The sequence below is a fragment of the Ammodytes marinus genome (assembly GCF_949987685.1).
Source record: "Ammodytes marinus genome assembly, chromosome: 14".
NCBI lineage: Eukaryota > Metazoa > Chordata > Actinopteri > Uranoscopiformes > Ammodytidae > Ammodytes > Ammodytes marinus.
Window position 1 is genome coordinate 21,790,634 of NC_137218.1, and position 52,490 is coordinate 21,843,123.

General features: G+C 41.3%; 2 protein-coding genes across 2 annotated transcripts; one reads left to right on the plus strand and one right to left on the minus strand.

Annotated features, from left to right (window-relative positions):
- Positions 1-569: 569 nt before the first annotated feature.
- slc8a4a (solute carrier family 8 member 4a) lies at positions 570-25,189 on the minus strand (the record flags this gene model as incomplete). The annotated part of the gene is made up of 7 exons (XM_080040349.1): positions 570-949; positions 3,688-3,960; positions 4,842-4,941; positions 5,919-6,037; positions 7,872-7,978; positions 23,176-23,684; positions 23,840-25,189. 7 exons carry the CDS (start codon positions 25,187-25,189, stop codon positions 570-572), a joined length of 2,838 nt encoding a protein of 945 aa, XP_079896475.1.
- A 13,521-nt stretch (positions 25,190-38,710) lies between these two features.
- cnih2 (cornichon family AMPA receptor auxiliary protein 2) lies at positions 38,711-49,022 on the plus strand (the record flags this gene model as incomplete). Its single annotated transcript, XM_080041242.1, has 6 exons — positions 38,711-38,791; positions 41,585-41,653; positions 46,299-46,346; positions 48,078-48,190; positions 48,281-48,424; positions 48,931-49,022. 6 exons carry the CDS (start codon positions 38,711-38,713, stop codon positions 48,956-48,958), a joined length of 483 nt encoding a protein of 160 aa, XP_079897368.1. The 3' UTR covers positions 48,959-49,022.
- Between the last annotated feature and the right edge of the window lie 3,468 nt (positions 49,023-52,490).

The window sequence follows — 52,490 nt, forward strand, 5'->3', positions numbered from 1 at the left end:
AGTCTTTTGAATGCTTCTCCTAATCTTGTGCTTTCTCACCACTCAGAAAATCAATGCAGAGAGAGAGGACGTGATGTCAGAGAAGTGACTTGATGTGATGTATGCTGACAGCAATGATAAGATAAATGTCAGTGAAACAAAATGTTTCGGGGAAAAAAAAATAAAAAAATAAGTAAGGTTTAATTTTCGGTGGCTATACTGCTTCGACTTCACAGCATAGTGGGGCAGTAGCAACGTTCCAAAGAGTCCAAAGATTTCAAAGTCAATCAGATATTGTGCAGCATCAACAATTGAACTAATGATACAAATAGTTAGAAACCTTTTTTGTGAAAAAACAGAGAAAAAACAGAGAGAGAGAGAGAGAGAGAGAGAGAGAGAGAGAGAGAGAGAGAGAGAGAGAGAGAGAGAAACAAGTTCAGTAAACAGACTGTAAAAACAAGGAGAGGAGGAACCACCGTCCTAACCCTAAACCTAACCCAACCCTAACCCTAACCCTAACCCTAACCCTAACCTTAACCCTAACCTTAACCTTAACCCTAACCCGTTTTCAACCCGGGGGGGGGGGGGGCTCAGAAGCCAGGCATGTAGCAGTAGGCCTCCAGGGATGACAGGAGGATGTAGACCAGCCAGAGGGAGAGGAACATGAAGAAGGTGAGCAGCTTGGGTGTCCGTGGGCCTCCCAGCTCTCCTCCAGACACACTGGGGCGCCTGCGGTACAGCAGCACCAGCACACACACCATGGCCATGACTGTGAAGAGGGTGACGGAGAAGGCCAGGGAGCCCGGGTCCACCTTGAACACTTTGCCTTTGCTGTGCCAGTAGACCGACGCGATGGTCCACGCCACCCCGATGCCCAGGAACACATTGACCGCGTTGCTGCCGGTCACGTTGCCTATGGAGGCGTCGGCGTACTGGTCCTGGATGGCAGCCACTTTGCTGGCAAATGTATCTGAAACAAGAAAGAGACCAATATGGGTTCAAGGCATTGAGAAATAAAAGAGGAGAATGGGTGAATTTGTCCAAAAAGTCAGCTACTGAGGGATATCGTGGATTGAATCCACAACCACCACCAGCCAGACTTCATTACAAAAATGATTATTTCCACTGCATGCAATGTAATAATTAAACAACCTGTCACTCAAGGCGCATACATTCTGTCAGACGATTGATAATAAGCCAAGGGATAATTCAATTACAAAGCAGGTCCCTCAAGACAAGAGGAAGAGAGGAAGACCAGAAACCACCGAGGGACAGAACAGGAGATAAAGGAACGAGGGCTGTTATGGTAACAACTAGACCGGAGAGCACAAGACCGGCCAGGATATAAGGGTTTCATCAATGGCCCATTAGATTTTCTTTTGGCATTTTTATGCTTTATTGATAGTGTAGAGACAGAGTTGAAATGGGGCAGAGAGGGGAGTGACACTCAGAGAACGAACGCGGGCTGGAATCGAACCCGGGTCCGCTGCTCGGCCGAGGCCCATGGGGGGGACGCCCTACCAACTGAGCTAAGGGCGCCCCAATGGCCCATGTTTCTTAGGGGAACCTAAAGGCCTAAGAAAGTAATGGCTTAGTTGCTGAAACGTTTCTCTGTGGGCATGTTATGCCTTTATTAGGTCATCCAGCAGAGAGAAATGGGAAAATAAGATGCAAACCAAAGAGGTTGCGGTTAATGGTTGGTGCCTTAACCCATAAAACACCACTATAGCTTTATATTTGGTCCATACATTATTCATTAATGCTTATAGATCAGTTGACAACCGTAGATAAGAACACGTTTTTGGTTTTCAGGTTATGAAAAATTCCTCTGACTCACGACATACAACATTTATCTTTAAACAATGTCTACGATTAGGCTACAAGTAGAACATAGCCTAAATATTAAATAAAGCTAGTCCTTTTCTAAAGCACAGATATGCATTAGTAGATGAAAGCATATAAATACAATAGAAAGACGCTAGGCTCATACGCTCACTACCTGTGGATACTCTAACCACCTGTTGTGCCCAGCCAGACTGGTTTGTTCATTGGAGCCTGTTGGAAATGGCAGGCTAATGTACATCTGCTGACAGCCACACAGATGGTTGTGTTGATTAGTTTAGTTTATTACATGGCACTTAGAGAATCCTATGTAAATCACGGCATTCTAGAGGTCTGTTATTTCCAGCGAGACAGACCGCTGTCAAGGGTATAATGACCGTTGCCAAGGACCTGCGTCATAGTTTTGATGGATAGACGTCCACAAACAGGGCTACTACTCGTTCTGAAAACAATGGAATACTTTTTCAACATGACTTTGCATGTATCAGGAGAGCAGGGAACACAGGAGTCATGGTTAATGTCCGACAGGACTCCAATCAAAACGACGTGAGTACGTTTGGCCGCATATTGACAGTTAGCCTGTACAGTAACTTCAGGCTGCAGCCTGCAATGTAAATGTTCGGCAGTAATTTTCTCCGTGAATTGTGTTAGGCTATTGATTTAGGGGGATAATGCTTTATTAGCTAGAGATGGAGCTCTTGTTAAACATATTGGCTGATTACATTTACTGTTTGTACAGTGTTCAAATCTTTAATTGTCTTAGCAAAACGGTAGCTCTGTAGCTAACAGCTGAGGCGGAGCCTTCAGTCAGCTGAAGCAGACAGTCTAGCGGGGCGAGCAGACTATTCTCTCGTTACAAGGTCGTATCCTATGTCGTTCCTATTTACTGCCGTACTGAACTACATTTTAATTACATAATAACCTAGTGGGTTCGGAAAGACTATTCCAGTTATTAGACAAGGTCTCAGGGTTGCTAGGGAAACCAGTTGGAGCTGCGCGTCGGGCTTCTGCTTCAGCTTGTCGGTCTTTATTTCTAGCAAGTGACCCGTTCGCTATACATTATCCCTCACTTATTTGAGTGTAAATATTTCTAAACAACTTTTCTCACATAAATATATTAATTAAAATTAATATTTTAACCAAATTTGCCCCTTTGAAATCCCAACACACCTGATGATTTTCCCCTTACTCATTTATGAAGGGCAATTTCCAACATAAACAGTCAGTCAACTTGAAGGAGAGTGTGTGGTGCTTACGGAACTGAAACCTGCCAAACCCAATTTTCACATTATCATGTGTTCCTCTTTATTGAGGACATATTGACATGGGAATAAAATTAGTCATCACAGAGAGAATTACTGTTTGAAACTGTGTTTTTTCTCAGTTTACAGCTTGTTAATGTTTAAAGCTATAGTATGTAACTTGACTTCTGTTGCCCAAATGAGGAATTCTGAGTTATTACTACAACATAGTCGGCGCATCTAGATGAGGTAAGCCTTTTGTGACACCTCATGGATTTTATACATTCTACAGTAGACCATGTGTTTTCAGTATAATAAATAACTGAAACATTTCTTGGGCACTTCTTGGGATTCTTCTGAACTTCTGCACCAGTGTCAGCGGGTGACACTAGTTATAAACTATGCCATAAAAATACAGAGAGAGTTTTGTCCAGCTTAATTCACTTTGTGTCAACTCGTTTGGCAATGGCTTGAATGTAACCTCACATTAATTTATATTCTCAGAATGGCTCTGACAGCACAACCGGAGTCTCCACCAAGCAGCTGCTTCCACTGCTGGGGTAATGCCCCAGAGCACAACCCAGGGACAAGTCTGCCCAGTATTAGACACCGCTACGGTACCCACCTGGGACAGAGGTGCCTAGGGCCACAAACACCACAGCCGTGACCGAGTCTTTGAGTCCGACTGTGCAGCCGAAATGAGAGGCCAAGTCCCCGGTCACAGCCGTCAGAGCGCCGATAAGGGAGATGGACACGATGAAGCAAGCCCAGCCGTTCCAGTACTCAGTGGGTGGGACGAAGGCGAACAGGACTTTCCAGAAAACCGTCAGGAAGTGCATGATGTAATCGAAGCAGGATGGCAAGCGCTCCTCCCCGCTCTCTTCTTCATCGTCGTCACCTGCCGGACGGAAAAGAGATGCATGAAGGCCTGGAAATTATACCTACAGACCTCCTGCCTCTATGTTGACAGATTACCTGGAGTCCCTATTGTGCAGTATACAAACATGAATCAGAGCTTTGTTTGGGAGCACTAGATGACTTCTTTAAATGATGTGCAATTTCTTGGTCGGTGAAACAGTGAATAATTCCAGCTTCATGCTTTAGTCAAATTTATTTAAACGTCTCTGACAGCCGAGATTACCCTAAAACACACCAGGATGAAGCAATATGACGGATGTGTGGGAGCTAACCCTCGAATATAAATCTGACTCGGCGACTGAGACATACATTTAAGCTGGGAGCGTTCTTTTTGATATATATTCACACTCTCTGTGTAAAAGTCGGAGTGGCCGTAACCGGAGACAAACATAAAATAGCAAATTAACAAAATGGCACGACCCTGCTGTCCAAGTCCGCTCTTAGAACTAATGCTGTGTGCCCTACCGCAGATCTAAAAGGTTCACAAATTCACAAATTGAATGGCTTTTGAAAAGGGCAAAATAATAAGGGGTTCTTCATACCACGTACTTCTACACAAATTCTTATGAGCCATTAATTTCCCCTGCAGAGCTTGCCACTTTAGTTTTTAGCATGAGCCACATGAGACCTTCACCACATCATGTATTTTTAATCAGATGTATGGATTAAAGGGAAGCAGAAAATGCGCACATAATTGCCAACATATATTAAAAGCTCTTTAATTAATAATCAGGAGGATCTAAAACAAACAAACGAAAAACCTAAAAAAACACCACAATGGTGAGGCTGGTAAGTAGCAGGCCAGATCAGCAGGTGACAAAGGGATGAAATGATGAGACATTTGAGGACGCCGCAGCTCACCAGCGCTGACAGTGACTGCGCTAACAAACTGCTCTCTCCAGCTGCTGCTCCCCACCACCAGAGCCAGGTTGGTCTTCTTGATCAGCTTGTCCACTGTGCTCTGCAGGCCGCCACAAAGACAAAGGAAGAAGAAGAAGAAGAAGAAGAAGAAGACACTGGTGTGGTGAATTGATTTTTACACGAGAAGATCAGTTAAGGTTTCAAGAAGATCACTAAATCACTAGATCAATAAAGCAGTTCTCGTGGGAGCTTTTTAAAGTCTGGGAAACTAACCCCGATGATGTCATACCTATGTCATGGGAGACTTCCCAGAAAGCCAGCAAAACAGCGGCTAACGGGAGGGTGGATGTCTAACGATATAGACATTTACCAGGGTGGGTCTAATGAAGAGTCTTCTATTATTGGTTGCATTATGGGAAACCTAGGATACAACGTTTTTTATAGTCATAAGTCAGGATATCTGTGCCTCTGCTGCACTGATTTGAAGCATTTATTTTGTACTCTGTCTCTCACAAGACCCCCTCAAACCACCATCTTTATGGCTGTGCAATGAGTAATTGATGAAGTGCCCCTTTAATGGCTGCATAACGGGGAAATTATAAAATTTTCTCAACTTTTTGATTATTCATGCTGGACAAGACGAGGAATGAACGGCCCTACCGGCAGAGCCGTTAGTTACATGCACATCATTAATAATTGATCAGCTACTTCTAGTAAGATTAAATATTAATCTCTAATGGTCATACCCAAAATATTGTGACAGGAATGAAATTGATCTTAAAATTCAGCATATTTGTGTAGTCACTTTCCCCACAGCTTTCACTGAGTTGCAGAATGGAACACATTAACAAATTAACCAAATGAGGTTAACCTGGACTTTTAGTTTACACAGTTTCTGTGTCCATAAAAGATATGGAAGGATTTGAAGGTTGTGACAGCCTCTGTGGAGTCCAAATAACTGCTGTGACAGGTACATCTTAAAAATGTAATATTTGAATTCATCATCACTGTGATAGGTGCAACCATCAGTGTGACAGATGGGTGTGGCTCTGAGGTAAAAAGCTGCTGCTTAGTTACCTTGAACTCATAGGATTCCTCAATGACCACCTCCAGCTTGGTGTGCTCGCCCAGACAGGGGCAGCCCATCTTTGACACGTCCTCCGGTCCCACTGCTGTCTTGTTATCATTGGTGTCTCCTGTGGCAAGACAGACAGGTGTGTAAACATGTCAGACAGTTTTTCCTGCATGGGCTTTAAGATACTGCATTTACGGATAATGAAAGCATGTCCTGCATGTGTGCTGTTTACATGAGAATTACTCTAAGCATATTTAAGGTCACAAGTTACTTAAAGCGGCAACGAGTAACTTTTAAATATCTTTTAAACAGCCTCATGTTTCCTCTCATAATCATAAATTACCTTTAACAGCAAACGAGACCATCAGTGCAAAGAAAGACGTTTTTATATAGTTTTTATTACTGCATTTGATCTGGTCGTACACCCAGTCCGATTTTCGGTTCACGCGTGCATGCTCTATGGTCACATATCCGTATTGGTCACAGATTTCAGTGAGGCGCAGGAATGCGATTTGAGAAGCCTATCCCTCCAGGTGAGGGAAGGGGAGCGGGAGCCTTGTTTGAGACAGTTGTTTGTCGTCATAATGACCGATAACGGGGCTGAACCATAAAAGAAAAAAAAAGAAAATGCAATGAAGAAAAGCTAAAAGGGAGAGTGATAGTCGGGCGGGAGGGCGTTGCCAAGCAACGTATACACAATTTCACGCAGCGAAACTAGACTGCAGTGTTTACTCCTAAATGAATGAGCGGTAGCCTACTAAAACAAAGTTGACTTTGCCTCACCAGCATAATCAGATGACCATTATTCATCGGAAATAGTCATTATTTACAACATAAACACATTACCTCATCGTGATCCATACTAACTAACTGCCATCGCTCGTTCATTCGCTTTGTGTGAGGACACGGGGACTCGTTCAGCTCCGTGAGAGGTGACAATGCATCAACTCATTGCTATCAGGTGTGTTTAGCACTTACTGGCATTAGTTGATGCTGTGTCACCCATAGACTCACGGAGCCGAAAAGAGTCCGGTGCCCTCACACTTTCAACACACGGACACGCACCATATTGCTTCCTGATTATTTGAATCTTGCACGTCTGCACGAGCTACAAAACAGCTTCACGACAGCTGGCGTCGTAATAATACTACCGCTTTTGTTCAAAGGTGTCGCCAACGTGCCGACTTACTCGTAGTAGCTTTAAGGGTTTGTGTTCAAGCATTTGCTAAGAACAGGACACAGGTTTTATTCATAAATACTGCCTGCTTAATTTTAGGCAGTTTTAGAAAAATGGCAAACCATATTTTCATATTTTATTCTAGTTCTTGTAAACATGATTTGTATCAATCCAAGTAGTGCTGTTAGACCTAATGGAGTTTGTTTACTGTGACAATGTTTACTTTAATATTTATAGATTGTGGGATCTCGTGGCGAGTACAGACATGCTCATTAGAAAATCAAAAATCTAAATTATTTTCTGAGAAAAACATAGCAAAACAGAATTTAGCAAAGAAGCCGTTCATGTCAATACTAATATAAATGATGCTGAAATAACAATTCACTTAAAATATGTTGTTAAATATTTACATATATTTAAACATTTTATTAATGCGTGTGCTGTGTAAGGTATGTGGACGTGCACAGATTAGATATAACTCCTTTGTCCCTACCAGCTCCAACAGTCATCTCACTACTTTCACATACTTTAGCCCAATCTTCTTTAAACTGCAACCTCAAGCATAAAAGCTAGCCATGAAATACACCAAAGAGACTAAAGATATCAAAACTTAGACCTCAGAGATTCCCGATAGTTAAGAAGCACTTATTAAAATGCTTAGCCCAAGAATTACAATTAAAACAATGACAGGAGAATGAATGTTATGTAAAATGTATTTTTAAGCCATAACATAATGAGCAAAACCCCCTGTGCTGCTGTCACATGCAGCTGTGCTCACCATGTCTCTGTCCCACGTCCAGCAGGATGGGCTCCTCCAACACGATGGTGAAAGTTTTGTTCTTCTCATATTCCTCGTCGTCGATGACCTTCACGTTCAGTATCTTCCTGAAAACAGAAGGGACAAAGCACAAGGAAAAGGACGGAGCCAAACAGAGATGAATGAATTAGTTGATTAATTAAGGAAATAACAGCAGCTGTCAATATGGTTTAGCCTGCAATGTGCATTTGTTACCTAAATCCAGCCAAAAATAGCTCCAAGGTAACCAGTATGAGCAGTTTTCTAATGCAAAGCCCAGGCTTTCGTACACATTGGAATACTTAGTGTGGCCAAGAGGTGCAGTACACTGCCTACACAATGAATCATGACACAGAGATGTTAGATAAGAAAATGGAAGAGAGAGATAATAGAGCCACCTTCCATCAATCTATTGCGTCACACCTGTCACTTTTTGATCCGGAAGTCCCGCCTCCGGAAGTCCCGCCTCTTATAAACTTCTGATCAATCTATTGCATCACACCTGTCAGATTTGTGACGTCATCATAGCCCCGCCCCCCGGAAGTCCCTCCCCTTCTATACTTTTCATCACCTGTCACTTTTTGTGACGTGATGATAGTCCCGCCCCCCGGAAGTCCCTCCCCTTCTATACTTTTCATCAGCTGTCACTTTTTGTGACGTCATCATAGTCCCGCCCCACCATAGCCCCTCCCCTTCTATACTTTTCATCAGCTGTCACTTTTTGTGACGTCATCATAGTCCCGCCCCACCATAGCCCCTCCCCTTCTATACTTTTCATCAGCTGTCAGATTTTTGTGACGTGATGGTAGTCCCGCCCCACCATAGCCCCTCCCCTTCTATACTTTTCATCAGCTGTCACTTTTGTGACGTGTGATCATAGTCCCGCCTCTTATAAACTTGTCATAAAATTGTCAATATATAGAACCAATGAGATTCGTTTATTTTACCGCAAAGTCCCACGATTGGTTTAATACGGATAAAGCTGGATGGATGTTGGCCTTTAAAGTTTGCTATTTTAATAATTAGGTCAATAAGACATTAAAATACATAGTGTGCTGAATTCTTGCAGGCACACTAAATTAAATACCTTCAACACCACAATTATTGATTTATTTTAAATACATCAAATTGTAATTGAAAAAGAAACCTGTCCTTGATCCTATATTGATATAAGTTCCATTAAACAACTTACAATTTTTTATTTAATCAAGACTATACTGTAGGTGAATGGAGTCCTCCTTCTTGAAGTTAATGGAGGGGCTTCGATTGTCAGCATTACATAACAGTATTGTTTATTGTTTTATTTGTCTTCAGCTCATTTTTGCAGCTCTTTATGCTCATTAATAGTATTTAGCCTTAGATATAGAAATCAGACTTTTAACTTGAGTTTTTTCACTTAAAAATATGTAGCAAAAACAAAGCAAAGATGTAATGTTTATTTCTTTACGTTGCCTGACAGTCTTGAAGTAAGAATCGAAAAGTTCTATGTTTTCCAACCTGTTGTAAGACTGTTGAAAGAATGGTGAAACGGTTGCTTTCCGGTCTTATGCTCTCACTCATATAAATGTGTTGCTCAACTTCCCCTTGGGGCCAGCTGTTCGAGCATGCTCTAAGCGCCATGTTCCTCGCCTGAGATTTTCAAATCCAGCAGTGAAGGAATCAAATAATCTTTTGCGATATCCCTCCTTTGAATTGAGCAATGGTTGATTTTTGCAAGTCAGTAGCTTTGCCAAACACCGTTCCTGCATGTGTATACATCATAGATAGTAAATAATATACATCTATGTGGTAACTGCAGGCCATATCTAAGATCAGTAGCTCCTCCAAAATACAGCCCAGTTCTTCCTTTGTGTGTGACTAAAAATTAGGCTACATATTGTGTCTTGTGCTTAAGATTGTGATTATAGACAGTTTATAATTTTACACTATGCACATATTTAGCTGATTTGAGCTTTACTGGGTGAGGGTCAGAGTCCAAATACATAGAGTGGTGAAGCTGCAGTCAGTCACAGAGTGGGGGTTGATGTATTTGAATCACCTCTACAGATACAATGAGCAAAAGTCCACAGCTCGAGATGAACTGTTCAAAATGAGCTGTTCGTTCTCTTCTGCCCAGTGGCAATGCTGTTTTGTTCTGGTCTTTACAGTTTTCGTTGTACCTCAGTGCAACCTATGAGTGCAACATAGCAACAGATGACATCACAAACAATGTTTAGGTAACCCATGGACATATAAAGAAAGAGGTAACCCCATACTCCCTATGTTAAACAATTTAAATATGACAATGCCAAAGTGCCTGTAACAAAAGACAATGATTCAGGTTGGTGGAGGTGCACTGCACAGCTTTCACTGTGATCTACTAGGCCACTTTTAAAATGGGACCATGGCTCAAAAATTAATAAAAAGCCTTTGTCACATAAGTACTAATTTCTCCTACAGGAATACTGCACATTGCACCGATGCACATATTACCACAATGGCATAACAGAAGATAGAAAAAAAACTGTCAATCTAATCGTGGCTATAGAGCAAAAAGTCAATGGATCACCAAAGTCAGTATACCTCATCCTCTGGGCTACCTAAATGTTCATACCAATTTAATGGTGATCCATTAAACATTTGTAAAATATGTCAGTGTGGACCAAAGTAGTGGAGCAACTCAAACACTACTTTGGAAACACATTACTATTGACTAACTTAATAATTAACTTCATGGATGTCGCTGAAGGTGGTAAAGTGTTTATGGTGAACGTGGCCTAAAAAATAGATAAATAAAAAAACGCTTTTGAATGGTTCAGGTGATCCAGCGGTGTGTTTCAGACATGTCTACGCGTACATCTTTCGGTATGGCTGAAAATGATGGCTGAGAATACGATCAAGCTGACGGATAACTTTACCAGGAGCCAGACGTCCAAGGACATTGTGTTGGTCAAGAAAATTCTAAATTTTGGAGATAACCCCGCCCCTCCTAAACCTGTTTAACCCGGTTGCGAGATACCCCCGCCCCTTTGCTGATCATCTTTAAAAAGAAAAAAACCTCCAAGCCATCACAAATGACCGTGAGCGCCTCCAAACGACCCTCTACGAGGAAGATCGAGGTCCCTCAATACAGACGACCAAGGGAGTTCACTGAAGAGTGTATTCCTCTCATACATTATGTTTTCAATCTTAAAACGGCGAGAGAAGACGCCAACTACCGCAAGCGTCTGCGAGCGAATATCCAATTCGTACTGAACCATCAAAGGGAATCGGATCTGAAAAACAGTGATTGAGTGATTCAACTCATGGCGCAACTGGAAGATGGATCCCCACCCCCTCCTAAACCTGTTTAACCCCACCCGTTTGCGGAGCATCTTTAAAAAGAAAAAAAACAAAAACATACAACCCATATTCCTATCATACTTTATCTTTTCAGTCGAAAATGTATAACCAAAGACTGGCACAAACGACTGCGAGCGAATATCCAATTCGTACTGAGTCATCAGAAGGAATCGGAGCTGAAAAACAGAGTGATTCAGACACTTCCAGTTGTTCTTCGCACGGTTCTGCGGTCTCGCCACTGCAGTTAAGGGAAGTGCATGGGAGTTTGACAACTTTATTTCTACAAACGGTGCGACATGCGATCGCTACGCTGTTGACCGACGTATTGTCAAAATACCAAAAAGATACCTGCTATGGCTGTGAAACCGATCACCCGGGTCAGAACCAGCATCAGTGTCTGTTTGAACCACCGGACTTTTTCTTTAACACACACTTTGATGTGTTGAAAGAACGCTTGTGGACTGATCGTTTTATCCCCGCCGTCCAAAGGGCCTTGGGCTTCCTACAACTTACTGTTTCCGAATGCAGAGTGCAGGGCGTCGTGGAGGCTTTTCTCGAAGATCTCAAAAGATGTAGACGCATCGAGGCAAAGCTGACAAAGGTGGTGAAGGAGAGATCGACGGTGGGGAAAAAAAAGCAGAACGACGCGTCATTGCATGCACTAGAGTATTGGGCCGAGGGTGAGATTGTATGCGACTGTCCTTTCCAACATGGCTAGCTGTTTTGGAGAGTTTTCAGCGTATGTAGAAAAACAATGTGTGATTTTTCAGCTGATTGATATTTTGGAACAGACGTTAAAAAACAAAAATACAAAAATGGACAGAGTGTCTCGACGAGATTTTATTTTGGATAAAGTAAGCTCTAACACTGTTGATGTTCATTGGAATGAACTAGTCCTGCAGGTGCTACTCATGACAAACGACTGTTTAGTGGCGGCTGCCTTTAGTGAAATTATTAAACAAATGAATAAGGGACCCTTTAATGCATACCATATTTTATCAGTGTACGCCTTGTTTTTAGATGTGTTAAACTGTTGCATGCATACCAAACCTAGTATGAATACACGTAATGAGTTGATAAGACTTCACGAGGATATTAGCAGTCACGTAGACGTATCTATCTTAAAGCAAACCCTAAGTATGATCATCTAATTTGATGTATATATATATATATAGCAATAAAGTGTCTGTCTTTTTAAAATCTATAATAATCTGATTTGATATCAATAAAGTGTTTGTTTTTTAAATTGTTGTATTCATTTAACGCTGTGATGTGTATTTTTACAAGAAGCTAAGGTTAACCATCAGTATTTGTAAGCTAACATTAGCAAACCATGCTTAGCTAACACAGCAGCAACATAATACAATGAGACGGCCGCTTCTCATTAGGAATCTATTGAAAAAGGCGCTTGCGGCGCTCGGAAAGGGACAGTAGGTGGACACGGGCTCTAATAATTTTCTTATGAAGAAAAGTATAAGCAACACACTGATTCGGCATGGCAACCGAAGCTTAATAATAATAATGTGTACAATAGTTATTTTTGTTTTAGAGCAACACGTTAGATGCTTGTTTGCAATTCCCTGCAGTAGGCTCCATGGTATTGGATTGGTATCACTGACCACTTAAACTGTCCTTAGTACAGTAATGTGTCGTGACTCGTTGCCCTATATTTATTTTATTTTTATAATTTTATTTATGATCCGGGGAATGTAGCCTACATTTTGAAAGGAGTATTTACCATGGTATATGTACACCGGTAGCTCAGACCTTTATTTTGAAGGCTAGTTAAGATTTCCACTATCATACTTCCAGAATATTCTTCTTCTTTTTGCTGATATATCGACCGAATGTTTTTTATCAAATTGTTTAAGTTAATAAATTGGGGTTCATGTTAAAGTTAGACACTTTTACATACAGGAAATTGATGGGGATTATCGCGTAAGTATCGAGAGCCTTTTATTTTACTGCACTTGTCGCGCTTCCGTTAGCTTTACTTCCTCTTTGGGTCGGGACTCTTCGCAGTAAGCTACGTTTTCACTCTTCTCTCTGCACTTTTGTTGTTGTTTTCTGTTCAAACTATGAAGTCAAGGTATTTAAAAACACATGTATAGTGAGTTTATTGACATTTTTATGTAAGGGGTTAGTGATTTCACTCATGTTCACGTATATAACTCTGCTAATTAGAGAAGACATGCATCGAGGACTGTTAGCAAGGCGGCCATGCACCCAGACAAGCTAGCGTGTGCACACAGTCAAGTCTGTTTACTAGCTAAGCTAGAAAAACGACATTGACTGTTGCCGCCCAGTGGCATAATAAAGGCAACAAAAAATACTGAAAAAGGTGTGGACTATTCATGAATGTACTTTGTTTTTGTTTTTTAAAGGACAATGTTGGTCAAGGTGAGATTTGGTGGCAGTCAGAAGTACGTTAAGGTGGCAGAGACTGAAGATGGCCATGAAGACTTCAATTAGTTTCTTCAGAAAGGTTGGAATTACTTTTTTCACACAGCCCTGATTGTTAGAGTAAACTCACAAGTTGCTAGAATGTAATTTCATTTTATGTGATTTGATTCTAATATGGTTATATTGCCCCAGCCATCGGTTGTTTTTTTATTATGTTGCCCAATTGTAATCATGTCCTATGGACAAGTTAAAATGCAATTGGTAGGCCTTTACTATCTATAATGTAGAATAAGAAAAACTTCATGTCGCTACAAATAATATATATTTTTTTTTAGAGGATGGAGGTCCATTTTAGAAACCATAACAAGGTGGTTACTTGTCACAGACCCTTGTTCCATAGTTAAAAGCTATTTAATTATTATTGTGGTCTCCTATTGCACTGCACAGAATTTCCCAATGTAAATAATTATAATAAAAGTGTCAATAAAAGAAGCATACAAAGGAAAATTTTTCAAAATCTGATATTCTCTCAGTAATAGGAAAGTTAGGTCTTCCACTACAGACTGAGTTACACTTGACATTTTTTTTGTTATAAAAAATAAACAAATACTGTATCCTGTGAAACAGAATTCTATGTTCAACATTTTAAAATGAATAAATATAGCCTAAGCCTACATATACAGGTCCTTCTCATATAATTAGCATATTGTGATAAAGTTGATTATTTTCCATAATGTAATGATAATAATTGAACTTTCATATATTTTAGATTCATTGCACACCAACTGAAATATTTCAGGTCTTTTGTTGTTTTAATACTGATGATTTTGGCATACAGCTCATGAAAACCCCAAATTCCTATCTCAAAAAATTAGCATATCATGAAAAGGTACTCTAAACGAGCTCTTAACCTAATCATCTAAATCAAGTAATTAACTCTTAACACCTGCAAAAGATTCCTGAGGCTTTTAAAAACTCCCAGCCTGGTTCATTACTCAAAACCGCAATCATGGGTAAGACTGCCGACCTGACTGCTGTCCAGAAGGCCATCATTGACACCCTCAAGCAAGAGGGTAAGACACAGAAATACATTTCTGAGCGAATAGGCTGTTCCCAGAGTGCTGTATCAAGGCACCTCAGTGGGAAGTCTGTGGGAAGGAAAAAGTGTGGCAGAAAACGCTGCACAACCAGAAGAGGTGACCGGACCCTGAGGAGGATTGTGGAAAAGGGCCGATTCCAGACCTTGGGGGACCTGCGGAAGCAGTGGACTGAGTCTGGAGTAGAAACATCCAGAGCCACCGTGCACAGGCATGTGCAGGAAATGGGCTACAGGTGCCGCATTCCCCAGGTCAAGCCACTTTTGAACCAGAAACAGCGGCAGAAGCGCCTGACCTGGGCTACAGAGAAGCAGCACTGGACTGTTGCTCAGTGGTCCAAAGTACTTTTTTCGGATGAAAGCAAATTTTGCATGTCATTCGGAAATCAAGGTGCCAGAGTCTGGAGGAAGACTGGGGAGAAGGAAATGCCAAAATGCCTGAAGTCCAGTGTCAAGTACCCACAGTCAGTGATGGTCTGGGGTGCCATGTCAGCTGCTGGTGTTGGTCCACTGTGTTTTATCAAAGGCAGGGTCAATGCAGCTAGCTATCAGGAGATTTTGGAGCACTTCATGCTTCCATCTGCTGAAAAGCTTTATGGAGACCTGGCACCTGCTCACAGTGCCAAAACCACTGGTAAATGGTTTACTGACCATGGTATTACTGTGCTCGATTGGCCTGCCAACTCTCCTGACCTGAACCCCATAGAGAATCTGTGGGATATTGTGAAGAGGAAGTTGAGAGACACCAGACCCAACACTGTGGATGAGCTTAAGGCCGCTATCGAAGCATCCTGGGCCTCCATAACACCTCAGCAGTGCCACAGGCTGATTGCCTCCATGCCACGCCGCATTGAAGCAGTCATTTCTGCGAAAGGATTCCCGACCAAGTATTGAGTGCATAACTGAACGTAATTATTTGAAGGTTGACCTTTTTGTATTAAAAACACTTTTCTTTTATTGGTCGGATGAAATATGCTAATTTTTTGAGATAGGGATTTTTGGTTTTTCTTTACTTTTTTGCCAAAATCATCAATATTAAAACAATAAAAGGCTTGAACTACTTCAGTTGTGTGTAATGAATCTAAAATATATGAAAGTCTAATGTTTATCAGTACATTACAGAAAATATTGAACTTTATCACATTATGCTAATTATATGAGAAGGACCTGTATATTACAGTACCCCACAAGAGGGCGGACTCCTTCTGCACCATCAAATCCATTAGCGCATGGGAGGAGTGTAGTGAAATAGTCCACACCCCTCCCACACACTCCAACTTATCATGGGAGGGGAAATTGAATGATTATCTTGTTCTCTGTGGAATTTAAGCAGCGCCTATCGGGGCTGCTTAATGCCAAACTCAAGGAGGATTTAGAAATACTGGTTTGTGCTGAAATATAGTTTTCACTGTATTTTCTTCTGAGGCTGAGTGCGATGAAAAACACGTGAGGAAGTCGGTGTCAAACCGTGACCGACATATTTGCCTTAGTCCGCCTCACTCTCCCACACTGTCACAGTGAGTCTTTCTCTTTCTCTCCCTCTCCCTCCATCTCCCTAATGATATGTGGGTGGATATCTATTTCTGTCTACGCTCACACACTCAGAGTTCGACAACACTCAGCAACAGTTCTCGCTTGCAGAAGAGAAGAAGTTTATTTTAAACGCGAGCGATACGTCGTCGGCTGTCTAATGTCAGAGAAAAGTCACGCCAGTGGGCGCGAAGGGGATCGCAGTATGGCCTAGTATGGAGTTATCACATTGGAAACAAAGAGGGCTTATGTTTTGAACAAGGTGTTATTTCAAGTGCCGCATGGACACGAACGCTGTGTTCCCTTTTAAGCCTCATCAAAAGGCCTTAGAATAACATATGATAGTTCAGTTGCTATGGATGGTATTCAAGCAGCAGCCATTTTGATTTAACATCGCTTTATGCAGATATGTTTGTCGCACTTTAGTGTGTTAAGATGAGCAGGATATAAGTGCAATGGATCAGACAAACATCTTCATTTCGCAGACCTCTCTCTAACGAAGCTAGAATTGAAAGGCTGTCAAAAAGGGGCAGGAGTAAGATTCACATATTGCATTAGTTGGCAATATAATTCTACCAGTGTCCAATGCTCGTTTGATAATAGTGCAAAGGGTGAAGGAATGAAAACTGACTACATCTTCTAAAGTAGATTGGAAAAATAAAACAAAGGTGAGACTAGTTTTATTACTTTGTCTTGCAAGTGAGCAGCTGCATTAACAATGTGCGAAGTTGAGGTTCAAGGGAACAATCAAATTTACAAAAGTATGACTACTTTTGTATTGTGTGCTCACAGGGTCAAAGTAGAAGTTGAAGATTTTAGACTCAATAAGCAATCAATTCAGTTTGGATTTTTGATTAGTAGTTGCATTAGCAGTCGTTTAGCTTAGTTTAAGACTAAAAAAACTGTAGAAATTGCTAGTTTGGCTGAGTCCAGAGGTAAATAGGTCTGTCTACCATCACCTCTTAAGCTCCCTAATTAAGATTTAGCATCTTGTTTGTTTCATCTGTGTATCATAAATAAAAAATGTCAAGTTGACAAAAGAAGAACATTTCTTGGGCAAGGGCTTCTAAGAAACTGTTCCAACACTCTATCTCAGCAAATAATGAGGTTTCCAAAAATGTCTTTCAAGCCTTTAAAATGGATGATAAATTCATGAAGTGTCTTGGCGCGCATATGACTTTGATATGGCCACTGTAGGCCTCATTACAACTAATTTCACAGTGTGATAGGCCTTTTCTGTCCAGCTCCATTCCTGAGATTGTTTCTGAGAAGCCGTAAAGGGTAAAACTGCTACCATGCGATTGTATCTGTTGCACACAAGGACGGAAATCTGTTGCATGAGCTCTGAAGATTGATCCCTGTTCAACACAATATACCATAATCTCTGTTGCAGGTGGAGAACACACTGCTGAGTCTGCTTGACTCTTTTTTTATAAGTGCCAATACAAATGCAGAAGACGTAAGCACTGACGTCTAATACATTTTTATTTGGAGCATATATTTGTTACTCGGATTTTCTCCTTTCTCTCTCACATTTTCTGCGATTGTAAAAACGTATATATTTTGTCTGTAAATAGATCAACTGGATTAACTTGGCTTAACCTGCTAAATTTAGGCTGAGTAATAGAAAAATTAGACACGGCCCTAGGATGATACAGCTCTGCAGTTGAGAATGTCAGCTCTACAAAGAAAGAGATGTGCCATTTTGTTTTTAAGGTTTTTGATCTCCTCCATGTTGGATTTTGGTATGGATGCTCCAGTTTCCAGTGGAAAGTACATATACAGTAGGTCATATGGACTGGAGACTCCAGACTGCCCACAGGTATGAGTGTGAGTGAATTGTATTCCCTTTATGTTCAACCTGGGAGGAGAGTATCCCTGCTTCCTGCACTCTGCATGCCCGGTGAGCCTCGGGGCCTCCTGAGACCCTGACAAAAAAGAAGTCAGCAGGGAGAATGACTACATGCATAAATGCATGGCAGCATGTCAAATGGGCACTGCCACTCAGTTAAAGAAGCATGGTAAACCACTGTGTCAGCATATATCTGCTTTCCAGAGGTATCCTTGAGCTAGATACTAAATCTCTACCAGCTCCAGTGAGACTTGTAGCTTAATAAGGGCCCGAAGCAGCAGCGCCATGAAGAAATATGTTTCTCATATCCAGAGCAGATAAAATACTTACTTTATATTGTCTCCACTGTAATGTGGTGTTGGGTTATTATATACAGAATATTTATATGGCAATAAAGCTTTTTTGACACTTGTAATGATATACTGATGCTTCCTCTGATAACTTGTGCTTGCACTTACTGTGTGGCAATATAACCGCGAAGGACTGCTTTATGTGAACTAATGAGCACAGAGGGAGAACAGTGAGATGAGGAGAAATTCAACAAAACCTAAGCTATAACCTTGCTAGCGACTCAATGAGTCTGTATTTTGCCTTGATCTACGCGCTAACGTCAGCATGCTGAAATGCTCACAATGCCAATGCTAGCATGCCGATGTTCTAAGAGATCAAAGCTCCAGCGACAACTTTAGGGAAAACTCTGGGAACATTGAGCAGCCGGTTGCTGACTCAACACGCTGCAGCAGGTATTATGTCTTCAGTGATCCTCATCTTAATTTAGCGTGTGAGCATGGTGATGTTTGCTAATTAGCACCAAACCACCAAGTACAGCTGAAGCTAATGGGATTGTCATTAGCGTTGCAAGTATCTGCAGTATCATAAAGGAGCTTATAGGGGACATCAAACCATGAATTTCTGTTGCATATATTGTGCCGATTTTTCACAGGATGAATGAACATTTTGACCTGCTGTAGGCATTAGAAGAAAAGTAAAATTCTAGATCGAGATGGGGTCATCGCAAATTCCCAGGGATGAATGTTCCCGGAGTTTAATGTTCCTAATTTATTATGGCAGCAAACGGGACGTTTTATTAAAGTCAAATTTAGTTTTGTAGATAAAATAAAGTTGTAAAGTAAACAGAACTGTCTGGGTATTCATGATACATGCATGATGTGTTAACTGATTGATTAATCTCTGAACCACTCGGTTTAGTTATGTTATACAGAAGAAAGAGAATCCACTATTACATTTAAATAGTAAGGCCATTTTAGACCACCTACGAGGAAGTTAGCGTCAGAATTTTCACTCAGGACATGTGATGGCATTTTTCAAAGGTAAGCCTAGTTTTTCGCCGACAAATGATGACATTTCCATCCCAACAGCCATGCCCTTCTCTAACCTTGCTACCAAGCGTAGCTAATATCCAGAATTACAATAAAACATGATGAATTGCTGTGAGCGTTCAATATGAAAATGGATGTTTTAACAAAGGGAAGCCTATCAGTGCCGTTTAAACAGAGCAACATTTTTTTTCTAACTTGAAAGGTTTGAACTGTTTCCAATGTGATAATGTTACTCAAACCCTTAGTCCATCGTTTGGCTTTTGTCGAGGATGGTCAGGAACGTTCAGGATGTTATGGATCCTGACTTCGTTAAGCATGAGAACTAAAGAAAATCCAGGTATTGATTTCCCTTTTTCAGAAGCGATCTTTCACATCTCTTTTATCGTAGCTTATGTAACTGCCCGTTATCCACTTCAGCCTCAACTGTAGCGTGTATACTGTTGCCACACATTTTGAGGTGCAAAAAAACAGATGCAAGGGGTAAGCTGCACATAAGCACCAGAGGCTCTGTGAAGATCTCCCTCTAATCCATAAACACAGAACATAAAATGGTTCTCTATGTCAGCTCATTTATTTTGGCTCAGAGGTTTGTGTCTGTACATTGTTATCTATTTACTGTTGTGCAGACTTGAGATGGTAAACTATAATTTGAAACGGGTCCCTCTGGCTCCATCTCAGGATCTTAAAAACTTCCTCTTTTGCGCCTCTGCATTCTTAAGCATCGGATGAACAAAGACAGACAAGGCATGAAACGCTGTAACACACACACGCACACACACACACACACACACACACACACACACACACACACACACACACACACACACACACACACACACACACGCACACACACACACAAACACGTTTTTCTTCTTTGAGGGTACCACCTATTTTTGGGCCACTTGTGGGGTCCACCCTTTCCAGTGGTTCTACACCTATATAAAAAATCAGGCAAGATGAAGAGCAGTTACACACACACACACACACACACACACACACACACACACACACACACACACACACACACACACACACACACACACACACACACACACACACACACACACACACACACACACAGAGCTGCCTGAAGGGCTGCTGCCGAGTGTCAGCTCTTTTTCCCGGACACCCAGGGAAACACATTGGTTAGTAAAGTCTGCTCTGTTTGAAGGATGAACTGTGGCAGCCGGCTGAGCAGTAAGGAGCACAGATATACATTTGACACAGGAATAAATACATGCATAGATACGAATTTATAAAAGCTGAAATGCCTTAGGACAGAGTGATGGGAGTGACCAAACACTCCAAATGAAACAATCTCATACAAAATACAGTCTGACTCGAGCAGCATAAAGCATAAAGAGCTAATTGTTATCTTTCACAAAGACTTCAGTCGGGGAATTCGATGTCTCTATACACTATAGCTTTGACAAAATACCTTTCAGTGCCAAATAAAGATGAATGCTGCCCTTTTAGAACAACCGAATGTCTTGTTTTAACCTTCCGACAACAGGTATACTTCTAAGACTTAACATTCTGATGTCTAAAAATACAAGTGCGCTGCTGTGACTTGACCCAGCTGTATCTGGCAATTCTGACTCAAGATGTGAGTCAAACCTGGCTCCTGCATTTATTCTTTAACTCCTTGTTTGCTGTTAAAAGGGAGCACAGGAGCAGCTTTGGCATTTCCCGTTGCGTTTTGGCTTTTTTTCCCCCTCTCTTTCTCTGCTGGCAAAATGTCCTGCTCTGTTGGATGCTGCTCTCCACAGTCCCTTATCTACAGCTGTAAGGGAAGCATGACTCCAGATGAAGTGTGCAGATGCTTGCTACAGTCAGATAAGCAGAGTCTTAGCTCAGTAGGTTTTATCTAATGCGTAGTCTCCATTAGAATGCTGATAAAAACCGCCACCCCCGCATTTCACATTGTAAAACACCATACCGTCTTATAAAGTGCAGCGTCTGTAGGTGTCTGTGCACTGTTGAGAACTTCTGGGACTCCATTAACCCCTCTTCACTAATTTTTTTCTTAATTGCTTCGGAGGCCCAAGAAGCTCTTTTTAGATCCCCCCTTTGGAGCAACATTTTGTTTGATGTGGGTTTTGAATAGATTCGGCTCACAGATACGCACACAAACACCCCTCGAAAACACACAAAGGCAAACAAGGCACAAAGCAAGCAAACACACAGATAATTGTGCAAAACACAAATATATTCCAATCTCACCTACATTACTGCGAGGCAACAAAAAAATTACAAATAGGGGGATGTGCGTTCTCTTTTGACACCTGCCTTTCCTCCTACTCGGCTGGCCCACTCAATACACCTACACACCAAGCCCCGAAGCCCTTCTCGCACAGACCGATTCATCAGATAAAAATGTTTTTTATTCCTTTGTGTTATCCGTTTCGTTGAGCTATAAATCCTTTTGTGACGAGCTGGATGTGGTTAGGGGGTATTTTCTTATTTTTTTACGAGCTAAAAAGAAAATGACTGTTGTTGATAATTGCCAGGTCCTTTTTCTACTCATCACGTTATAAAGGATCATTCAGATTATTCAAACCATCCACACAACGTTCCAGCGAAATGTTGGAGAAAAAACATCACTATTTTTTGCTGCTTTTTCTGTACCTTTCTCACTGATCCTTTCTGTCTGCCTCAGTGCTGGTGCATCCAGGCTTCATCACATGCACCTGTTCCAGTGGCTGCTCAGCCCCCTATCCTGCTGTGCAAGTCACCTGTCTGATTTCCTTAGCGTTTGCTTCCTTTGTTTTCTGCGGTAGAGTTTTCATGGCTCTGCACTGCACAATGAACTCTCATATAACTCCACAGAAATCCCAAAGGGCTGCATTTTAATTCAATCGCAGAAAGCAGCCTCTCTGTCTTTTTCCCCCTTCTTTCTCTTTTTCCTTTTTATTACATCAGCCACAATGTTTAATTATCTGCCACCCAATTATATCTTCTTTTCCTCCCACATCATCCCCTTTCGGAAGATCTAAACTTTTCAAAGCGAACCTATCTATGACTCATAGAAATTAGTCCTTTTATCATTTACTAGAATAGAACATTTACGGTAATCCAGCAGGACTGTTTAACAAAACAAGTGTGCTGTGATCAAGGCTATGCATAGACATTTTGGGGGCAACTATCAACACTCTGAAAAAAGTAACTATCTGCGTCAGAAATATGTTGCATATTTGTAAGTTGCTCTGCATGACAGGGAAAATGCTTTAGTGTAAATTGGACTAGCTTGATTCTTAGCAAGTACAGACTACAGAGGTTAATAATGAGGAAATTACAACCAAGTCCTGCTGACTTACTTAATTGTTGTTGTTTTTTAATGGAAAACATAACAAGTCAGTGTTGTTTTGGCTGGTTTCATAACTAAAATAGTGCCTCCCTGAGTGATGCAATTTACTTTAACCAAACTGGGGTGGGGCTAGCGAGAGTGATATGGCTTTCCATGAAAAGTCAGGACAAGTTGCAAAGTTAATTTGAGAGGGCGGGGCATATGGAGTACTTCCTAAATTGATAAGGCATATTTTTCATGGATACGTATATATATTTCTGTATTTATATTTGTGAATTAAAATTTTTTTTTATTTTATTTAGGGTTTTTATGGAATTGAGGGGCACAAGGGCGGGGGCTCAAGACCCCCTCAGGTCATATCTATGCACGTGCCTGGCTGTGAAGTTTGATCAAGTGATGAGAAGCAACAACAAGACATCACATCTATAATCACTCACATAGTCTCATCGTTCTGGAACTCCAGCTTTCCGGACACCTCCTCGTAGTCCTCCCCTGCCTTGGCGGTGCCCTCCACGGTGTGGTAGGGAATGGCCACCTTCCCCCTGGCGCCGGACGTCCGGTGAACCTTCACCTGCATGTTGCCCACGCTCTCACTGACCCTCTGGGAGTCGCTCTCGAAGGTGAAGATGCCTGCGTGGTCGTCATCGTAGATGGTCACCGTGGCGGTGTGAGCGCTGCCCAGGGCGGCCTTAGGAGGAGCGTGGCCCACCGTGCTGTTGCTGGAGGTGATGGAGCTGGGCTCCAGGACGGAGACCTCAGCTCGGTGCACGATGCGGGGGTTGCTCAGGCGCACATAGAAGTGCTCATCTTCTTCAAAGATATCATCATCGATAACGCCAACCGTGAACTCTTTGGTTGTCTCTCCGGGCTTGAAGACCAAAGTGCCTTCAGCAAACTCGTAGTCGGAGCCGGCATTGGCAGTCGCATCCTCTGTGCGGTAGTCCACCTTTGTGGCATGAGCAAAGAAAGACACTTTATTAAACATTTACTGTATATCTTGAGTTAAAATAAAGCTGAATTATTTATATTTTTTGCCTAAAGCATTTAAAGTTGATTTGAAAATGTACAACATTTACAATATTTCCATCATCTTCTTCTTACCTTCACAGTGCAGCCATTTTCTCCTCCATGCCGGGTCACCGACATCTTTAGCGAGCCACAGTTCTCAAAGCATTGGTAGTGAGAGGTATCAAACTGCAGGTAGATGGTGTTGGGATCCTCTTCTTGCCCGGTGGCCTCGTGACAGCTCACCACCTTCCTGGCCTGGTCGGCGGCATGCTTCTTCAAGATGTTCCCTGCTCCGATCATCATGCGAGTGGCTTGGATGCGATAGAAGGCGCGGCTCTTCTGTTGCTGGACCAGAACTTGGTAGTTGGCCATCTCAATCAGCTGCTCCATGTCCTTATCCGGGTGCCTCTGTTTCAGGTCTTTCAGAGTGCGAGCCATATCCCGCCGGGCCTCATCGTCTTGATCTTGCTCTCCGCTCCCTCCACCTTCCTCCACTCCCTCCAGCATCCCGTCCAGAGCCTCTTTGGGGTGAGTGTGGGAGTTCATCCCCTGGCCGTCCATCTCCAGGTCCATCTTGGTGAACATGGCGTCCCCTTCCGACTCGATGATGATGCCGCGGGTCTTGTCGGCGCGGTAACGCTTGTGGATGTACTTGTAGAAGAGCAGACGCCGGTCTGCGATCCAGGCTTGGAGCACGCAGAGAGGGAAGAAGAAGAAGGTGAGGACGGCCTCCCAGACCTCCACCTCTCCGGGGGAGAACACAGACAGGATGAGATACAGCCAGATGTAGGCGAAGATGCTCCAGGCGGCCGTGATGAAAAACACCCGCAGGTGTTTTATCTTGCGCACTTCATTTTCCGGCACCACGAAGACGCAGATAGCGATTATAATGAACATGTTGAACGCTGCGCTGCCCACAATGGTGCTGGGACCCAGAGATCCCGCTTCGAAATTATGTCCTATCACTTCAATGACCGACAGCAGGATCTCCGGAGCAGATGAGCCCAGGGCCATCAGGGTCAGGTTGGAGACCGTCTCATTCCATATGCGCACGGTAGTCGTTGTTGTCTCTCCATTGGGCTTCTTGATGGTGATCTCCTTTTCCTGAGATGTGATGACCTCGATGGAAGACATGAAGCGGTCTGCGATGATGGACATGCCCAGGAACATGTATATGAGGGCCGCAAAGTAAACGATGGCTCGTGCCACCTTGTCGCCCACAGCAGGGTTTTGGGGGTTCCACATGGGCAGCACCACGCCATCAGAGCAGTTATCTTCACTGGAGCAGTTGCCTGCCGGTGCGCTCTCAGTGTCTTCATGGCTGGCAGCGCTGCCCCCCTGGGAGAAGTGAGTGACTCCTGGGAGCAGGACCAGCAGAATGGAGAGGAACATACATGGTGCGAAAGACGGAGTGAAATTCAGGATACGCTTTTGCAGAAACATGGCGGCGCTACGATGATGATGCTCGGAGATGTCTGATGCCGGAGTTCAATCCACGTCACGTGTGAAGGTCTACGCAACCCCTCTGAAAGAAAGAATAAAAATAAGTTTGTGTGGGGGTTGAGATCGTCACATTCACTTTGTAAGATGATCATTATCCAGAGCTCTATTCTTGAAACATCTGCAAGCAAAGGGCTTACGTCTCAAAAGTTGTCATGATTTTACTCTATTTGTGTGAACATTTTTCTGTTGGTCGAACTTTGGAAAGCCATACATATTGGCACATAGCTACTTATCGTTGAGTCATTTGTATTGAACTACCATGTCAAACTCCCACACATTAATGTGGCCGTGGTGTGCTAAGCTCCGGTCGAATTTATACCCACTGCACCTGTAGTATTTAGCAAAAAACTGACTCAGTCCACCATGTACTGTCCAGCTGGTTGAAATTCTTAAAATAACCTTTGATGACAATGAGTAGAACAAGAGAAGGGCAAACAATCCTAGTCTCCTCTGGAAGACGCATGTCAGCTCTTGTCTGTAATGTATTGTTTAAAGCTTAAAAAATGTAGTAAATACATTTTCATTCACTCTATGTAAGCCTTTCCAACTATGTCAGGGGACGATTGAATATACATTGACAGTGGTTGTCTTGGCAGCTTCAGGGCGATCAACAGCTTGGGCAAACAATTCAGCTAGTACAGCATCAATGCTGCTCAGAGGATTAACATGTGCATCAGTGTGAGCAGAGAGAAAGAGGGGCATAGCGCCAAGGAATGTAATCTGATGCTTTCTATTTGAAATTTTAAGACCTCCTCCAGCTCAAAAATAGGTTCCCATCTCAGAACTCAGAAGAGGTTCGACAGTGCTTCATGTACGGCACGTGATCTCATTGACATGCAAGTGAGACGAGACTGCAATCTTAACTCGGACATGCTTCAAATAAGGAGGGCCCGGTTTTCTGTCAAGGCTACATTTCAGGGTGAAGTATTCATTTTATTTTCGGTTACCTACATAATGAATGACGAACAGATCGTATTTGTGCAGCAACAGCCGCTTTATTCAACAGCTCATCAACACCTGTCTGCAGGTCAGATTAAGGGAAACATCAGCAAGATCAGCACCATGGACAGCAGCCTCTGCATTTCAGCGAACAGTGATTCCATAGCGATCTAACAAGTCCACTAGAGCCAAGAGTATAAGGTTGTGAACTTTGTGTGAAATTACGGAAAATTCAACATTCCACAGCACTATCAAGTGATATCACTCCTATAATGTAATAGGATCTAGTATTGCTTCCATCTGGCAACAAAACCCTGCACAAATTTTGAGTGGGTGACGTTTCTATGGTAAAAGCAAGCTCTCCAACTGGTGGGGATGCAGCAATAAGGCATTGACAATGCTATGGAGACAAAGGTGTCCACATATTTTAGACTGTCCTACTGGTGCCATACTCTCATCAAAAACATGCATTCCTCCCCGAAATCTCCAGGTAGCAACAAGCTAAAAACGACAGAAACTCACTATTTGAGGAACTGTGCTTTGATTTGCGGAGAGAAACCTTTTATAGTCAACTCTGCCACCGTGGCATAAAGCATTTCCCCCTACTTTGATCATTTTCTAATCTCGAAGGATGCAAACCCCCTGCTATGACTACCAGATCAAAAGCAAAGTCATCTATATTTAACATTTTATTGATTAGCAACCTCAGGTCGTTCTTCACATCTATCCTTTATCAACTACTGAAAAGTAAAAATGCCACTCTTCCATTTAATACAATTTGTCATTTAACATTTCAGTGTTTTACTGATTCCTAAAATGATTGAACCTCTGACCCATGCACAATTGTGATGATGTAATCCTCAAAAGTGTTCCTGTTTGTTAAGCAGAGGTCTCAGGTTGGCAACTGAACAGTACAAACAAGTGAGTCACACTTTAATGCCAACGCTTGTTTTGTGAGAGGTGTTTTTTTCTTCTTCTTCTTTTTCAACTGGTGGCACTCTCTATTTGTAATGAGACTCCTCAGAAATGTCAATCCTACAGTCTGGAGAGTGAAAAGTCACAACAGACGGAAAATGAGACAGAAACACTGCGTAGAGGAAAAAAAGGAAACAGATCATATGAATTATTTTAGACCGTGTGTTGAAAGAAAACCCCCAATCAACAGAAACCTGAGCAGATATGACACAAACCATGTTTGCACGCAGCAATGAGCTATTGGAGAAAGAAAACAGATGCACATGCGGGAATATGCTTTATGCTTCAGTTTATATTTCCTGATGTTAATATTGTAAAAGAAATATACATTCAAAAATCATGCATTACTCACCTGGGTGCAGTTATCAGCTCAGTGTAGAAGTTGTGGTCTCAGAACTTGTCTTAAGAGTGAACGTATATTTTGTAACACTCTGTAAAAAGAGAGGATATATTGAATTAAGGAATTGTTAAGGGAGCTTTACAATCAAAACGAAAACTAGCAATCAGAGTTTGAAAAAGCTTATCAAAAGCCAGATATGTGGTCCAGTAGGTTTAGCTACTAGAGTACAAAAATACCAATAACACATCACTGTTGCAGACTACAGACAATTTTAAATGTTTGGCTATGGGTTCGACAAACAACTACATTATTGGGCATTACACACGCAGGAAAAAAAGCCGAAATAGACTAGTCCATTCGGTGCGCACAGCAGTCCCACAGATACTCACAGAAAGCCCTGAATCTCAGCTGGTCCCTGGGCACAGCGTGGATACCCTGCACCAGTTCAACAGAGGAAGACACCCCGTGTGCCATTCACACAGCAGACTGGTGTAATGGTGTTGGCTTGTTGCACTGGTGTCTTGGAAATGACGCGTAGCTTTCCACGGTGCTTCTTCGCAATTTTCTTTCCAGGTACGCTACCTCGGCAAACTTAACACTGTGGGGTTAGTTCCAGCGCAGCGACACCTTCCGCAAGGCTAAGTTCATTTTTGAGGGGAAGAAAAACCCAATGCGTTTTCAGCTTTATCCTCTCCCAACCCACTCCAGACTACGTGCGATTGTTGATGCGTAAAATAATAAATTAAATTACTGACTCTGCCCTCTCCATCCTATCAGTCAGACATTCAGAAATGTAGGCTATAAAAGCCTTTAACGGTGTATGTGTTTTTCCCCCTTTTATACGAAAAATAAACTGAGTGGGAAAATTCCCTTGCTTTCCAGTCTGTGCTGTTATAACGCAAATAACCAAACAGGACTGCACATGAGAGTAGGCGTGAAGGAATGGTGAAGGATTGAGAGGAACGCAAACCACACAGTGCACGGATCAGGACAAGATGGATATGTCAAGCGAGAGGGATGGTGGCAGACAAGAAAGAGCAGTGTGGTGTTATATATGTAAATGGAAGTCCCGTCTTCTTACTCTTGCAGTGGGCAGCATTGGCACAACGAAACGATGAGCGAGAAGGGTGAGAGAGCAGTAACACTGCAGAAACAGGGGAGGAGACGTTCACAAACAGCGCTACACGCACAGCTGGTCCTCCTGACTGCGCATCGGGAGTCCAGGATGAATGACCATTTCACTTCTAAATGCTCCTCGTTTGCTCAGCCGTCAGCCACACAAACACAGACAAACCTCCTGCAAGCTGAAGGCTAAATATATTTTCATCGTTTTTTAGACTCAGAAATCCCAGATGTTGTTGTCTGTAGGTCTGCTGGTGGTGTTCTGAGCTTTGTTGTGGTCTGGATGGTTACAGACATATGTAGTAGCCTATAGAGAAAAAAAAGGCTTTTCTAAATGTTACCCTAAAACAATTCGAATTTGAATTTGAATTAATAATACACTGTATAAAGAGCCTACTACTGCTTTCTACTGTATACATCTGAATGAAGTTAAGAACAGTTTTCGTACTTGGGTGAAAACACCAGGTTAAACTTCCATCAGTTTTAGAAGCCCCATCCATAACACTCTTTTCTCTACAGCAAACACAAAGCCTCAATGGGTAAATAATGTTGAAAAAACTATTAGTGGGGTAAAATGTGATGTTAGGCTAATTATACAATTTCTTCTAACTCCGGAGGCGCTTTATAAATGCTGAGAAAATGACCCTGATGATGTCATAGTGATGTCATCTATGGTTATCTTGAGTCTGACTCTAGACTTGACCCAAGCCTAGACGCCAAACTCTAAATACATTTTGCTCAATAAAACATAACACAACACAACGTGAGTTGTCTGACTGAACTGTATTATGAGACAAGTGGAAACTTTGACCTGCCAGGTGATGACCCACTGTTTAAGGGGTTAATCTTCAGGCAACGAGGAATGTCTGTATCCCCTATACAGTATGTTGAACCACTGTCTGACTGAGGCACACCGCCATCCCCCGAGCAACCCTGCTAGCAAAGCTAAAAATATGTCTTTTATTTGGTTAAACAATAATTTAGTTTTTAGTGGTGGGTGATTGCCTGTAATACGAAAAGGAGGCTGTAGATTACCCACCTGCAGGGAAGTTTATGGCAAACCTTAAGAGAAATAAAAGAGATTAGACTGGGATCTGGAGGACAGAAAGCAACTGGGGGAGCACAATAACTCACCCCAAACACACAGAGGAGGAGCAGCACACTGACATATTCTCTTCCCGTGAAGGGGAAGTTGAACAATGGAACCTGCGGAGGAGTTTGCATTGTTACCTGTGAAGATGCTCTGTGTGCCTTGTAGGTTTATAGGTTTGAAATCATCTACAAACACTATGTTTGTTTTCATTACAGCGTGTGCTGCACACTCATAAAGCTACTGATGAGAGCCCAACACTGTCACTCTCATGTAGCCTTTTCTCTTGAGCATGTGCACATATGTTCTGGTTCTGCGAAACTAACACTCAGAGTTTTATTAAGGAAAGAGCAAACTTCTTAACATTAATCACCCTCATTAATGTCGAGTGATTTTAGCTTGCAGCCAAAGGTTGAGTGACACCAGAGATTCAGCACATTTAAACAAACATAGAGAGGCATATTCAAACACATGTAATCCTATTAGATGTGTTTATGAATAATAAACGTGACCTTTTAATCGAAACCTAACATTGACCAATTATAAGACCGACCTACCATTTTAGCATTATGCATCGTTTGAATTACTAAAGAGCACCATCATAGCCGGATTATTGATTCATTGTAAATGGGAGCAAATGGTTTTATATGTGCCTAATGAAGTGATGCACAGTGTAATCCCTGATACTGATGGGTTCCTCCCCTCTTTTATTTACAGTCTTTGGTCCCTCCCCACATACACCCGCATGCAATTTCACTTTCTTCAATATGTTTAAATGAGCAGATATATGTTTATGACACAAACCATCATCTGTCTGTCAGCACCATGGACAGCACCTCAAACCACACTGAACAGCTCTGCCATAACATCTCTATTTACAAAGTTTATAATGTTCATGTTTTCGGTGACATAGTAAAAAAAGAAGGTACATTTAATTATATTATATACTGTATGTGGCTCATAGTTTTCTGATGAAATTTGACTGTCTTTGTAGCAAGAAGCCGAACCTTTGGTGAGTTGTGTTCTATAAAGAAGTGACTCCTACTTCTGTGATTTCCTCTCCTTTTGTGCCTTCTGGCCCTGGACTCCAGCACTTTCATGTAATGTCGGTTGACTCATTGCATCAAAGCATATGAAACAATATTGTTAAGAGAAAATTGTTTTTTGTTGTCGCTAACTGAGTCAAAGAATTTGTGAACTTACAAACAACATGAAAGAATCGCCCCAAAGATACACACATCCTCTCCCTACACTAGGCTATGTGTATTAAGTGATAAGTGTTGTTTTATTATGTGTTTTGTATATTACCCCAAGTTACTTTTTATTTATTAAGTTAAGTTATTTTTAATACCTTAGGTTTTGTTTGTTTAGTTTTATGTCCTTAAAGGTCCTAACCTGGGTTCAAACAGTCCTGTCAGCAAGTATAGTAAGCACAGCACTATTGTGACCTTGACCTTTGTGGACACACATTCAAATGAGGATTCAAGAGAAGTTAAAATAACCTTATCTAAGAAATGTAACTAAATGTACAGATGGCAACAGGTGGCTGCAAGACAGGACTTCCCTTTTTTAAATTTATTTTAGTTTTTTCCATCAAAAACAAGTTTATCTTTATGCCCCCCCCCCCCCCCCCCCAATGACATAAAGTAATTTTTCCTTATTCCTCAGGTTACTTTGAAAAATGGAACGTATTTACTAAAACACACACATTGCTATAACATGCATGGCTTCTCAATAACTTTAGTTTGAGTACAGCTTGAAGTTGGCTTATCTTTCATGTTTTCTTATTGTCTGTTTTTATGGAGTTATTGCAAAGTGGATGCTGTTTGAAACAGGAAAAAAAATAATTCAAATCACCAAAAACTGTTACCTTCTTTTCCAGTCAATAACTAGAGGAACCAGTGTTTCCTAAATGACAGATACCTATTGTCTTCCATAGTTGAACCTTATCTAAAGGGCACCAGACATTTGATATCTGGTTAGAGGCTGAAAAGCAACCTTGCTGGATTTATTTTGGTTGCTATGGTAACTGTTCAGCTTCTGTGTATCCATGGATGTTGATGTCTTTATGGTTACTCTCCTGCTGAGCCTTTCTCTTCTTTGGCAGATAGGATACATGTATGTGTATTTTTAACACGTAATGAATTAGCTAACCATGGTATTATGTTCAGTGAAGCTTTTATTGTTGTGTAACAATATGGCAGCCACTGGTGGGATGTGAGATGTGAGATTTAATAGGCTACTTGAGCACTTTACACCAAATTCGTATGGTCCCCTTATTTCTGGTTTTCCGTGAGCAACATTGTTTATTGTTTGTTTGCATATTTGTTTATTGTACCCTTTCGATGTTATTTTTTTTTTTATAATTTTTTTTTCCGAATTGATTGATTGTGTTTCTGATATGTTTTTCACCTGTGGGCTATATTTGACACCAACCTGCCAAAGAGACTAAGGATGTCAATAAGCCACTGGCTTTAATCAAGCATTTTAGCATTAGTTTTCATTGATATGCACTGTCCCTATCTTTAAAAGAATACATCTTAAATGTGCGTGGTCTCAGTAGCTAACCAGCATCAAGGACAACAAAAGATACCAGTCCGTACACACTTTTGAACTCTTATGTTCCTCTGCCATCACAATCCAAATGGGCCCAATCTGCAAACCTGATAAGTGAGCTGTTTACTGCATTGCTTTTACAGATGTAAGGAAACAAACCACGATATTGCTGTGTAACAGTGACATAGGGGAGGGACTGTCAGGACACACTGTATCCTGGAGATGTCCATGCTCGATTAACCCGTGGCATCCAACAGCTTCTTAAGCACGATATAAAGCTGTTTGATGATGTTAATCTGTCAGTGGGGCGCTATAAGATGAAATATATACATGAGGCTTCCATTTTCTCTGAGCCACACCATGCCCTTCGGGTGCTGTGTTTGTTTGTTTACTTTTCTTGATCGTTAAAGTGATCAATGAAGCTGATAGATAAAAAATGTCATCCGGGCCCCAAGGGGCGGCAGGTCAGAAGAGCCCATAAACTGACCCTATCTCGTTTCTTAGTGTATTGATAGCAAAGCTGGACTCTACAACACCTCTCCGTACCATTGTGATGGTCCTGATTTGTAGTGATTGCCTCAATATGCCATTAAACACTTCCTGCAGCTGTTCAGTGCATTGAGCTGTAACTCCCACCGCGGCAGTACTATGACTGGGGTTAATCAGGGGTCTAGGGTCCATGGTCCAGCTTGCAGTCATAATAGCACTGCTGTCGATCTTTAACTACAAGTGCAGATTAAATGACATTTCCTTTCGACACATAACAATAGCTGTCACAGTTCCTTATCTGAATGATCGGCGAAGATGCTTTCCCTCCATCAAATAAGAATGCAGGGGACATATCCAAGCAGGTACTGCAAATGAAACCACTGGGGGAATATGAATTTCTGCCTTTGAAGTGAGTCATTTGTGAATCACTGCAGCCATTAAACACCTAACGGGACCATCTGTTGCTGCCTCTGCCTCTCGCATGTTGCCATCTTGTGGACAATTTAAAATCTTTCAGTCTTCATTTGCACTAAAACACAGATTTGAATATTGTTGGGAATAGGAAATCTACATATTTTAACCCAGATGTTCAGTGTCGGCTTTCATTGCTGTGGAAGCTCAACAGTCAACAGAACTGATACTGATACTGTAGTTCGGAAAATATGTCCAACATATCAACCATTTTATTAAGGAGTAATGTATAATGATGTTATTAAACTTTTGGATGGTTACTGTATGGAGGAGTGAACACATAAGACTGCTGCGAGACCCATGCTAGTGACATTCAAATCCTGCAAAGGTGGGGGTGATCAGTGGCGATCACTTTAAAGAGTATTCCCTATCACTGAGATATGAGAAATTAAATTATCATTAACAATGTGTACCTTTACTTTACATGCTTTGTTTTGAAGCTAGGAATACAAGACCATCAGCCCACACTGCAACATATGTGTTCAGCCGTGTTGCAAATAAAAGTGTTTTTGGGGGTTTCATGTGATGCCTTCAGTGTGACAGACAGGAATGTGGAAGTATGTCGGGAGCTGCAGTCGCATATTATCGCCACTAGTGGGAAGCCTAAAGCCAGCAATGAAACAACAGCAGGTTTACAAGCTGTGTGGGCCTCACAGGCTTCATAAGAGGTTTGATTCCCTCTTCATTTTTAAAATAACCTATTCAGCAGCTATAGTAAATGCTGCACAGTATTAATGTGTTCAATTCTCATTCTTCTCTGGATCAATATACATTTTTCTGCCATCTTGGCTTTATTCCAATGGTGTGTGAGGTTGCAAATGTCCAACCATGAAACATGGAAAAAGTCCAAGTGGGAATACTGAATATTGAATAATTTTTCTATGCAGTGTTAATAATGTAGAGAAGATAAGGCACCAAAGCGTGTTTCACAGTGGACAGGGTCCTTTGGTCTCCCTCTAACAAGTGGCTCAGGTAAACCATTGTAAAAGCCGGGTCACATTTGACAATAGCTTGCCAAAGAATGCAACAATCACTTTCAGAAAACATTAAGGTGCTTTACTGTAGTTAATAATCGTATGTGGCCGATCATCATGTAAGAGTCATTTTGGATAAGGGCAATTCAAGCATTGAAGTGTTCACTATCTGAGTGCCAGAGGAGTAACGTTCTACTTAGTGGCTTTGGCCCAGACACACTTACTATATGGTGTTCAGGATTTCCGAGCAGCCAGGTTCAAGTTGGGGCCAGAACCTGGATTTGCCATTATCACAAGCCAGATTGCTTTAGAGTTTTATGTAAGTGAAAAAGTAATTTACATTTCAAATGTCATCTTGGAACAGGTTGACCAGACATCAGGGAATCCCAAACCACTGACAACAAAGTAAACCAAAATAGACCTCTGCTTAACCATTAGACGGATAACACACTAACCCAGATTGCTGAAAACCCAGTGACTGCTCTGCACTGTATCACAGATTGCATTCTTTTTAATATGTCGGTGGGTATTCAATGTTCTATGAAGATCAGCAATGTATCAAGTAGGGCACATTCAGTGTAAGATAACTTTCTATCACTTATTCAGGTCAGTTTTTGGAGCTTTTGATTTCAGTTTGACATTAATGGATTTCTGTTGATCAGTGTTTAAAACTCTAGAAAGTCCAAAAGTAGACATAAAGTTGTGTACATAAATAAAGTGTTCATGATTTACACGAGGACATATCGAAAAAATCTGACATGATGGAGATATGATAATCCTGAAAAAAATATAGTGTTATGTGTGCATCTCGTCCAAATATCTATTTCCCAATTTTCTAAGTATGGGTCAAAGCTTTGCAGTGAAATTACTGGTTGGCACGAAACCGATTCACTGTTGCAGAGTTTGAACTCGCCTTGCCGTGTCACTTGATAAATGCAGAATGTAATTCAAATGATACAGGGCTCGTCTGGGATTTGAACCCGGGACATATCACACTCCAAGCGAGAATCATACCCCTAGACCAACGAGCCTCAAGAAGGGCATTTCCATTGGAAGAAAACAAAAAAAAAATCGAGAATTTAGTAAAATAAAATTGTCAATTTCTTCTCAGAGGTTATAAAGACTTGTGCATGCTCTGTTGAAAAGGTACAAAATGTATGTTGCTCATCCTTGTTTCTGAGGAGCAGTGTCTTTCAGCTTGTTATTGACTAGTTTTTGGAAAAAGTGAAGAATTGTTTAGCTTAAAAGACAGATATTTTTCTCTGACTTTGTTTAAGAGCAAACCAGAGCTATAAGCCAAGATAAACTAAACTGGCATTAAAGGTGAAGTAAGCGATTTATTCATGTTAATATAAGTGAGTGTTAAATCGCTCTTTATTCATACAGTGATCACTTATATAGTGTGCGTGTTTCATAGAGCCGATCTCTCAGTCAACTGCTCTGCATGTAATCGTCAAATAAACTTTTCGGGGATCCCAAAACTTATATCCAATCAGAAGAGAGAGCGCTACAAACTGGCACCTGTCGGTGCACGTGCAGAGCGACAGACGGGTGAATGTTTATGCGCCTACAATGGCGGAGCAGGTACAAATCCTTCCCAATGTCTGTTTTGATGGTTTTTATCATGTTTTATCACACATACTTATCTGAGATGATGCTAGATAACTTGCTGCTTGAAGACCGCAGTGCATTAATGTGGTGATGTAGGGACGAGAGACTGGACTGCTAACTGCAGTCACTGACAGGAAGTTAACTAAATTGACCATTCCGCTTACTGAACCTTTAAGAGGTGGACAGAAACATGATCCAAAAGGAAATGTATTGCATTGTATTTGCTGGATGTGTGCAGAAACAACTGCTGTGCATGTGTCATGTAATACCATGTATATTAATGTAGTATATTGTTTACAACTTATTTCCACTGGCCTTGTGTCAATTTATTTTAGGCAAGGCAAGGCAATTTTATTTATAGAGCACATTTCAGGCACAGGGCCACTCAAGGTGCTTCACAGGGTTAAAATCAAATAAAGAATACAAATACAAAAAAAAAAAAAAAAAAGGAACAAATTTAAAACATGGATAAAAATACAACATTTAAATAAAAGAATTAAAAACAGGGGGGTTAGGGTTAAGGTTAGGGTTCAAATAAGAAGTTGTTGCTACTATGCCCATCAGTGATTATACTGTATCTTTCCTATAATCTGGTGAATCTAGGTTATTAAAGTGTGAATTAATTTACCAATGTACTACTCTAAAGGGTGTGGAAATGCCCACAGCTGGTTGCCTAATACACTTTTATATTACATTAGGGAAGAGGGAGATAAGCAGTGGCTGACAGGATCTATGGTCTGTTTCCTGTCTCCCACCAAGATTTAATGCTTGTGTACCCATCTGAACCAATGACATAGGCGAAGTTATTCCCAACCAGGGTAAACTACTACAGGGGCACTTCTGCATTTGCATGGGCAGCACATTGACAGATGAAATAATTAACTAAACTATATATATTTTTTTTTCAAAAAGTTGATTTCAAAAGGTATCAATACACAGTATTTGTGGTAATGAAGAGATAAAATATTGAGTGTTAATCTAGTCAGCAAGTAGGCAGAGAAGACAATAAAACCAGAAAGAATAAAATGTGGAATTGAGCTATTTAATAGCTAAAAGAGCAACAGCTGGAAAAAAAAGAAAAGTAAAAAAGTGATTGAGAGTAGCACCATCGAAGAATAAGACTTACATTAAATGAAATGACAGATGACTGAAGGCTATACTTATAGGTAATGATGGAGGGGACAGATATGGAAATAGAGAGATAGGGGGAGAGAGAGAAAGAGAGAGAGAGAGAGAGAGATTCAGACAGATGAAAAAAACAAAACATTTACCGCCTGCCCTGCCCCCTCATTTCTCTCTGGGGAACAAGTGATTATGGAAATGTATAAAATGCAAAAGAGAGGCAGCCTGACAGACGAGTAGGAGGAGAGAGAGGGAGGAGAGAAAGAGGAAGAGACAGGAGCAAATAGGGAGACAGAGCGACGCTATTGGCCGCCTGTTACAACATCAAGCGTGATAGAAATATTTTTCTCGCAGTCTAAGAAACAGAGGCGGCAGTAGACTCAGAGAACACATTAAGGTCTGTTTTCAAGAGAGATAAAAAGAGAGGGGGACTTTAAAGAGAAAGACAGAAAGAAGGAAAGGCAAGGAGGAGACAATCGAAAGGTGGACCAATTAACTTATGACTTCTGAGGGACTTGGAGATTTTCCTTTAACAACTGGAGCTATTTCAAAATCAGAATAAGCGCTACTCAACATGTAGATGTAGGGTTTCTGGTTAACCCCCCCCCCCCCCTTCTCTTCCCCCTCCCCATTCACCTGAGGGATGCGTCTGAGGGAAGCATTCAGAGCAGAGCATTCTGACATGGTGTCGACACAAACTGACAGAGACGAGGACAGAGTGGACTGTTCAGTGGCAGACACGTCTCCAACAGAACACAGGTACTCTCTACTCGATATCAAGACCAGTCAAGGTCCATGCTAACTAAAAACTATTACAAATATTGCTTGTACTTGTACTTGGAAGTCCTCTTGGATGTGCGACATTGGCACTGTAATGTTAAATGGATTTTTCCAATTTACATTCTGCCTCACTTATTTATTTCATTGCAGCATTTAAAGAATATTAATATTATGTCTATTGGGCAAAGCAATACCCTGTATTTTAAGAATATGAACAGATTCATGTGGCGATAAGTCATTTCTTAAAGATGTATTTATAGAATAAGTTATACACCAAGAGACTGTCTCTGTAAATAATTAACTCGCAGACAATCTGAAAGTAATGGTTGTTTCCAAATGTCTCAAACACGATTTATGGACATGCGTCATTAATGGTGCTCTTGAGTAAGAGCAACAGATGAACTGAAAGCCATACGACAAACTACTGAGCTATCACAAGCCATAACCTTCTTAGACTGGGCTTGGTATCGACAAGAGCCCTGTGCTTCTGTTGTCGGTGTGTCAGTCAAGAGACTTTTATTGTGCTTTGTGAGACTTGGAGGGGGGTGAATGTGTGGGCTTTGTCTAAAGGGAAACTACATGGAGTAGGAGGAGGAGGAGACAGACATTTAGCCTGTCAGGGCTTGAAAAAAGGAGCATCAGGCCAACACCAACAACAACAACAGACAACTGTGAACAGACTTAGAAGGGCTTCCCATATCACAGCCAGGAAAAGACGGGCGTCCCGCTGTCAGAGGAGACAGACACAGAGCGTGATGTGGAAGCAGTGAAGCCACAGCTCAGGATGATTATTGATTGTTACTATAACTGAGTGCTTCACCTGGAAGACTCAGACTCAGCTTGCTTCGGAGGGGAAAAACAGACAATAACCTCCCCCTGAATAAAGGAGGGAGATTGGGCAATAGCCTAAAAAAAGAGAGGCAGAGAGCAAAGGGCAAGTTCCCTTTCTCTCTCCCTCGACCCATCCCGTCTTCAGGATGGCGGACACAGCCATGGCGTTCACCTTTGCGGCCTTCTGCTACATGCTCACCTTGGTGCTGTGCGCTGCTCTCATCTTCTTTGTCATATGGCAGGTGAGTAGCCCCCTGTGCAACACTAGACTGACTGCACACACGCTGAACCAGTAATGGACACATGCCGGGGCTCTGTGAAAGGTCCAACACAGGCAGATCAACACATTCACCTACGCACAGTCAGAACACAAACGAGAACACAGCGCACACACACACACACACATCAACCAGGTCCTGCAGAGAGGTAATAACATGTACAACTGTGTGTCAGGTTGTGGTCAGGGCAAGTCTCCAGGAAATGAGAAATTCTATGTAATGTCCTCGGAAGTGATGAAAACATGACTGTGTGTGTGTGTGTGTGTGTGTGCGTGTGTGTGTGTGTGTGTATGTGTGTGTGTGTGAGTGTGTATGTTTTCATCCTTTTCCATACACTGACTTTAGGTGGCATGCTGGCAGGGCCGCCGCTCCCTATACGCAGGGTACGCAGAGCGCGTAGGGCACCAAGTACCTGGGGGGGGCCCTTAAAAAAAAATTATATATATGATGATCTGGGGGACACACAAAATTGTGGTTTCTTAAAAAAATTCATGATAATCATTATATTAAAAAAATATATAAATTTGTTTTTTCATTGTTTTTTCTTAATTGTGTAACCATCACTCAATTTGGGCAAATCAGATGTTTCCCCTAATTAGGCCTGCCCAGCTTTATCAAGCTATTTTTGAATGGCGATTCATAATGGCAAGCGGGACCGGCGGCAGCCAAGGGGCAAGTGTGCAAATGTGCGCCCTTCCCACCCAATCAAAAGTGAAGAAAATTTATTTTTTATTTTTTCAGCCAATTAAAATATGTCTATTTACTATACCAGGACCATTCCTAGCTTCTGATTAGGTAGGCACGACGACAGCCCACTTCCAAATTCACCCATCACCAGTTTTCCTGTGGTCAACCGTCAATCACGTCCACAGAGCGCAGTCTTTCCTTTGCAAAGGCAGTTAGTAGGATACTCTGCAACTTTTTTCATTCATGTTAACCTGTTCTTTCTGGCCTACCCTGTTTTCAAAAACTCATCACTACAGCAAATGTGCCAAAAAGCAGTCGCAGAGATGGGCGCGAGCATCTTGATGTTTATTTTTGAGGGGGGAAGGGGGGGCCTCACTGACAATTTAAGCTTAGGGCACCCAAAAGCTTAGCAGCGGCCCTGCATGCTGGTTTTGTCAAATGAATCTGAGCTCGTCTGACCCTCACACATTCAACGAATTGACAAATTCAGACTGGCTCCTTCCCTCCCCCGAGAACTGACAATAAACAGTCCCTCAAACAAGGTGTTCAGCCTTCAGCAAACTGCTCAACATGAGTACAGGGAGGTGGCAACAGACACTGATCATAAATACCACTGGCAGACCCTTCAGAATCTGTCTGCCAGCTGCATTTCGTGTTGAATTTCCACATATACAGCTGCACTCGTCCTGCAAACTCACCAAACACTTTGCTTTTGATCGCTCACCTTTAACATTCAGTGCATACAGACAGGAGCACAAATCATATCAATATGCATGTATGGCTTGAAATGACTAACGTACCAATTGACTGAGTGGGTGAGAGTGCATGTGAGTCAGTCAGTGTGTCTGTGTGTGAAGGAGACGGTGAGGAGCAGGCGTCTCGCTCAGCACTCGACCGTGCGATTGAATCGCTTATCAAAACGATTTTTTTTGGTGTCCACCCCTTCCCCCAGTCTGCCTCCCTCCACCCACGGGTACAGCACCCCAATTATATGTGGCTTCTCCACCAATCACAACGTTTGTTCACTGCTATAGTAACCATGGAGCCCACTGAGGGGCTCACCGTGTCGCCATGGAAACTGCATCTGTTTACAACAAGTGTGAGAGAAGACGGGGGAGAGCCGTACAGACTCATATTGGGAAATGAGCGGCAGCACTGTTTCCATTTGGAACAGATAGAAGAGTTCTGTTTTCATACTCTAATGCTAATTGTTCAGTCAGATGCTCACTTGACTGCAAATAAAGGTCTGTTTTTTTCATTGCTTTCCAATGAGCCGTTACAGCGTTACTGTCACTAAAGGCTGAACTGATTATAAGCACAGCAGGTGGCTTTTAAACCAAGGATTATTACGATTTTTATAGAGCTATTCATCAGGGAGCTGCTGAGAAGAATTAGCACTCATACTCTCCCCTTAAAGGAAGCAGTTGGAGAACTACCAGCATAGCATATCTCATCAAAGACATTGAAACAAAATTATTCTACATTTTATATAGTCATCCAGTGTAACATAATACGTAGCCTACATATGCTGACTGTCATTGATGTGAACTTTATAATTTAATTTTCAGGCGGTACAAATTAGGATTGCTTTGTCATTTTAGAGAGGATTAAAAACAGGAAGAGGATTGAATCCAAATCAGCACTGTTTGACACACTGGTGAGAATTTAAATCAGGATTTAGCTACTTAGATTGTAATACACTACATATGTAAAGTATTTCTGATTCTGATGGCACATGGTACAAACACAACAAGAGGGATTACACAGTGTTGAGGGGGAGAGCCAGACTCCAAGTAATTATACATGTACTCATTGGCCATTAAATCACCATGTGTGCTCGTGGGCAAAGGGAACAATGTGGCTGCAGCTGTGCAAGATGTAGCCAGAGTGCAGTACAGTCAAGTGCTCTGAGTTTCATGCACAGCACATCACTATCATACAACAACAGGCTGTAGTAGTGTGGGAGAGATAACAACTGAGTATTTGTTAGATATATACATTGCAGGTCCAGTATGTGCATCCATGTGTGGCTGAATGGAAAACAAACTCCCGCGTCTGTTCATTTTTCAGATCATTGCATTTGATGAGCTTCGCACAGACTTCAAGAACCCCATTGATCAGAGCAATCCCACCAGAGCGGTAAGAACACTCCTGTTTGGCTTCTGTTGAGGATGATCAAATCCCCGTGTGCACATAGAAAATCCCTTTCTTTTCGGTTCCAAGAGGAGCCCTCAGTGATTCACACACAAAAGACTGACAACGTAAACCTACTGAGTTTTTAGAAAGAACGAGCTTTCACAAGACACCCACGGCACACTTGATGCCATTATCATTTATCATGTATTGTCCTTTTTCATATCGGAAAGGCATGCTTTCAAGTAAATTTTGGATTGAAGTCTTTCACATTCTTTTAGCTCAGCTCCTTTTAGACTGTCCATTCATTTGTCGTTACCAATTATTTGTACTACTTTGGAAACAATTCCCACTAATACGAGCTTCCAGGTGATTGCAACAGCAGAATTCAGGCGTTTTTTCCCCTTCAGAGCTCATCTGTATGCAGATTGAAGCAATCAGTACTCCACAAAGACCAAGGCTCATCGGCTTAATCAATTACATAGCTACACCAAGGTACAAATGAAGCTGCGGTTTATAATGAGACACTGTTGCTGTCGCCACAATAACAGCTGCAGATAGAGGACATATGTTTTTCTGATCAAATTTGAAATTTAATTTAGATACGAGGATTCTTGTTGCTGTAAGACGAACACACATATTGAGCCACATTTGGAACGTCAATGCGTGCACAATACAAACAGTTAACAATTGACTTACAGAGATTCATTAGTTATGAGATTTTGTCTTGCACTCTTGCACTTTTGCTTATGTAGAGGGTTCACACTTCTTTCGTAATATTTTGCCAAAGATTAAATGCTGTATCATTGTGTTGAGTCACTAATGAATTCCATTATTCATTTAGCTAAGTTAACAGCAGCTGTGTGTGAATGTCTCCTTCACACATTACATGTGAATCTGCATCTGAACTGCGAAATGAGAGGGAGATGAGGAGTGGGAGAGGAAACTGTGAAAGCAGACTGTGGGTAGTGTGTGGGCGGTGCGCCAGCTACAGCGGGTGGTCACAGTAACTGCAACACCTGTAACATGTAATGCAATCCAACGCAGTGGCACGGCAAGAAAATAAAAACGCTGTTTGTGTTCAGTTCAAAGACGGACAGCTGGTTCCTTTCATGAAGTATTACTACTTGGAACATAGCAGGCTGGGTTGCATCACATTCTACAGGTGTTTTTATTTTTCAATGGATAAGTGACAACCTGAACGTGTCATCCTAACTGATGTCAACGTGTCAGTTATATTCGGTAATATTCAGAATGATGACCATGATCAGACAGGACAGTGGCGTGCACAGACCGTTAAATAAAATCAAAAGAAGGGGCTTGTGTGCTATACTAGGGTGCCCCTGTGTTAGAAAAAAGGGTTCATATTTGCCGTGAGGTCACATTAGAGGGGAACCTGAGCTGCTCAAATGCCCCTTAGGAAGTGTGGAAGTCCCATTACCTGACAAGTTAAATACACTGGTATGAAGAAAAGATTTTAAAATGGGCACTTACTGTAGCTATCAGCGTGTTCTGTTGTCCACCGAAAAGACAAGCAGTGAATATCTGTCAATGAGAGTGAAAAGACAAGAGAACTCGACGGAAGTGACTGAAAACGGGTTTCCAAATCAGGTTTTTGTTGAACACAGTAAGTGTTAAAAGGGAGACACCTAACCTATGTACGAAACACTACGACTGGCTGGTTAAAAGTGACTCATAAGTGAAATTATTTCCTCTTGAAAAGCCTTAAAACGAGTAATCATCTGCTCAGGAGCAGTGCCTGATTTAATGGCTGCATTTTGCAACCTCTTCCCATTTAACTGCACATTACAAAAGTCGTGGTCTTGACATTTCTTTCATTTTAAGCCTCCTTAATGTTGATGGATATGTAAGCATTATGAGGCTGTTATTCTTACCTGCTTGTGCATTTAACAATGCGTTGATTAGATTACTTTTTGAACTACAAATTTGACAACACTCATTTGTTGCAGTGTTATGTGTTCTGTATATTGTGAATGTCTTCAGTATTGTTTCCCTGGTCTTAACTGTTACATATTCAGTCAATAATTATGGCACCTCCGGGAGGTGCTAGGCTGTAAAATGTAAGTAGAGATTTTGCAGGACAACAATTTACGGGTGCAATTACAAACCGTACAATGTATCGTATAGTTCAGCTGGCAGGTCCAGCACTGTGCTCTCTCCATCTCATTTTAAAAGCTTGGTGTCCGTGAAGCATGGGGCGAACAAAGCAAGCAGAGAGAAGGAAATTACTCAAAATCGGAGCCCCTTGACTGCAAGTAAACAGTGAGGTGTGGTGTGGAGTGCCAGTGTCTGTTTTGTTTGGATGAACGCTGTAGATTCTGGGCAAAAAAAAATCCACTTTCAGGTCATCAAGGGGCAGTTTGAATTTCTATGTCTGCAGACTTATAAAAGGTGCAACATGGGGCCCCGGCTACAGGGAGGAAACATTACAGGGGCCTCAATAGTGGAAGCCATCATCCTGTAAATAGGAAAGATGATTCAATATGTCCTCACATGATTATGAGTCTTTCCATTTGATGTTCCATTTACTACAGTACAGAAAGTAAAAAAACACATATACTGGGCCACACTTGTCCTATCGACTTTCTTTTCAAAAAATAAATCAAGTAAAACAAATTAATTGAATATATTGATCACGTGGCTGGCCATTGACATTTGAGGTTATTTGACGACTTGCTTGGGGATAGAAAGATTATTTCTAGGAGGATTACGTAATTGCGGCGAAACATCTCATTTTGCCTTACTAGATAATTAATGGACACCCCAAATAAAACATGGCCATTACAGGCCATCAGCTGCAGACTGGTAGATGCAGTAGAAGACGGATTGCTTTCATTTCCATACAGTCCTCATTCGTGTCTCACGAGAGCCTCAAAACAGTTTGGTGTTTAAATTACAAGGCAGAAGCTGCCTAAAGTCTGCTGCCCTACTGTGAACTCTTTCATTCAGTTTGGATTTTCTCAACAACCAGATATTTATTTTTAATGCTGAAATATTAAATAAAAAATAAAAAATACGTAGGGGAGAACGGGGTAATCTGAGCCACTTTTTACATTTGCTCCCCTCTAAGTGAGCTAAAATGATTTATCACTCAAATTTACACATTTCCCATTAATTCAGGATGTTTCCTAGAAATGGGCATTAGCAGAATTTTTTCAAGACAAAGGGCAGTGAAAATATGATTGTTTTAAAAAATGTGGCTCACTTTACCCCAGCTGTGGGGTAAACTGAGACAGACCAGAAAAATCAAGGGGGTAAAGTGAACCAGCTGGGGGTAAACTGATCCACTTACTTTTTCCACTCCAAAACTATACCATAACAACACATAGTGTAACAGTTAGAATCCTGAAAGCTATAGCCACACATTCCAGAACTAATGTCGGACTAGTAAAAGAATGATGGGGTTTGGTCAATTAAGCAAAGCAAATGTTCTAAACACTTGAAAGTAACTCTGAACAAAATCAAATACAACATATTATAATTCAAAAGGTTTGAATAAGATTCAAATGAAAGATAGAACCAGTTAGATTAGAACACAGTCTGGGGGTCAGAACACAGGACCCTTAGAGCCAGCTTGTGTCTGTGGGTCAAAGCATAGGAAAATCAGAACCAGCGAGAACAGCCTGGGACTCAGAATGCAGAAGAAGACCCAACTGGATTATAACATCAGCCTGCCATACTCTACAACTAGGCCTACTCTACATTCCAGCCCTGAAGGTTACAGGGAAAGATGAGAAGGTGCTCTTTCCGTGTGGTTGCCCCAGGTCATCTTCCTGGTGTATTACCTTGGCATGATGGCTTTTCTACAATGTGTATGACATTGAAATAAAACATATGTTATGTAATATTACATTAAAATATGTTTAAGACTAAACTTAACTTGTGCCTCATGGTGGGGGAAAGTGAGACAGTGTCTCACTTTCCCCCACAGCATTTGGCTCACTTTCCCCCACCATCACAATTTGAGAAAAAACTCTCAGCAATTCAGGCTAATCTTCAGTTATCAGCATCACATGGTTTCATATGTTGGTAGTTCATCAACGTGTATGATAAAAGTTTTTCTACGTGAATACATTTACTTTGGCACAACAGTTGATTAAGTTGACAGCAAGAACATTTACTTTTACATGCAAAATACCTATTTTGGTGAAAAAAACATGCTTACAACGTCACTATGAGGTCCTCTCTTTCAGGGCCATGGGAAAATGAGAGGGGCTTGAAAACATATATCTCACATGACCACAAATGTTTTCCGTTGCCTAGATACAGGGGGTGGCTCACATTACCCGATGCCTCAGATTCCCCCGTTCTCCCCTACTATACATTTCAGATGTGGAGGTACAGGTGTGAAGCAGAAAGAGAGAGTGCACATACATATTTTACCAGAGCGCCATAGCGTTATATCATGTGACATTTATAGGAATTGCTATGTATTTTGAAAGTTCTTATCAGGGCTATTTCTTCCATTTTATTGATTTGTTGTCAAAATGTGTCAGCTGTAATCCCCCAAAACAGTAATTCCTGAAATTAAAAAAAGCTTCTGCGAGACATTCATTTTCATAGACACAATTAATTAAAAAGGATGAAAAAAACACGCAGAATCTGATTTGTCTTTGTATTCGCTCTGCAGAGGGAAAGGATTCTCAACATCGAAAGAATCTGCAGCCTGCTTCGCAAAGTGAGTAATAGCTGTTTTTCACCTATAGCTGCTGCCGGTGGATGTCTAAAAACAGAGCATTTGTCTTTCTAACCATTGTGAGGACCATCAATCTCTGATTCATTTCAAACGTATAGCACATCCCAACAACCCACCATCACAGCTCTGCACACACGCACGCACATGCACACACACACATACACACACTCAGTGTGTATGTGTGTGTGTGTGTGTAGATGTTGTGATATGTCTTTGTTTGTGTGTGTATTATTTTAGTTGAATGCTTTCAGAAAGAGAATTCACTGTCCCTGAAATGTGACATGCTGTGGACACCATTGAACATAAGCGCTACATACAAAAGAGGACTTCAAATAGGCTGGAGATATTATATCAATAATAAATAATACAACATTCATTTTTTCAAGGGAAGTTAGCATCCTGACTGTTCTATTAGTGCCCACATATTGATGCATGAATGCAGTCTTATGTTACAAGGTTAGCTATGACGTCATTGCTGGGAAGAGATAAATGTCTTTATCTTCTTTCTACTATTGAATGAACAGTCGGTTAACGATGGCTGTCATGGTAACAAACTCTATTGCTAAGTTCAAGGGAAGGAAAATGGTTATTGGAGCTTCAACTGTTTGTAGCAACGGATTCACAGGTATAAGTAAGACTATGCCTGTGTATGTATCAAACAGAAAGCTACTGATTGCATTATCAACATGGACTAATTACTGTAAGGTAAAACCACGAGAATGTTCACAAAGTTGAGGCATGATGCATTGAAAATCAATCAATCAATGAATCTGTGTCACTTCATAATGCAGTCTGACAGAGTGTCCATGCCAACACAGCCCGGAGGTTATTTTGCCCCCAAAAATAAGTGGTGAAACATCTGTCCCATCATCATTTATGCCAGTTGAAAGAGAAGCAGATTGCTTAAGAAATATATTTCAAAAAAAGCTACCAGGACACATTTTTAAAACAGCAATGGATCACATGATTGGTTGCATTTTGAAAGGAGGAGTCGCCTGTAGTGACAAGCCTACAGAGAATTTAGGACTTTTTGAATTGAGGACTCAGCAGTTCCTTTCAGCTCCAATGGACTTTTAGTGTTTTTCTTCGCACTCTCAGTGTTGTTTGGGACTACTATGTCGCATAAGACATTTTTTTTAAAAAGCCACTGGCTCTTGAACGTAGAGTCAGGTATTCCTTGCCTGAGTTGGGGGACACCAAAGCAAAAGTACCAGCTAAAGTACTGGACATACACTAACCAGGTGTTCAAATTGTTCCAGATGAATGCTAATGTTGCTCTTTAACTGCTGATTGTGCAAATAAGCAATTGTTTGCCAACCAGTTTGCCACATTAACATAAACAGTAAACATATTGCCAGTGTTGTTTTCCAAGCTTATTTGTTGATTCAGGGGTATGGATCACAAGCCAGCTACCTGAACAACCTCAGCCACCCATCTACTTAAATCTAAAAACAACAGTCCACAAGCTTTTTAAACTACACTAAACTGCACTCTTAACAGCAGCGAGCCATGAGTAGCATCAGCACCTTCTGTGTGAAAGTGCTTGCCTTGCATAGTGTCATTTCAGTGTTGTAGATTGTAGTTACTGTATATCAAAACACGCAACCCATGAGTGCTCCAGTGTTTCCCCGGGAGTCGTTGCAGTGTGATTACTTCAGTTTCTATGTCTAAAGCAGACCTAAAAACCTCACTCCCCTGTGTCTGCTCTGATAGCTGGTGGTACCGGAGTACTCGATCCACGGGCTCTTCTGCCTGATGTTCATGTGTGCTGGAGAGTGGGTCACACTTGGCCTAAATATCCCGCTGCTGTTCTACCATCTGTGGAGGTACGGTCCCATCAGCAGATGTCTGACAAACTATTATTGGTCCTTGTGGGAGTGTGTGAGCTAAATCTTCTTTTGCTATTTTTTTTTCAGGTATCTCCATCGGCCAGCTGACGGCTCAGTGGTCATGTATGATCCGGTCAGTGTGATGAACCACGACATTCTCAATTACTGCCAGAAGGAGTCCTGGTGTAAGCTGGGCTTTTATCTGCTCTCGTTCTTCTATTATCTCTACAGGTAAGTGTCACTTCAAAGTCTTTTCAGTCTGACGGTGTCTTGGTTAGGTTTCCCCGATGCCTTTTTCGTTGAGACGTTGTGTGAATTTAAAGCCTCTGGAAACCTGGTTTAGAATAGTAAAAATCAACATATGATATCAAAGTTGGGTGTCTTCATAAGCTTTTATCATTTTGTCATAGATATTATAAAATGAAATATTAAAGAACATATTTTTTACTGTCTGGACCGTTTGACAGGACTATGTGGGCGTGGCCATGTCAAACGGTCTCCATGGCAGCAGTCGGCGTTATTGTAGAACGTTCGGGCAGAGGACTGCCGTGATTGGTTCAAAATACTTGTTATGTAATAAGAACCAGAGCAAAGCCCGGACTCATCTTAACTGAATTTCGGATTTTGTGGATTTGGGTTTACAGTGGCTTTAAAAGTTACCATTTTATGCTGCATAATTAAAGTTTTTCTCCCTCCCTATTTCTTCATCTGTTGCCACGGTGTATTTCCTGCTGAAGTATGGTCTACGCCTTGGTGAGCTTCTAACAGGCAGGAGATCAGGAGAAAAGAAGAACAAAAGGACAACATTGTAAAGAGAGACACAGAAGGACAAATGAAGGACCTCAACGGATCCTTCCCATCACTGGCTTGGGGGTTTTCACCAGTTTCACCTTGGACAAGAAGACCAATCCGAGTGATAACGTGAATGTAAAGGTGTTGCCTCCGCTCGAATTTATCGCTTCATCCCAGGTACTTTGCTCTGGGAAGGCTGGACAAATATTTTAAAGGATTGAAACGAAAGAGAGAGAGAGAGAGAGAGAGAGAGGACACAGCTGGTGTGTGTGTGTGTTGCCTTTGACCCACTATACGGATTAACAATGTTTCTGAAGGGCTGGAGCTTCCACCTGCTGCTCTTAACGATCCAGACTGCTCAACTCACTGTGAACCTCCAAACACTTTAGGCGCTGGAAAACAATATATTACACATTGTATTCTTTGAATTAAGAAAAGTGTTACTCAGAGCAGGATTGTTTTGATGCCATTTTGTGTGTTTAAGATGAATAATAGACACCTCTGATATCACACCACTGCTTTGATTGTGTTATACAAATGTAAGAAACAGGTTCAGGAAAACTTTGAAGCACTGTAAGAAAAAGCTTAGACCGACACAACATCTCAGAGACGCCAGCCTCAGACAAAAAAAAATCTATAGTGCGTAACTCCTGTTGCCCCCATGAAATTCTGAGTAATTACAAAACCACTGTCTGCGCTTCTACAGTACATGAGGTAAGCCTTCGGTGATTGGATTTTATACCTTCTACTGTACGTCCCCAGGTTTAGCTTAGCAGTAGAATCAACAACTGAAACATTTCTTGGGCGCTTCTTGGGATTTTTCGGAGCTCCTGCTCAAGTGTCAGGGGTTGACTCCAGTTTTTAAACACTGCAATACTGAGAAATACAGAGAAGAGTTTTGAGGAGCTGAAAGAAAAAGTTGCACACAATAGCTTTACAAAACAACAACAAGGAATTCATCATAAATTTGACTTCAAGGTTTTGATGTGTATTCAAATTAAGCCAATCCATAGCTGTTAGGATGTTTTTTTAAACTACATGCTGTAGTTTCATGCTTTCCAAAGGGCGTCACAACATATATTGCCAAAAGTTTATATCTGAAAAACAATGTGCCATTATAAAAAGTGAAAAGCAAGATGGTGAGGCTAGAACATGTAAAATGTCAGGCCTCTCTTTCTTCGGCACACGTTTAATTTCGGCACAATTTTTTTATTTTAATGAAAAAAAAAACTTAGTTCTGTTGTATGTTTAGTGTGCAGGGAGTGGACAGCCTTATCCTATTTCCAGTGAAGTTTTCTCTAACTTATCTGCATCTATACTATAGTCATTTAAGCACAGCAACTTCTCTCTGATCCAAGGTAGTATATAGAAATCTCATGTACAGAAAAAGCAATTAAAAAAACTAGCAATGTAATAGGATTCATGAGACATATCGATGCAGTGTTATTTAGTGTCATGTCACAACCGTGAGTGGGACATGAGTTGCAGATGAGACAATGATGATGACTCTGTGAGAGTCTTTTCCAAAGTGGAGTCATCTCAGTAGGTCTACAATCATACAGTGCCAAAAGGGTCAGACGATGTAAGATGTTAATGTTACTGACTGGTTAACAGCAAAGCCTTTCCTCAGCTGGTGCTGCCTTTGCTATCATGTGCTCATAAGTTTCATTTGTTTGTACATGTGTTGATGGTTCAAGTGTGTGATTTTAACATCAGTAGAAAAGAAAATGAAATTCTGGAGCCCGAGAACAAACTGTGATGTGTGTGATGAAATTTCTGGTGTATAAAGTGAGTGAGAGAGAGAGAGAGAGAGAGAGAGAGAGAGAGAGAGAGAGAGAGAGAGAGAGAGAGAGAGAGAGAGAGAGGGGGGGGGGGGGGAGGGGAGGGAAAAAAAGTCTTCTCACCTCAGGACGAGCTTGTATGAAGATTCAACAGGGGTTGTATCGCTGATCGTTAACCATCATTGGTGATTGTGTTTTCACTCTTTAACAGGAAAAATAACACAAAATAGTAAAATAATTGCAAATACATCTGCTGGACATTTTGTGTATGTTATATTTATAAAACATACATTCCATTGGAAGCGTATAACAATAGTTACCAAAAGCAATAAGGCTGGCACAGGCCTTTACTACAGTTATACTCAACAAATCCCATGAAAAGACTGAAAGCAACAATGGTGTGTGTTTGCCTTCATCAGTATTGTTGACTTACCTATGTGGTAGTCGGCCCCCGGCCCATTTGTAACTAATGTACAGTGTAATTTAAAAAAAAGTAGGCTCTGTAGTTCGAGGCAAATTAATAGATAGTTTCATTCATCCACAAAGTATTACTGCAGCAACAATAATGATAAAACAAAAATGTTAACTTCAAATAAAAAATGTGCGTTGTCCACATTTACCGATTAAAGGAGCCTTCTCTCTCGACACAGAAGGGGGTCACTCAAATAGGAGTAAAATAGCCTTTCATAGAGACTACTTCCAGACGTAGATTACTTCAAAATAAACTACAGTCCCCATGTTGTGAAGGCACATAAAAGCCGGATCAAGCTTGTGCTGCACTGACATTGTGGGTTTTTGTCTTTTCATAAGGTTTAAGGACAGCAAGAAAATATAGAATATTATAAATAATTGTCATTCCCAATCAAAACTTTGAACCAATACAAAAAGTTAATTATCTTAAAAAAAAATCATCAGTATGTGACTGATACATATAGTGCATTACATATTTCAGGAACATAGAATAACACATTTTGTCCTCACTGCTGCCACATAGGTGGTTATGTTTGTAACAGAACCTTCTTGGTTGCTATATGAAATGTCACCAATAATGAAGTCACACACACACACACACACACACACACACACACACATATACAGTCATATGAAAAAGTTTGGGAACCCCTCTCAGCCGGCATTATAATTGACTCTGCTTTCACAAAAAAAAGATAAAAGTGGTATGTCTTTAATTTACCAGGAACAGCTAACTACTGGGATGTTTTCCAAACAAAGATTTTTTGAAAAGCAGTATTTGGTTGTGTGAAATAAAATAAAATGTGAAAAACTGGCTGTGCAAAAATATGGGTACCCTTGTGGTTTTGTTGATTTTAATGCCTGTAACAGCATGTAAAACTGATGACTTTAAACACAAAGTTGGTTGGATTATGTTGCTAAGCCTTGAACCTCATAGAAATGTCTGTTTAATCATGAGAAAATGTATTTTAGGTGCCTAAATGCAAGTTGCACTTCTCTTTGACTCTCTGCTGAAGTGAGACAGAATGGGACCATCAAAACTGCTCCCAAAATATCTTAAAAACAAAGATTATTCATTATCATGGTTTAGGGGAAGGCTACAAGAAGCTTTCCCAAAGGTTTCAATTGTCAATTTCTACTGTAAGGAACGTTGTCAGGGAATGGAAGGACACAGGCACAGTTGCAGTTAAACCCAGGTCTAGCAGACCAAGAAAAGTACAAGAGCGGCATATGCGGCGGATTGTGAGAATGGT